Below are 72,089 nucleotides of genomic sequence, written 5' to 3'. Positions count from 1 at the left end.
GCTAATTAATTATCTCCCTATTAACAGAAAATCAATTATCATTCACACACAAGGTTCTTTAGCAAGCTAAAATAACTAAATTAACCAACATGGAATTAATCCTACCAATCAATCAAACCATACTACCAATTTCGTATCCCCAAATAGAAGTTTAAAGGGTTTAGCTCATCATTGAAATAAAATTCAGCAAACAAACAGAATCTAAATGTTCAAACATAGTAACTAAACACAAAGATTTAAGAAGTATGATAAATTTTGCCTCAATGCTCCTTCGGAATTGAACTCTAGCTCGCTTTAACGATCTCTAAGGGTCCTCTGGCTTCTCAATCGCAGCAAAACCTTTTTGAATCGTCCCAGAACTCTTCCTCATCGATCTGTGGAATTATCTATAAATAAGCGGTCCGACTCGTCGAGTCAATTTGTGACTCGTCGAGTCCCTCTCACATTCCCCGTATTGCGATAACTATCTGGGATCCCGAGTCATTATCCTTCTGATTCCTCGACCGGACTCGTCGAGTAGCTATCTGACTCGACGAGTAGAAGCTTTTTTTAGTGTTTTTTCCTTCTTCATTCCACTCTCGAGCTCCTAACCGCTTCTCTTGCTTCCTTTTGCTTCTGAGCTTCATCTTTGGACTGAAAAACATAATTTAACACTTTTAAGTACCTTTTGTCCATAATATGCGATAATTTAGCTAATATATGAATAAAAACTATATTAAATACACACTAAATATGCACATATCAAAATACCCCACACTTGTCTTTTGCTTGCCCTCAAGCAAAACTGAATTTTAACACATTAGAAATATGTATAACAACTCCAATCTAACCCAGCCATTATGCCAAGACCGCAACGCATGCATTTGTGTCTAAAATTTTTCCTAAAGAACCCCCCATATTCCAAATACTCACAATCCTCATAAACATTCACCCACTCACCCCGAACTATGCTCATTTTATGCAACCCTCCGAATCCATCCGCAGAAAACCTCTTTACCCTCAAGATGTTTTTAATTGAGCAACCCAAGCATACATAATCTAGACAATTACAATTTATGATACCACATTGGAGCTCTTTGGAATTCTTCACTTCTTTGACATTTGATTTCTTTGAATTCACCACCTTGTATTGACTTTTGGCATCTTCAACTTTTTAGATTTCTTGGAATTTTGATCTTTTGATCTTCACTTTATTTGCTCCAAAATTCATACAATTTTTTCTTGTAATTCTCTCTCTTTTTTTTAACATGTAACTCACTTTTTTTTTTCACTCAAAACCTACATGCTTAAGCAGGGGCGCTCAATCTCAACCTTTATTGGCTAATGATAAAAATTTTCCTGGATACATTTCAGGTTAGGCTGCTAAACATATTGCATCCCTCAGGCTGAGCAAGATTGTGTTTTTGTCTCATGATTTCACTGAAATAAGGAAGCCACAAATGCACTAGAACGTATATAGGCTCAACTAAACATTTGGGTTATCATGTAATTATTAACACAATTCTAATATCGAATCCTAATTTTTACCAAAATTTTCTAATTAAGTCCTAAATAATACTTTTGGTATGCAATTTTTTTTTTAAAATTGACTATTATGTAACCAACCCCCTACCCCACACTTATGTGATGCAATGCCCTCATTGCATATTATGCATAAAAAGAAACTAAAGAGGGAATTGGAACAAACTCCCCTGGGATAGCAGTGGATAGGTTGATCACTCTCATTTAAGCTCCAACTTCAACTTTAGACATGGTAACATCTCATCCATGCCTTGGGTGTCTCGTCTCGTGCGGGTCGCTCCAAATATGCGAAAATCAGTGTAAGATCTTCAAGAATGGATATGGAAGAATAAGTGAGCAAATGGGACAAGTAGCAGCATCAAATCAGCAGTCCGTCGGTATAACATTTGAACGACTCGTCGAGTCTTATGGTGGACTCGTCGAGTACCAACGCGCCTTCTCAGAATTTGTAGAAATACAAGGCGACTCGTCGAGTCAGCTTAGTGCACTCGTCGAGTAGGCCACTGAACGAAAAAACTCGGTATTTTGCAACTGTTTTAGCCTCTAAAAATTTCTCTAACCCTTCCTCACATTTAGACTCAATTGCTCATACCCCTAGGACCGGACTCGACACTTTGACGTTAAAAACCCGCTTCCTTGACTCGCTCTCACTCGCGAAAACATCCATGCTTTACATCTCTAAACCATCCTAAGCAAGCAATCATAATTCAATCCTGAAAAATAACTAAAGCAAACAACCATTAAACATAATAAAATCTCAAAGCATACACACCAAATAAAAAAAATAAAACAAAACAAAAAATTAAAATTGTTTGATTAACAAAAACATCAAAATCAATCTTCATCCTCCTCATCATCATTGGCGGCTCCACTTCCCCCTGCTCCGCTTTGTCGCGCACCAATCCTCTCATCCCATGATGGAATGAATGGGTAATTCCCACCATCAATATGTGGAATATTGAAGTGGTCAAAAAGTCGTATGTGGGATTGGTTGCAAAAGTTCAGCCCCCTCGCCATTTGATCCTGCATCCGCCTCATCTCTACATTGTACCAATCCATTGGTACGTCTTCATTCTCGACCGGAATCACTGGCGGCTCGTCCTCCACATCCCGTTCTCTTCTTGATCTTACCCTCCTTCCTGGTGCTTCTGGACCAACAACAGGGTCATCGTTTGGAATGGCATAATGGCCACCACCATAGTCTTCAATTATTCGTGCTCTTCGGAAAAGAATGGGATTAAACGGGGGCGTCGGGATCAATGTCATGAGGTTCCAGGCACCGCGGTTCATCGACCCGAATGAATTAGCCAAACGAGTGACAAACATTCCTCCATTGATACGGGAGGTTTTGCGATCTTTGACCGCACCCTCCGAAAGGTATGAAGCAATACACCACGGGATGTTGCAAAAGACGCCGGGTGTAACTATACTCCATAAATAGAAAACGTCAAGGTTGGAGACCTTGTCATCGTCTTTCCTTTGGTTGATGGTGGAGGAAATAAGGTGGTGAATGAGGCGGTGAGTTGGGGATCGGATGCTCCCTTCTTGTGCAGACTTTGGGATGTAAACTTTATTTCCAATGGTATTCCACCAACCCGTGCTTGTAATTCCATCGGGAAATGCCATATGTGCTTGTGCTAAATAGGCCCGAAAGATGTTTGTTGAAACCAAGGGCTGATCGTAGATCCCTAGTCGGCAGGCAAGATCCACTACCGAGCATTGACGAAATTCTCCCCCAAGGCAGAAACTGAAGCTTGTTGAGTGAAAGACATCCACTCCCCCGGTGAAAGACACCGTGGAGAAAAACTCCAAACAAAGCTCTAAATAGACCGGCTCTTGTATACGGAAGACCCGGCTCCACCCATCGCAGATCATTGTCTGGTCTTCATGTTGGAACTCCTTCAAAAGGTAAGGAGCTAGTTCTTCTTCATATCTAACACTTTGCAGCCATTCCCAATCAATTATGTTCGACACATATACCTCCTTCTTCTTAATGTCGGAGAGCTTCTTCTTCCACTTCCTCATTGTTGAAGTGGATTCAATTTGCGGGAAGTTTAGCCATGGAAACTCCCCTTGGCTACTACTTGAAGATTGTCCTCTTCTGAACATGATTTTTGCAAAACATGTAAACAAAACCCAGAAACACAGAATATAATTAAAAACTGGATTGTATCTGTAAATCGATTGGACTTGTCGAGTCCATGCCCGACTCGACGAGTCTCGCACCTGCACGAGTCAGTCGACGGGTCGCAGTAAATTGGACCATAAAACCTGGAATTTCTGTCAAGGGTTTTGACTCAACACTTAGTATTGATGTATTAAGGCCAAAATTTCAAAACAACTTAATTCATGAAAAATCATAAAACCTAGAAATTTAATACTTCTCAAAAACGAGTTTTTCATGCAATTATTACCATGGATGGCCTTATAATCATGCTCTTAACATAAAATAGGAAGAAATTTGATACCTTTTTGGATTGTGCTTGAGAATTTTGGAAGAACTTGAAGAACTTGATGAATGCTTGAGAGAGAAGTTGCAAAAAGCGGCCCGTCGACGAGTGTAGAAGTGAAACTGATTCTTTAGGGTTAAAACCCTACTTACCCATTGTAAAATTAATTTTGAAATTATTTTTTTCTGTAAATAAGACCGACTCGTCGAGTTGTGGTAAGACTCGGCGAGTCTGGTCGCGAAGTCAAGTGCTTTTCTGTTTCCATGTGGACTCGTCGAGTCGTGGTCAGACTCGGCGAGTCATTTAAAAATTTGCATAATTTTCAAAAATTTCTGTTTATTATGAATCATTTCACCCCACACTTAGGCTATGCAACTCTCAAGCAGACATGCCCGATGATTTAGAAGATTAAGAATAAAAACGAAGGGAAAATAAAAAGAAAAATAAAAAGAAGACTAAAAAGTAAAAGAAAGCAAACTCTATTGAACGGGTTGCCTCCCGCCAAGCGCTTCTTTTTGAGGAGTCATGAGCTAGACTCCTTCCCATCTACGTTTTGTCATCTTCGAGCATCGGGAACGCACGCCTAACTTTTTGTGATTTGTACTTGGTCTTGTAGGCGTGAATCTTTTTCTTGTAAGCCCTTTTCAATTCGTCTCTTCTCCTTTTCTCAGTATCATCCTCAGCTGTTTGGGCTTCTCTTTTCCTCTTCTTCTTTTTCAACCCATTCTTTTTCACCAACTCTTGAACCTCCTTCTCTTTAAATTTAATGACTTCATATTTCATAATGGTCCGTGCTCTAGGTTTAGTGGTGAATTGGTGATCAGCTTCCACTCTGCTTCCCTTTATGTCTTCATCCTCTTTTGTGCTCAACTCTTCTCCAAATGGCATCGTATCAAGGCATGCCACATCGGCTTGTTGGACCTCCATTCCTTTTACTTCTTCTGCTGATTGTTCTTCCAAAGAATCAAAAACAGCAACTGAACCCAGGGTATGTGAAGAACTATCAACAAACAAATCAGCTTTGGTCAAGTTTTTATCCAAATCGACTGGACTCGTCGAGTCCATTATGGTGACTCGGCGAGTCTGATCGGGTTCCATCAATCCTGGAGTGTTTTCTGAGCTGGCTCCTTCCAGTAGCTTTTCTAGCTCCTCCAAGTCTTTGTTAGCATCTTCAACTCCTTCAGAGTGTAGCGTGAACTTACTTGGGTCTTCTTTTAGTAATATTTCAAGCTCTTTTTGTAATACCTCATCATCCAATTGGATAAATGAGATTTCTTCTCTCTTTTTCTCTTCTTGCTTGATTTATGGAATAGCTTTAAACTTCACAGCCTCATCACCCACTCTCAATGTCAATGTAGACTCACTTATATCAATTAAGGCACACACGGTGTTCAAGAAGGATCTCCCCAAAATAATTGGAATTTCGGGGTCTTCTTCCATATCAACAACCACGAAGTCTACTGGGAATATGAACTTGTCCACTTTTATAAGGAGATCTTCGCAACCGCCTTTTGGATGGATTATTGTTTTGTTTGCCAAAATGGATTCTCATATTTACCGGCCTTGGTGCTGGTAAATTCAGCTTCTTAAAGAATGAATAGGGCATCAAATTAATGCTTGCACCTGAATCAGCCAATGCTCGTGTAGAAACTTCATTACCAAATTGGCATGGAATTACTATGTTACCCGGATCACCCTTCTTCTCAGGCAGCTCACTCATCAATATCTCCTCGACTTCAGCCAGATCTTTCCTAGCAGCAAAAAGGCCTTTAAGCAAGTTAAAGTATTTAGGAGTTTGGAGCATTGTTTCCACAAATGGCATATTGACTTGTAAAGCTTTAACATGCTCCATGAAAGTTCTATAGGCTTGAACTTTTTCTGCAGGCATGGCTCTGGTTGGGTATGGCAAAGGAGGGTTGTATGGCTTTAGAAAACTGGCAGTATCTTCATTCCCGACTGGACTCGTCGAGTCCATGAGAGTGACTCGGCGAGTCTGGTCGGGTTTTTCTGGTTCTGGTTTTTCTTCCTTTTCTGCCTTCTTCTTGGAGACTCTTAGTGTTTCTGTAAATTTTTCTTCACCGCTGGAGGTTATTACGCTCACGTTCTCCATTCTTGGATTGGGCTCGGTGTTGCTCGGAAGTTGACCCGGTCTTCTTTCATTCACTTGATGTGCAAGCTGTCCCAGCTGTTTCTCAATGTTGAGAATGGAAGCTTGCTGATTCCTCAACATGTTTCTGGTTTCTTGCATTGCTACATCGTGATCATTATGTCTTTTCTCGGACGCGGTTATGAACCTTGTGAGTATATCTTCTAAATTCGCCTTCTTTTCCGTCACCGGCTCTTCCTTTTGATAGAATCCCCTTTCCCTCTGTTTGTATTTCTCCTCCTTAGCCTTTTTATACTCTTCGTATGGGAGCCATTCCTTCTTTGGTTTCCTCCAGTCTTCATCGTATCTATCGCCACTGGAATAGAATACTTGAGCCTTTTTATTTCCCTTCTCGTCTCGATCACAATCCTTGGTAAGATGGGGGCCGCCACAATTTTCGCATCCTACCCTAATAGCATGGATCGTTTGATCCATTTTCGTCATTCTTCGGTCTAGGCTATCGAGTTTAGCTATTACCGCTGCCATGCCATCGTTCACCGAGTTTACTGCTCCACGACTCACTTCATTCCTCGGATTGTGGTATTCTCTAGAATGCTTAGAGAATTCTTCAATTAATTCCTTTATTTCCGGAGGTGGCTTTCGGGTGAGCGGGCCTTGTGAATCGAGTAGTTGCCTTGTGGTGACATTAACTCCATCATAAAAGATGGAGACCTCTTGTTGGCTATTAAGATCATGGTGTGGGCAATTTCTAAGTAGGCTCTTGTACCTTTCCCAAGCTTCATAAAGAGATTCTCCGGGTTGTTGCTCGAAGTTGGCAATGGCTTTCTTTAGCTTGGCTATCTTGGAAGGTGGGCAGAAATGGTCAATGAACTCTTCTTTCATCTTGGCCCATGTGGTGACCGATCCGGGAGGAAGTGATTTTAACCAATCTTTTGCAGCGCCTTTAAACGTGACAGGGAGCATTCGAAGAAGCTGGGTCTCGCGTGGAACATTAGGCACGTTGAAGTAATCGGCTACATCATTTACTTCGTCCAAATGCTTATAAGCGTCTTCATGATCTCTCCCGTAAAAAGGGATCTCCTTGAGTTGAGCGAGAATATGGCCCTTTAGCTCAAACGTAGCGGTTGCGGGAATTGCAGGTTGCACAAGTCCCGGCCCGGTGTCATCACGCATCCTTTTCTTCCACTCCCCCATGGGGACTTCATCGATGTTAGCCATAGTGATAGCTAACTCTTCTTCGGAATCGGTTTCGTGCTCGGAAATATGCTCTTCTTCTTCCTCGGTCTCGTACTCGATATCTTTGTGAATTGGTTCTTCAATTGTTAATGAGGCACTGGATGCTCCTGATTTGCTGCCTTTCTTCTTGCTGAAAACGGATTTCAAGTTCTTGAGTGGTGAGTTCTTTGAAGTTGCGATATCTCCTACGGCTTTTCCTTTGCTTCTCTTTAGTGCGGATTCCGGGTCTTCCAAAGGTGGTACTAGAGGTGGGTCCGATCCTCGGGTCATGAAACAGCTGAAAAAAAAACGAAACAAAAGAAACGAAATGCGTAAAAGGAATAAAAACGTAATAAAAAAATAAAGACTAACACAGCGATGGACTCACCGAGTCGGCACGAGTGCACTCGGCGAGTGCAAGGCAAAAACAGAAAAGAAAATTTTCTAGTAAAAAAAAATGGAATTGTATTAAAACTAAGTCTACTTACTGGATTTGCTTTGTAAATAACTTTGTGTAAGATAAATCCCACACAAAGGATCGATTAAACTAGACTTTATTATTAATTTTAGAACCGTTCCCCGACAACGGCGCCAAAAACTTGATGTGTGTAAAACCCACTAGTTTTAAACCTACTTTTAATTATCAAATAACACACAAAAGGCAGTGAACCTATCAATTGTGGTATAGCTAAATAAGCAGGGTATCGAACACAGGGAACGGCAAATTAAACTAAAAACTAATTTAATCTAAGTTAATTAAAAAGCAGGAGTTGTTCTCTAGTTTTACAAGACTAGAAACTTACTAATTATTACTAATTTAAGCTAGAAAATAAAGACTTTGACTAGATTCAATAACGGAGAAGTACTTCTATTTAGTTCAACTTAATTGATCCTATGGTTGATTTCAAGGTAAAAGTGCAATGGATTAATTCTTTTGCTAGTTACCGATTCAATTGATTAGTTCCGTATTCACTTCATTAATCCTTAGCAAATAAATCAATTTAAACAATGGCCAGTTGTCTATTTCAATTAAATTTACTAGATATAATATTCGGGTTAAGTTAGACTTGCAATAGCTAATTAATTTATCCTTTTAATTAACTTCTTGTTTAATGGTCATCTCACAAGCTTGCACATAAATTTACTTGATTTTCTTATTAATCCTAGTTTCATGTTCACTACACTAGACATATGACAAAAAGTGTTCACTAAGCATATGAGATTGATAACTAATAGATGTTCATGCTAATTAATTATCTCCCTATTAACAGAAAATCAATTATCATTCACACACAAGGTTCTTTAGCAAGCTAAAATAACTAAATTAACCAACATGGAATTAATCCTACCAATCAATCAAACCATACTACCAATTTCGTATCCCCAAATAGAAGTTTAAAGGGTTTAGCTCATCATTGAAATAAAATTCAGCAAACAAACAGAATCTAAATGTTCAAACATAGTAACTAAACACAAAGATTTAAGAAGTATGATAAATTTTGCCTCAATGCTCCTTCGGAATTGAACTCTAGCTCGCTTTAACGATCTCTAAGGGTCCTCTGGCTTCTCAATCGCAGCAAAACCTTTTTGAATCGTCCCAGAACTCTTCCTCATCGATCTGTGGAATTATCTATAAATAAGCGGTCCGACTCGTCGAGTCAATTTGTGACTCGTCGAGTCCCTCTCACATTCCCCGTATTGCGATAACTATCTGGGATCCCGAGTCATTATCCTTCTGATTCCTCGACCGGACTCGTCGAGTAGCTATCTGACTCGACGAGTAGAAGCTTTTTTTAGTGTTTTTTCCTTCTTCATTCCACTCTCGAGCTCCTAACCGCTTCTCTTGCTTCCTTTTGCTTCCGAGCTTCATCTTTGGACTGAAAAACATAATTTAACACTTTTAAGTACCTTTTGTCCATAATATGCGATAATTTAGCTAATATATGAATAAAAACTATACTAAATACACACTAAATATGCACATATCATGATGCTTCACCTATACTCTTCGTGGAAGGAAATGAGCATCATGCGGAAGTAAGACCACATCTAATTAGTGTCTTACCCGTCTTTAGAGGCCATAGAACTGATGATCCATACAATCACCTCTATGAGTTCCTTGCAATTGCTAACGCGAATACTCCGCGAGGAACTAATAGAGATTCCTTTAGACTTCACTTATTTACATTCACTTTAAAAGAAAAAGCTAAGTATTGGTTCACTTCTCTTGCCCCCATAGTATTACTACTTGGGAGCAATTACAAACTAAATATTTACAATAGTTTTACCCTGCTAGTAAAACAACGGAAATAAGAAAGGCGATAAAAGATTTTGCACAAAAACCCAATGAAGAATTTCATGATGCATTTGAATGCCTCAAGAAATTGTTGTGTTCATGTCCCCATCATGAATTTCCTCGTTGGCAATTTGTATGTTTCTTTTATGATGGAGTCGACACTGCCAATCAAACCATGATTAATGCCTCGTCTAGCGGCACTATTATGAGTCATGGTTCAAAAACCAATTACTCAGCTAAGAAACGAGACACCCCAGTTTCATCTGCTGCTTCAGTTTGATTAAACAAAAACTGGAAAAATGAAGTCAAATCTGATATTAATTCTTTAAATAAATAATTTGACTTACTGCTCTCTAGTCTAGGCAAAGAGAAAGGTGTGTTTTTTTCGCAGGGATAGAAGATATGTGTAAGCTGTGGAAATTCAGGACACATTGTTGATGAGTGCATGAAAAGTCAAGAGGAAATCAATCAAGTGCACGACTATGGTCAATTCCCAAATAATCCATGATCATTCAATCGTAACTACAACCAAGTTGGTGTTGGATTAGTTGTCTAAGCCCATAACTATATTTGGCATGTACTTGACCCGGTTGTAGCATGGTCCTTTTGGGTTGCCTTCATCAAAACAACTTGACTGGATGAATTATAGAAAAAGAGGATAAATGTGGTTTATTAGTATATTATATGAATAATATATCAAAATAGAAATCATATTGTTTAATTAATATTGGTCAAGAATTAATTAGGAATTAATTTTGTGATCAAAAGATATTGATTAAACCTGGGGGACTGATATTTTAATTATTGGATAATTGCAAAGTAGGTTGAGGAAACCCTAAAGATAGGGTGGACGAATTCTTGTGGATAAGGCTGATAGGTGCATTTTATGCACCTATTTTGCATGTTTATTTCCGTCTTTTTATAGCATTATACTTCATAATTCTTGCATTTAGTTGATTATTAGGGTAGTTGCATATTTTATTAAGAATGTCTGGTACTTCACTATTTTTGATTTATTTTGCAGGAATTATGGAGCATGGAATGTGTAGCTTGGATGCATGGAGCTTGGATTCCTGGAGCTTTGGAGCATGCAGAGAAGATGAACCGGTCATTCCATGGAGGAAAGCATGAAGACATAACCCGAGTCATTGCTGCATTATCATCGTAGAAAAGGACTATGTTTGAAATGCGGTTCTTGTCACATTGACACGGTTCGTGTTTGTCCTTTATTATCTCATATTTGAGCAACATGACGCGTGGTGAAGCTAGACTGAAGATGGAGCCAACAGTGAAGATGTATTTGATTTTTAGCAAAAAGCATGGGCCATGCCAAAAACACATGGTCATGACAAATGGCCATGCCAAAAACACATGGGCAAAAGGCATGGCCATGCCAAAAACGCATGGCCATCTGGTATGCACGTGAACTTTAATTAAAAGAGCAGAAGAACGTCATTTGAAAAGAGAACGGTTTTTGGGGAGCAGTTTCTGGCGATCTAGGGCAATTTTGGGAGAATTCTTGGAGCTTTTGAGAAGACTTAATCATTGCAAACATTTTGATTTCATTTTTGTAAGCATTAAACATTTCAATTCCATCATTTTTCTTGTTTGATTTGTTCTTAGCCATGTGTGGCTAAGAAACCCTAGTTTCTAGTTCTTGTTCAAAACATGTTGATTGCTTGACTTGAAGCATATGATTTGTCACACCCCCGAACCAGACGGCGGAAACGTCCGGGGGCTGTCGTGACTCAATTGTATACCATAACATTGAATATATATGAAACATAACAACATTCGTCACCATTCATCAATACAGTACAACCAGTAGCGTTTACATGAAGTACATTGGTTAAACATTACATTCCCAAAAATTAATTTGTTCAATTCATACAAAAATAAACTGCAACCGTCACTGAATATGATTTCCCTTGATTCACTGGTTCCCTGAGAATACAAGTATTTTGAAAAACGTCAACATATGAAATGTTGGTGAGTTCATAAGTAATGTTTGAAATCCAATGTTTGTATTGTTTGAAAACCACCAGAAAATCCGATATTTTCTGAAATGAAAAACTTTCGAAAATGTTTGTGAAGATCCATAGGTATGCCTGTTTTGTTTCTGTACTTGTGAAAATTGTTTATTAAAAATTATAAGCGTTTCGAATCCGATATGTTGAAAAACCTAGGAAAACCCGATGTTTTCCTAATCCTTTGAAAACCGTTATGTTGCGTTGAAACCATTACAAAGATAGGAGTGTCATTCCCAGGCGACGTTGGATTATTTTTGAGCATGATTATTTACTACAAACCCGCATTACACAAACGCCCAGTTCATAGCAATACTAACGATCCCAAAGGCGTCGTTCGTACAAATCACGTTATCCAGCCGCCCTGACTATGTGTCGTCCCACATCCGAAGAGTAAGAGGACACGAAGGCCTCGATGACTCTATTAATCGGTTGGGGACAATATGCGTGCGAGGGGTCCCCGACCCGCCTCGTAAAATATGCAGACTTTTCTAGCAATACCAAGGACCCTTGGGGACCAGTAGTATACAAGCCATTGAAAGTCCCTCTACGTTGTGCCGAGTCGGTGAAACTCAACACTTCGTAGAAAATATGCGTCTTCGGGCCTTAAGATCAGGTCATTGGGCTAGCTAGGCCCAACAAGCAAGATTTTACACTTTTGGGGCCCGAAGATGGTGCGTAGACGTCTGTGCACACTCGTATGTAAGCTAAGTTCCCAAACGTTATTTATATGAACCGTAGTGTCGTAGAGTTAGTAGTTGTAGATTTCTATTGGCTCGAGACCGAGCCAATTCGTTTAACAACGACTTTTGGTATTGTAATGTGTTGTATTTCGTCGATAGTCGCGGTGCCATTATTTAATCAAATTGTGTATATTGAATTAGCCTTGAAAATTTTCTGTTTTCAGCCCCTCATTATTTGTAAAATTTACATTTTCAACCCTTTTTATTGAATATTTCCCGGTTTGGTCCTTAAATTATTTTTCTTGACATTTTAACACCAAAAATTATTGAAATTAATATTTTTCAGCATATTTTTCATAGAAAACAGTTTAAGTCCCTGAAAATGCAGTTTTCTCGGTTTTAATCCCTTCTTTTCGCAACTTTGACAATTTTGGCCCAAATTGGAAAATTTTTGCAACTTTGGTCCTTTTTAAATTTAAAAAGCATTTTAAACCTTTGAAAAGGATTTGGAACACTTATAGTCCACTGTTTTACAGAAAATCACAGTTTTGACCCTCCAAAACAGAAAAATTCGCATAATGGGCCTCATTGGGCCAAAAATGTCATTTTTAGCCCATTAAGCTTGGAATTTATGTTTTTAATCCCCTAAATGAGTATATTTCCAGAAATTGATTTATGTAAACTGTTTTGGCACACTTCATCCAGCAGAATTCGTGATATGCCAATTTAGGCCCTTAATTTTGTATTTTTCACATTTTAGGCCCAAAATTTGTGTTTTTAACCCAAAGAAAATTATTACTAAACCACTTAGCCATTTTTCTTGAAACACTTTGTATGTAGAAGTATATTTGAAGCTAAAATCATTTCACACAAGATATATCTCGGTTTTGAGGGGTTTTATGGCTAGATACAACATTATAACACACAAAAGCATACATATAAGCATGGAAATCATACAAGGCATACAAAACACATATAGATCTACACTTTCACTTGTATTCCCCCCCCACCCAAAAAAAAAACTCATAAAAACAGAAAATAGGGGGTATGAAGCTCACCTTGGGTGTGGTTTCGGTTTTGGAGAGAAGATGGAAGAAAAATGAAGTGATTTTTGGTCTTAGCACCCTTTGATGAAGATTTCGACCTCTAGGATGCAAGATCACAAGAGTGAATGAATTTAGAAGAGATTTTAATAAAATGAAGTAGCTAGATCATGGATTAGTCATCAACTTACCTTAGATGATGATTTTTGGTGATGGATTTTCCTTGTGAGCCCTTGATTCACGAAATTTTGAAGAAGGGGGGAGGAGATGTTCTTCAAGATTTAGAGAGAGTAGAATAGATTTTTGTGAGTGTGTGTGTGTTGTGTTTGGCCGAGAGTGAGAGAGATAGGAAGAAGAGATGTGATCTTGAAGTGATATGCATGGAAGAATGAGAAATAATGCATGGAAGTCCTATGGGTAATAGTGAGGTGGCATCCAAAGTCAACACTTCCATTTCTCTTTGGGTTTGGGCCTTGGGCCGAGAATGGGAAGAGAAAAAAAAAGATTTTTGGGCTTTTTGCCCTTAAGCCCCATATTTGAGGTAGTTTGGGTGTTCATTGGCCTTATAAAATAAAATTGTGATTTTTATGCTTTATTAAGCTAGGTTAGGTTAAATTATGGATCAAGCTTGTGATTTATTTCATTCTAGGCCCAATATGGCCTAAAATGTTGAATAAAATAAATGTGGGTCCAATTAGAGCCCAATTAGGTTTCTAAGCCCATGATAGTCTAATTGGAAGCTTATTGGTCCATTTGGATCCAATAAGGAAGTTCTAGTCCAAAATAGCCTTAACAAGAACTTCTAGGGTTTTCCAATTGTTTGATGACTACTTGTAGTACTTGTATAATGTATTTGATTGAAGTTTTTGATTCACATTAACTTGAATGTATAGATTACATGGCTCAAAATTTCCAGTTGTGACATGATTTGATGTTGGATTTGTGATTCTATTCAAGTGATTATGTTTTTGTTTAAACTAGAATCCTTGAATTTGATTTGTGCTTGATTGGCCACTTTCATGAATTGAATTTTTGTGCAGTTAATTAACTTTTAGGGCACCTAATCGTTCTATTAAGTTAATAATTGGTAACAAACAATAAGTTTTCTTATTGTAAAACATATATCACATGTTTTCACACTTTCGAGCGTATGAAAAGAAATGAACATTGTTGGGAAGCTTGTACAAAACTTAATGCAGTTTTTCAATACAATCTAAGAGCGTGTTTAGGTTGAATTAGTAAAGCTAGGTCTAGTCAAAGAGCGTGTTTTGGTTAGAAAATTTGGCAAACGAGAGGTGTTAGAGCGTGTTAATATCTTTCAGTACCAACTTAGAATAGCAATCATGAATTACATCAAGTCATAATCAAGTTGAACAGCAACATTGAGAACTAGAACTGGAAGCACTTTTATAATTTGTTTACAAATCTGTTTTATTTTGTGCATGTTTTTAAAGTAGATTGTTATTTTCATTATTTGACTTTTGCAAACAAAACCCCCATTTGTGACCAAAGTACCTTGTGCAAAAAGGTATAGACTTTTGTCCCGTGTCTCTGTGGTTCGACCCTGCTTGCCTTGTACTACTTTTCAGCGCATTAAAGCAGTGTATTTGGAGTCTATTGTACCCCTTCATTTGTTGGTTTTGACACCCCTAACAAATTGGCACCGTTGCCGGGGACACAGTGTTACTAATTGTTTATGCCTAGATCTTTTCGTACAAGTACACCACTGCCAATTGACTCAGAGATAGAGAAGACTGCAAAGAAGTTAAGGAAGCAAGCCAAGCTTCGTAAGAGGCAACCGATTTCCGGTACTTCTTCATCATCCAATCCCCCGGTCATTAACATTTGGGAGGATATTCCCCTTTCAAGTGTGTCCGCATCCGAAACAGAAAGTCCATCACCTTCACCTCAACCATCCTCATCCAGGAATACCACCCCACCCTGTTCACCTACTCATCACAGCCCAAACACTACACCCACCTAAACTTCAACCACTACTCATACCATGGGAGATAACCATGGAGGGAATCCACCTCCAAATCCACCACTCGAACAAACCCTTCGCCAATGGGCGAGGCAAGAGGTCACTCAACAACCTCTTTGCATCACCTATCCGGCAGCCACAAACCTTGAATTGAAATCCGGTCTCATTCACTTACTCCCAACCTTTAGAGGCTTAGAAAATGAAGATCCCCGAAAGTTCCTCACGGAGTTCCATGTTGTGTGTGTTGGCATGAAACCACACAATGTCACTGAAGACCAAATCAAGCTTAGGGCATTCCCCTTCGCAGTGCAAGACTCAACAAAAGATTGGCTTTATGACCTTCCACCGGGTATGGTCAACACATGGGTAGATCTTGCACGCCTCTTCCTAGACAAATATTTCCCAGAAATGAAAGTCTCAGCCCTAAGAAGAGAGATAATTGGGATCAAACAACACAAGAGAGAAGCCTTTCATACATATTGGGAGAGGTTCAAAAAGCTTTGTGCCCGTTGCCCAAAACATGGTATTAGTGAGTATCAAATCCTTCGATACTTCATTGAAGGCATGACTCCTTAGGAAAGAAGACTTCTTAATGCTTCAAGTGGAGGATCTTTTACTGACAAGACCCCAATGGAGATTCGAGATCTCATAAAAAACATGGCGGAGGATTCAAAGCATACTAGTCAAGATGAAGATTGGTACACAGATGCACCTCGAGGTGTAAAAGAGGTGCATACTCCTCAAATTGAAGCTCAACTATCTGAGTTGACTAAGGCGGTAACGATGTTTGCTAAGGACAAAGGTGTGCAATCCACACCCCGTCCTTGTGGCATTTGCACTCAAGTGGGACACCCGATTGATATGTGTCCTCAATTGCAAGAAGAAGAATATGAAGAAGCAAATGTTATAGGAGGCTATTCCGGTCATAATCAAAGAACTTATGATCAGCCCCGAGGCAATCAAGGGTGGAACAACAACCAAAGCATGGGCTATCAACAAAGACCACCACCCCATTACCAAGCAAGGCCTCCATTCCCACAACAAAATTACCAACCGAGGCAACTATAACCTCCTCCTCTACAAGCCAGATCCTTAAGTATGTCCTTAAAAGACATAGTCAAAAGCCTTGCCACCAGCACCCAAAGTTTTCAGCAAGAGACCAAGGCAAGCATCAAGAATCTTGAGCAACAAATGGCACAACTTGGTCAATCGGTGAGCAAAATGGAGAATCAAGGAAAGCTACCTCCTCAAACTGAAAAGAACCCAAAGCACAATGCTTGTGCAATTAGCTTGAGGAGTGGAAAGAAATATGACGGCCCGAAGATGCCCGAAGAAGAAGGAGAGGAGTTGGTGATAGAAGAACCACCAAAAAAGGATGAAAAGAAAGAAGAAATGGTGGAGAAAAAGAAGTCGGAAGAGAAAGAAGCAAAGATCACAACACCACTTTTTCCATCGAGATTGAGCAACAACAAAAAAGAGAGAGAAGATAGTGAAATCATGGCAATGTTCCGGAAAGTTGAAGTCAACATCCCTCTCTTAGATGCGATCAGACAGGTACCTAGATATGCTAAGTTCCTTAAGGAACTTTGCACGTCTAAAAAGAAGCTACGAGGTAATGAGACAGTGAAAGTGAGTGAAAATGTTTCTGCAGTTTTGCAGAAAAGGATGCCCCCAAAGTGCAAGGATCCAGGTGTTTTCACCGTTGCTTGCAAATTGGGAAACTTGTATGTCCCCCGTGCTATGCTAGATTTAGGAGCTTCAATTAATGTTTTACCATATTCTGTTTATAAATCTATTGGCATAGCCACTTTAACAAAAACAGGGGTAATCATCCAACTTGCAAACCGTTCTATAGTACACCTAAAAAATGTATTAGAGGATGTTTTGGTGCAAGTTAATGAGCTTGTCTTTCCTGCAGATTTTTATGTGCTTGATATGGGAGATGATGACCATCCATCCTCTAGTTCCATACTTTTAGGTAGACCATTCTTGAAAACAGCAAGAACAAAATTTGATGTCTACAATGGTACATTGTCCATGGAATTCGATGGGGAGGTCATCAACTTCAATATCTATGAAGCAACGAGGTACCCAAGTGATGTTCATTGCATAAATTTTGTTGATATAATCCAACCTTTGACTGAAAAGTGTTTTGAGTTGACTAACCATGATTTGTTGGAGTTAGTTTTGAGCATGAATTTTGATAACAATTCAGTCAAAGAGATTGCAGAAAATTTCAAGTTAGATGAAGAGTTGCTGGAAATTGTGGAGAGCATGGAAGAAAAGAAGAAAATGAGGTATGATAATAACAATGTGAAATTGCCCATTTCTAACACAAAACTTCTTCCTTCCGTTGTGCAGGCACCTAAGCTAGAATTGAAGACTCTTCCAGATCATTTGAAGTATGCGTACCTTGGGGAAGAGAAGACTTTGCCTGTCATTATCTCCAACAAGCTGTCCATTGCAGAAGAAGATGAGTTTGTGACTTTGCTGAAAAAGTATAAGAAAGCCATTGGGTGGACAATTGCTGACATAAAAGGGTTGAGCCCTTCCCTGTGCATGCATAAGATCCTCATGGAGGAGGACTTCAAACCAACTCGAGAGGCACAGAGAAGACTGAATCCACCCATGATGGAAGTGATAGAGAAAGAAATCATGAAGCTTTTGGATGTAGGTATGATTTACCCTATCTTAGATAGTAAATGGGTGAGCTCCATTCAGGTAGTCCCAAAAAAAGTCGGGGTCATAGTTGTCAAGAATTTAGAGGGAGATTTGGTGCCAACCCGTGTGCAAAACGGGTGGAGGGTTTGTATTGACTATAGAAAGTTGAATGCCTCAACGAGAAAAGACCATTTTCCCTTGCCATTTATTGACCAAATGCTAGAGAGATTGGCAGGTAAATCTCATTACTGTTGCTTGGATGGTTTCTCGGGTTTTCATCAAATTCCGGTAGCCCCAGAAGACCAAGAGAAAACCACATTCACTTGTCCCTTTGGCACATTTGCTTATAGGTGTATGCCTTTTGGTCTATGAAATGCACCCGCAACATTTCATAGATGCATGGTGACCATTTTTTCTGAATATGTTGAAAACATCATTGAAGTTTTCGTGGATGACTTCACAGTCTATGGAAACTCCTTTGATGAATGTTTGAGCAATCTAACAAAAATTTTGCAAAGGTGCATTGACACAGATCTTGTGCTTAACTATGAAAAATGTCATTTCATGGTGGACAAAGGATTGATTCTAGGACATATTGTGTCCCGAAAAGGCTTGGAAGTTGACAAAGCCAAGATAGATGTTATCAAAAGTCTTCCTTACCCAACAAATGTTCGGGAAGTTCGTTCGTTTCTTAGCCATGCAGGTTTCTATCGGCGGCTCATTAAAGATTTTTCAAAGACTATAGTGCCGATGTGTCAACTACTCCAAAAAGATGCTGAATTTGAGTTCACTCAGCCATGCAAGGATGCCTTCGATCGTTTGAAGGATTTACTCACCTCTGCTCCAATCATCCAACCACCTTATTGGGATCTCCCGTTTGAGATCATGTGTGACGCGAGCAACACGACTGTAGGGGCAGTATTGGGTCAAAAGGTGGATCGAGCACATCATGTCATCTATTATGCATCAAAGGCCCTTGATGGTGCACAATGCAACTACAGCACAACAGAAAAAGAGTTGCTCGCTATTGTTTTTGCGCTAGAGAAGTTCCGGCAATACCTCCTTGGAACTAAAGTGATCATATATTCGGACCATGCAGCCATAAAGCACTTACTTACCAAGAAAGATTCGAATCCGAGGTTAATACGGTGGATGCTGCTTTTGCAAGAGTTCGATATTGAGATCAAAAATAAGAGCGGGAAAGAGAACCTAGTCGTCGATCATTTGAGCCGAATAGTTCCACCCGAAGATGCGACTCCCATCCATGACACATTCTCGGACGAGCACTTGTTTGCTATCCAAACACCACCTTGGTATGCTGATATATGCAACTTCATGGTCACGGGAAAGTTCCCACCCGACCTCACGAGGTCACAGAGAGATAAAATCAAGAAAGATGCGAGAAGGTACAAAGGCCTTAAGAATTCTTCCAATGAAGGGATTCCAAAAGGATCTTATGGGCTGCTTAGAGCCTAAGCAACTGGATAAGTGTTTGACTGAAACCCTAACTCCTCACCTATATAAAGGGACCCTAGGCATCAATTGAAGCTTGAAGATCCTTGACCTTGAAAGCTTAGTATCACAAATGTAATACCTCTAATTGATCACAGACACCAAGGCAACTGGAAGAATGTAAGAGAGAGAGAGAGGAGGGAGGTTAATACTACACCATACCTTTCGGCTTTAGAGAAGCCGACATCATCCTCCTTGTGGATTTGACCTGACTTACCCTATCTATGTAGGTTAGTTGGTTTATTATTGATTGATACAACGACATCGATCAGTAATCCAACCAAGAGGTTGTGAACCCAATATGTATTGGCAATCCAACTGAAAGGTTGTAGGCCGGGGCATTCCAACTGAAAGGTTGTGGGCCGGGGGTAATCCAACCGACATGTTGTGGACCCGTTATATGTTTAGTTATATGTTTGTGTGATGGTACTTTGGGGGAACTCACAAAGCTTTGGCTTACAATTTTAGTTTATTGTTTCAGGTACTTCAGATGACCGTGGCAAGGCGAATGCGTGATCATGCACGTCCTTCAGATTTATGTTATTTGGATTTTGGGACACTCTAATTATTGATTAACACTTTTGGACAATGGTTTTGTAAGCATCTATGGTTATTGGGATGTTTTTGAAAAAAAAATTACTTTGATTTTCTGGATGTTACAGTTTCCTTTAAGCTTCAATTGAGGCTTTGGATTGAGAAAACATGGCAGAAGAATTTTGTAGATCGTTGAGGACGAAACATAGTAGGATTTAACCTTATGGATTGGGTATTTGAAATTTGAATCAGATGGTGATTTGGTTTCCAAAAGAGAGAAGACGGAAATTAGAGGATATTGAGTATCGAAATAAGTATGAAAGGGTAGTTTAAGAATTTCACTTAGAAAGTTTAAGCGGTAAAATAAACTGGGGACGAGGCTGATCATATGACACAAGAATTAGATGTGATCTTTTATTAGATAAATAAATTAATAGACGTTAGAAATAACAAAGTTGACAATAGACATAATGAAAAGGCTTCGAGAAGTAAAGACTTTATTAAGATCCAACTTTCTATATATAGAGTCATTCAATGAAAAAAAAAACTTCCGATCATCGGTAACTTCAACCAAGATATGCGTGTTACATGTTCCTTATACTCACTGACTTGTTGATATGTTCACAAAATGACTTCCTATGAAGTTATTTATTGATTTTCGAAATAGTTTAAATACTTGTGAACCTCTCGCTCAAGTGATGGGGAGCGCTAGTCAATATTGTTAATCTTTTATACCTTATACTTAGTATTTAAAACAATGAAATAAACTAAAAGTGACAATTGATGTCACGACACGAAACGAAATTGAGATGAAATTGAAATTCGAATTCGTGTTCGTGTCAAGTGCAAAAAACACGACGTCGTGTTGTGTTTGTGTTCAAAATTTGACACGAAATTGACAAAATTTAACATTTTTTGTCATGTTTTTCGTGTATGTCGTGTTATGTATGAATAAATATTAATTAAATACATTAATTGTTATTTCATATTATCTTTGTCGTGTCGTGTTGTGTTTATTGTTTTTTAATCGGTTCGTTTTCGTGTTAGTTAAAAAGAACCGAGATCGTGTCGTGTTCGTGTTACATAAAACCTTACAACACGATGACCCGATTTGCCACCCCTAAAATAAACCATAAAACCAACAAAAATAAAACCAAAGACAAAACATAAGCATTCTAGTCATTCATAGACATAAGTGCCACAAAGATCACGAATACATTTAAAAACAATAAAATCAAGCCATATCAAAATTGAGGAATTGAACTAAAAATACACATCGATGTTAAACCACAGAGAACAAAAAGTCCAACTTACTCTAAAATTAACTACACATTTTGTGGTAATATAATATCAAAAGCGTGATTGCGTGAATGTACCCTAGCCCGGCGTAGGGATTGCATTCAGCCTATTCACCACCAGAAATACACGAGCAGCCACAACAATCGAGCAGACCAACAACAAAACCAGGCGGTGAGGTTGAGAGCGAAGATTTTTTTACCGCGGCTAGCTACAATTCCGCCATTATTTCACAAAATTTTCACGTTAACTGAAGTTTCAAAACTTTCTGTTGGCCTTGATACAACCAATCTCCATCATCACCTCCTCGCAGCGTGCACAAACACAAAATGAGTCGTTATGACAGCCGTTCCGGCGATCCCGCTTCATATCGCGACCGCAGAAGGTAAACCCTTGTTTCATATTCGTCTTTCACTGCACATGGATTATTAGTTCCTTATCTGTTCCTATGGGGTTCACGAAGCGTGGTTTATACATCTAGGGTTTCTGAATTCCGAGTATTATGCCATAGGTTGATTTATGTTATTTAGGGTTTGAACCCCGTATCTAGGGTTTCATATTGAGGTTGAATTCTATTAGCTTGGGGTTTCTATTGGTGAAGCAAAAAGCTCCTGACCCAAGTTCTTCTTGGTTTGTTCAGTGATTCAGGGTTCAGCGGAGGTTCTGGTCTTGGCGGGTATAATTCTTCATCTAGCAAAAGGGACCATGAAAGTTCTGACACTCAGCGCAAGGTGGATTTGGAAGGGTTGACTCCTTTCGAAAAGAACTTCTACGTGGAGTCTCCAGCTGTTGCTAAAATGTCTGAAAGCGAGGTAGAAGAATACAGGACACGAAGAGAAATCACTGTTGAAGGTCGTGATGTTCCTAAGCCTGTTAAAACATTCAGCGATGCAAGATTTCCAGGTAAAAACCGAAGATGCTTGAATGCATGGTGAATCGTTATTGCATTCTCAGAGGGTTTATAAATTATAATTGTTAATTAGTTTCAATGATCCTTTGTATATCACAGATTATGTTATGCAAGAAATCGTGAAAGCAGGCTTCACAGAGCCTACTGCAATTCAAGCTCAAGGATGGCCAATGGCTTTAAAGGGTCGTGATCTCATTGGAATTGCTGAAACAGGATCTGGAAAGACTCTTGCTTATCTATTGCCTGCTATTGTGCATGTTAATGCTCAACCAATCTTATGTATGCAGTTTTCTCTTCTTTTCAACCTTTTAAATTCAAGTTTTTTCAGCATCCAATCCATTTCATCAGTCTAATATATTTACTCTTTTTCAGCTCCAGGAGATGGACCGATTGTGTTAGTTTTAGCTCCAACTCGTGAACTTGCTGTTCAAATACAACAAGAAGCAACTAAATTTGGCGCATCTTCAAAGATTAAGAATACCTGCATTTATGGTGGGGTTCCAAAGGGTCCTCAAGTTCGTGATTTACAGAAAGGTAGGTGGTGATAAGCTCAAAGATGACTTTACTACTATGGATCGGGTATATCCTAATGCTTCTTCAGCTTATTCAACATTTTCCAGCATTATATCTATCTATCTTTGTTGTGCCTAAATCACATGTTTCATCATCATTTTTTTTTAAAAATCTTTTCTTTTAGGTGTTGAGATTATCATTGCTACACCTGGAAGATTGATTGATATGTTGGAGTCTCATCATACAAACCTGAGGAGGGTGACTTACCTTGTGTTGGATGAGGCAGATAGGATGCTTGACATGGGTTTTGAACCTCAAATGAAAAAAATTGTTTCACAGGTTTGTGAATTGTGATTATTAGTTTTTAATCTTCCTTTTATATTAAGAGAAAACTAAAATATATATATATTTTTAATTTCTTATGGGTTTTTGTATATATGCAGATTCGACCAGATCGTCAAACCTTGTATTGGAGTGCTACATGGCCAAAGGAAGTTGAGCAACTTGCAAGACAGTTTCTTTACAACCCATACAAAGTAATTACTTTTTTTCTATTTTCACCATATGTTCATATTTAATCCATTTTTTTTAAAAATTTTATGGACATTTGAAATTTGTACAGGTGGTGATTGGTTCACAAGACTTAAAAGCTAACCATTCGATTCAACAACATGTGGATATTGTTACCGAGAATCAAAAGTATAACAAGTAAGCAGATCATTTTTATGGATGATTTTTTATTTTCAACTTTTTAGATGCTTTTAAATAATAAAATTTGATCAATCTTTTCAGATTGGTGAAACTGCTGGATGATATCATGGATGGGAGTAGAATTCTAATTTTTATGGACACGAAAAAAGGGTGTGACCAAATCACCCGCCAGCTCAGAATGGATGGGTGGCCCGCTTTATCAATTCATGGAGATAAAAGTCAAGCAGAAAGAGATTGGGTTTTATCCGAATTCAAAGCTGGTAAAAGTCCAATAATGACAGCTACAGACGTTGCAGCTCGTGGCTTAGGTACGTTTAATTTCTCAACTAATTATTATATAATTAATGATTCATATTGTTGATTGTTTAATATTTATAAAAATGAAAATGCAGATGTGAAGGACGTGAAATATGTGATAAATTATGATTTCCCGGGTTCTTTGGAAGATTATGTTCATAGGATTGGAAGAACAGGAAGAGCCGGGGCTAAAGGGACAGCATACACTTTTTTTACAGCAGCAAATGCTCGGTTTGCTAAGGAACTAATTGCCATACTTCAGGAGGCCGGTCAGAAAGTCAACCCTGATTTAGCGGCAATGGGGCGGGGTGCACCTCCTCCACCATCAGGTTGGTTTGTCTGGGTTTTATTTTTCCAAAAAATGACTGATTTGCCCTTTGGTTTTGTTTTTGAAGCTTTGATGTTTGATTTATATAGGCCATGGTGGTTTTCGTGACCGTGATCGTGGGCGGGGTTATGGCGGTGGTCGCTCGTCTTGGAACTGAGGAGCAAGAAAAATCACACAATGGGTATTCTTGTCTTTTCATTGTAACCGGGTGGGTGTTATCGTCCTTTTTTTTTTATTATTATTTTTTTTTATCTTGCAGTTATTTGAACTCTATTAGGAGTACAGTTGAACTTGGCGTGTGGAACTTTTTGATTATATGCTTGTTTGTCTTTTTCATTCCTGGTATTTGTAGCTTATTAGGCACTTAATCCATTTTATGAAAATTCTAATTGTAATTTGTTTTTCTTTGGTTGGAGTACCTGACAGTTGGTCAAATGCTCTAGAATCTAGATATCCCAACTACGACCGTTTATCGATAAAAAAACATTAATAACAACAAAGTTATTAAAGTAAACATGACCAAATAACATATATAAGCGTCAGTAATTTTTTTATTGACGAGTCAGAAAGGGTTAAATGGAGGTTGTTTCACATTTTTACCCGTTTGTGTAACAAAGTGGTTTTTCATGCATTTGAAATATGAATGTAGAATTTTGTATGAACGAGTAAGAAATGAAGGATGGTTATACAAATATGGACTTTCAAATTGGTTTGATAACAAAAAATGACGAAAAGGGGAGGCTTATTTCAACAAAGTAATTATTAAGTCATTTAATGTTTGGTGCTAAGGTTAGTGTGGAGTATGTTATTATATGCTATCAGATCTAAAATATCCAACTCGTTATCATAGTCTATGAAAATGTGCAACACCAAATATTTTTCCAATTTGTTTTTTTATTTGTCATAATATTTACAAAAAACATATAAATTAAAAACACATATAATTTAATTAAATCCTAAATTAAAAATAACATTAAATAACTAAAAATGATGTTACAAAGCAAAAAAAAAAAAAAAAGATAGTCCTGACATATTATCTTTGCTAGTTTGAAGAATTGCCTAATCTTCCTCGGCTTGTTGATGTAGGAACTCAAAATGCTCACGTTGCATGTCATATATTTTAATTGCGATATCGTTGTGGACGTCAAATCTTTGTTTCAGTTCCGCATGTTCTCGAAGCCTACTTTTGCTTTCCACCGCATATCGTTGAGCCCGCTTTGCCTTGTCGCACCCTATCGGTCGTTGAGGCGGGAGATCTCTTCGATGTCGTTGAAGTCGCCCGGGAGCTCATCAGTGTTGGCATTGAGGTCGATATTTGTGCATGCGTCGGAAGCATCGACCGAACCCGAGCCACGAGACCTCTTGGATTGTTGTTCCGATGATATTGGTGTTTTAAACCATTTTGGACCGTCCTTAATAATCTCCCAAATTTTTTCATGCTCGAAAACGTGACTCGTCTCGACATGATACTGCTCCCTCGCCGCTTTAAAAACATCAAAAACTTTGCTTGTGCGAGGAAAGTTTGTTGTAGATGGAATTGAACTTGTTGCATTTCTTACTGATTTGAGTCCACTTGCCACTCAACATATCGCGATTGCGATATGTGTCATCCTTCTTCAAAATTACGCGAAATTTGCCGATCACAACTTCCCAAAAAACAACTTTTCTTATATTGTTTCCCTTAGTTGAGTTTTTTGATGTCTCGCACCATGACACTGCCAACGCATACTTTTTCTCCGGTGTCCACCATGTTGGAGGTTCTTCTTCCGATTGCTCCACCGTGACCTCTTTCCCTTTCCTTCTTGCTCTCTATTTCTTGGTCGTTGGTTTCCGACTACCCTCGGCTTGCGTCTCGGGAAACGTTTGTTGAGTGGGTGGTGTTTGTGGCATGAAAGAAAATGTGTTGAAAATGTTTTGTATAGGAAATTGTAGTGGGATTAAAAAACTTGTCGGAAAATGGTACTTGTAGTGAGCTTTGCGAGTTGAGGATGTTCGTGTACGCCTTATATTGTGCAAAACCGATAGGATGAGTTGTGTTTGTGTTTGAAGGAAGAGTGTTTGAGTTTGATCCATAGTAGGTTGAATGTGAGTTTTTATTTAGCATGTTATGTAAGTTTTTATTGTTATTTTTTTCTCTCATCAAAACATATCTTTACAATATTTACTAATTTTGCGAAGTTAGTTTTCCATCAAAGCCAACAAATACTACCTAGAATACTACCTATTTAGGTTTCGAGAATACCATGCGAACGATATCTTGAGAAATTTGTAGCAATCTTTCAATCTTTTAGCATTTTGCATTATGTTTTGATTATCATTTTGCATTATGTTTTGATTGATGGTATTTCAATATTATATTATATTGTTCTTATAATCGTTTGTTTTTTCACAAGACGAGACATGCATTGATATTTCTTGGTAGTGGAGGGACGTGAGTGAAAGTTAAAGATGATTTGGACCATATAACATTAGAATTATTGGATGTTTATTAGATATGTTGGCGTCAAGTATAAACATTTCTAGGTTAGATTATTTGGTGGCTAGAAAGTTATGTCGAGTTGATTATCAAATCATATTTAGCTACTTGACAACGAGGATGTAAAACCTTCTATAGATATTGTTTGTTATATACCGCCGCAAATGATAACACTGTGTTGTCAAGGGTGGTGGTAATAGCGGAGAATGATTGATCGGTTGTTAAAACAATATAATTTTGTGATTTGTTGGATGTTTTCTCGGATGTTCACATTCATTCCTCTCCTGCAAATGGGAATGGGATATGGACGCCTCAGGCTTGTTTTTAGTGAGGTCGACTAGAAGAAAAATTGATAATGAGAGGTTGCCTTTGGGTTTAAGGCCGACTAGGTGGAATCGGTTTCTCCAAAAAAAAATAATATTTTCTTTTGGCGTGTTTTGCTAGACATGATTCTTGTTAGGTTGAAGTTGGCGGAGAGGGGAGTTGATTTGGACTCCATCCTTTGTCCGATGTGCCTTACCGCTCAAGAGAATATCAATCATATTTTTCTTCATTACAAGGTTGCCAAACAGTCATGGAGATGTATTATCTTATGGGTTGACGTGGATATTCCCTTCTTTACTTCTTTGGGGGAAATGATGGAGTGGGTGGATTCTAGACCGGTTGCGAGAATGAAACGAGTGATTATTAACTCTATTTTTTTGGTCAATATTTGGGTGCTATGGACCTATCAGAATGACTTAATTTTTTCTCATCCTAAAGCCAAAAAAGGATTTATTATTTGATTCTATTGTAGAAGCTTCTTTTGATTAGTTTACATTTCAAAACTCTAAGGCTAAGATTTTGGGTTTCATGGTTACAAAACCCAATCATGCCTTAATTTGTTTTTGTTGCTAGCTTCTTGCTAGTTCTTTTCATTTTGTGTTTTTTATATATTCGACCGCCGTTAAAAAAAAATACAATCTAATTTTGATAATAGTATATTCCATTAAATGATGACTTGACTTACTTTTACGAGTGTACATACAAGGCTGGTGCATAAGCCATGAGCAAGAGTTTTAGTAAAGGGGTATCTCGGAAAAAAAATTGTGTAATATACAATAAGAAAAAAACCCCCGCAATTTCATTAGATAAAAAGTTAAAGTTTCATAACAAAGTTACATTTTAAAGTTCACATCTTCACTTCTTCCACAACAAACAATCACTAATTATTAACCCTAAGTCCATAATTTAACAATCCTGATCGGTGATTTTAATTTTTTTTCAACACGATGACAAGAAATTGAATTTCAATTAACTAATCACAAAATTTCTACTTACTTGCTTCACTGTAGCACTACTTTGATCAATAATCACTCACCACCGGACACCGTGGGATTTCGCCGGAAAACACCCATCGCCGATGACCAATCGCCGGCAGAAGAAGGAAGGGCAGCAACACCGAGAACATGCGTCGCAGGGGAGAAGCGAAGTCGCGAGTTAGTGTCGATAGATTTCTTATTTCCGATTTTAATTGTGTATTGGGCTAAAATTTGTGTTAATTGATAATTAAACTAATTTTATGTGGACACTTGGCAATACTTCATGGACTAGTTTGTATATGGATTTACCATTTAGAAAAAACATAAAAAAATTTAGGGTAACCTAAATTATTTTTTGGGGTTTAACGTCAATATAAAAAAAAATTTCTGAAAAATAAATAGTACTAAATTTTTTTTAACGGACTCATGGGATACCCAGGCTCCATGGTGGATCCGCCATTGGTTATGGTTCACAATTTGAAACTATCTCCATGATAGGAGCTCGATGATTGTGTGCAACTTTGCAATAAAAGAGTAAGGGAAAGTTGTAAAACTATAGAAAAAGGTAAATGTTTGTGTATCTCTATATATTACTATCTTGTTTGTGGTTTTCGAGCGGAATATGTGTTGCCCCTATTAAAGAGACGTTTCGTATCAGGCATTTGAGTGGAAGTGGGAAACATTCACCACATGTGTATTACCATTGTATGTCAAAAACAATAATGTAGTGGAATAAGTCATATGTAATATTAATATGTCATATATAATAATTGTATGTCATATAAGTGTATAATGCATGTATAGTGCTTAAGTCTAGCAACGTGTTTGATATGACACAAAATAATGACAATAACATCATTAATAGTATGTAACTATGTGTAATTGATTGACAATAATTAGTCATATTCCGTCTTTGTAAAATAATGCTTATATAATGATTTTTGATCCTTAAGAACTAAATGACGTCGTTAGAGATTTGGGTGGAGGTGGGGGATAGGGTAGAAGGATCAATTTCAGTTAATATTATCTCAAAGAAGTAAGAGATAATAAAAATATAAAAATGACAAATTAATCATTTAGATGACTTAATATGAAATGAGTGAGAACAATATTTTTTTAGAGACGATGAATGTTAAAATTGAAAAAAATTTGGATCTAATTATTTTTTTTTCAACGGTAAACATACACTCACAATCTCTCACTTTTCTTCATCTCTATTTCTCACTTTTCTTCTCCCTTCTATCTCTCTTTTTCTTCCCAAACTCACAAGCAAATTACCATTGAACACCATTTTCTATGTCTTATAAGAAGCTAGTGACTTGATTTTTTGGAAAATGTTAACACACCTTTACGTAAATGATATTACTATGCATTCGTATAGCTTTATGGCTGAATGACACATTTCTACTGACTCCGCTACAAACGTTTGGTTAAAAAAATTACATAACAGTAAAATATAATTTGCTCTTTTATTTTATTATTTAGTTAACAATAACAATTGTGCCCTCTTTGTCATCATCTTTTTTCTTAAAGAAAATCTTTGTAGGTAAGTCCAACATATTTTTCTTTTCTTTTTTTAAGAAAAATAGATATTTTTTTTTGTCGAACTCGCATCACGGCCTTTTGGAACCTACGACTTACGAGCCTTCTTCGCAAGCAGAAGCTAGAAACCGCAACGCAAATATCTCAGTAAATATCTAAACGCCGATCGGCGCTTCCATCACCTTCAAGAAGGTTTGATTCACAGTCTTATTACTGTTTTCAGATTTTGTCCCATAGATAATTCATCTTGCTACGTATCACATGTTCTTTTCATTCGTACTAGGGTTTTACATTCGATATCTGTAAACGATCGATTTTCGTGCTAGCTTGGGCAAAGTAACTGTATTTATTGGTTTTCTTTGCGGTAAATGTCGATTTACCTCTGTTCTGGAGGACATAAACAGATCTATTATGTAGTTGTAGCTGTGTTGGATTTTATAATAGTTTGGTTCATCATCTGATTTATTCATTGGTTTTAATTGGGAAATATCATAGCCGTGTTTTCGTTATGCAGTGGATATATAAATTGAATTTGAGATGCATTTTCGTTTTGTAACACAGTATAGATAAGTTTTCCCCTTAAACTGATTACTCGTTGCTGATTCTGGAAAGAAGTTCCTTATTAACATTGACTGCTAGAACATCCACCAGTTGATATTCTTGAATCATTTACATCGTTGCATTTATATCTCTTAGTTGGTGTATATTCTATCAATACCTTTTATACTTCACGACTTGTATTGAGTTATGTGTTTTTTCCCTCCATCATGGTCAGCATAAATGGCTGGGAGAAACCGATATCCTCGTGAGAATCATCGTGGGTATCCCCCAGAAGGGCCTCCTTCTCGTGTTCCTATGTCTCGACCCATGCCACCTCATCCCATTATGTTGGAAGAAGAACTTGAAATACAACACCATGAAATCCGTAGACTTTTGGGTGAAAATCGAAGATTAGTTGATGATCGCATTGCTCTGCAACAAGAGTTAGGTGCTGCAAGAGAAGAACTTAGGCGAATGAACATTGCAATTTCTGACATTCAAGCAGAAAATGAAATGCATTCAAGACAGCTAATTGAGAGGGGGCTGAAGCTTGAAGCTGATCTTCGTGCCACTGAACCTCTGAAAAAAGAAGCTGCACAACTCCGTGGTGAAGTAGAGAGACTTAATTCCATTAGGCATGATCTATCTGGTCAAGTTCAGACTCTCTCAAAAGACCTTGCAAAACTGCAAGCTGAAAACAAGCAACTTCCAGCTTTAAGAGCAGAGGTTGAGGGACTACACAAGGAGCTTATGCATGCTAGGTTTGGCAATTGACAATTGACAATTGACATCCCTGTTATTGTTGTAAATGTCTTGTATGTATTAAAAGATGGGATCTTTTTAACTATTGTGATCCCTCCTGTAGAGTTGCTATTGATTATGAGAAGAAGGCAAGTGCTGAGTTGATGGATCAAAAACAATCAATGGAAAAGAATTTGGTTTCCATGGCTCGTGAGGTTGAAAAGCTTCGGGCAGAACTTACAAATTCTGATTCTAGATCATGGGGCGCTGGTATATACTTAGTTATCTCTACTTTCTTATAGTGTTTCTCACTATTATCTGATACTTGGTTGTTTAGGTGGATCATACAGGATGAATTATGGCAATTCTGAAGGCAATTATTCTCGTGCTTATGGTGATGGATATGGGCGTCCAATGGTAGGTTTGCTACATCATTCAAAGTCTTACATATCCATCTGATCACCACACATGTAATTTCAAATTTCAACTTTCATTTGCTTGATTAAGTTTACTCAATGCCCTCAGGGTGCTGGTGACAATGTTCCATTGTATGGTTCAAGCTCTACACCATGGGCAGAGGTGGAAAAATCCCGAATGACACGTCGCTGAAATGCAAATGGTTTATTTTACAAGTTGAAATGTGACAAATGTCCCATCTGCCCTCAGTTATCATGGCTATCTGTTATGGAGAGGGTAGAAGTGTATGGTTCTTCTCAGTTTGTGTTTACATCGGTAATCCTTTGTTTGATCTCATTAGCCATCTTTGTTATGTGAAATAGGAATCTTGAGTTGCTTAATTTAACCACAAAATGCAACAATGGGTCTCTCTTGTGGCTATCATTTACATCATAGACTCATAGTAAAGTATTATAATTTAGAAATTATTAAGCTGTGTCTGTTTTTATTTATATTCAAAATTTCTCCCTTCCATTTGTGATCCTCTTATTTTAAATTGCATCACCACATAGTTAAAGCTAACTGGACTGAATGGTTCATCATTGTTACATATCCAAAGTTAACTGTTTCAGCTCTGAGTGTAGTAAGTATCAGTTTGGTGGTGCAGAAGAAGAGAATTACTTGTATTGGATGAAAGTTATCATCTCTGCATACTGACTAGACAAAAGCTTTGTGTTGAGTTGGAAATTGGAATATAAACATTTAATATCATATACCTTAGAAGATAGAGGTCTAAGTATCGAAGCAATGATCATAGCAACTTGAAGGCATTACGAGTTTTGTATTTTTTTGAGGTGGTAGAAGTCTGGAAGACTGCCACTTTACAGTCTACCTTCTTTAAGATAGCTCTTTAGGACATCACTGTAGAGGTAAGATGTAGTTTCATAATGCATGATTTGACCTATACGCGCATCTTTTTGAGACAGATGTGGTGATATCCATTTAAGGATGATGAGTGTGGTAATAAGGGACTTGATAGTTTGGCTGTTTTGATCTTTTTTAGTAAATTAATTGGATTCATGTTCTGTTAATAGTGATTTGACATCCCATGAACATTGAGAGGCCATATGAGTGGTATTGTGAGGTGTGTCATTACTCATTAGGTGCTGAATGGCATCAGTGTTTTTCAAGTTAGTGGAGAAGCTTTGTGGAAGTATGGTGCAACGAGTCACTTTTAGGTTTCCACTGTGTATGTCAAGTGTTTGAAACTAGGAGAGGAGGATTGTTGGTGTATATGTCTCCAAAATTTGTTTATTGGCATGTTGAGGTTGGTTGGTTTCTTGAGTTATAAATCATGTGAAGTGAAGCAATTTGAAGAGACTTTGGAAAACACTCTGAAGCAGAAGGGGGTGAACATTGAAGAATCTTGTGTATCTTGTTTTGGTTCTTATTTCACCTGAATGTAATGCTTCAGAGCTCAGGGGATCTTCTTCTCATCAGCATGCACATCTGGAGGAAGGGAGGTGGACTGGGCATCTCACATGGGGTGAGTTCTCATATAGGCAAGTACTCTGTCTCAGTTTTGTGGGTAAAATAGGTTCTCATTTATGTGTACATAATTTTTTAGCTACCCTATTTATATATTATTTGTTTATTTGGATGATTTGCTCTGTTAGGTATGCGCTCATTTTAAATCTCTTAGGGTTGATTGGGTTGTTAATTTTATATGCATCTTTAGAATCTTTTAGGGCTGATTAGGTTGCTAATTTTTATATGCTTTATTTTCTATCACATTACAAGAAAATCGTCTTTCCGATCTTACTAGAGTTCCCATCATCAACCCCCCACCCCACCTGTTGATTACCTTGTTGCTGCAGTTTGGTGGTTTTTTTGAAAATGAAATAATATGCCTAATTTGCTCATGCCAGTGGAGTTATCTGGCAAAGATTTGGCCTTTTAGATACACTTGGACAATGTCATGGTTTCTACATTAGGTCCCTATATTATCTGGAAGTGTGATGCTTCATCACTTCACTTGTGATATTATATTAGATGACACAAATGATTCTGATGTTTGGATAACATTCTGACAAGTTTAAAGCACATGAGAGATGGAGTAAGGTTGTTGCTTTTGGATGTGGTCAGCTTATCTCCAATCGCCACTGGAGGAAATAATGAAAACACTTCTGGTTATACAGCCAAAGGTAATCTGTATGAGTTGCAAGGTTAGCTTCTAAGATTTAAGAGGGTGTTTGGTTTTGGAAGGAAGGGAATTGGAATCTGAAGGAATTGTAATATTTCAAGTGGTCAGTTGGTAGGAAATGGAGTGAAACTTAATAGTAATAAAAATAGATTTTTATTTATAATTAGGCTTAATAGTTACGGAATATGTAGGGGAATTTCCGTCTTTTAATAAAAAAGGAAGAATAAATGAATTTGAACTCCTTCCACCCAGCCCTAGGAATGGTGAAATCAATCAAAGATGGAATTTGAAGGAATCTGATGGAATTGAATCCCTGCAATTGCAAAATCCACGAACCAAACATGTGCTATGGTTTTTCATTTGAAAGCAATAACTTTGAATATGATTTCATTTAAGTCAAAGGATCAAGTTCTCCATGTCCTAATCCTATTGGAATTTGGAGGTTTCCTTTGTTAAACAGCTTTTAGTTTATTAGGGAGTGCTACATATATTTTTCCTATAGAATAGATAGCTATGTCTTTGGCCTTTGTTCTTATAAAACAGAGTAGGGGAGCTCTTACAATCAACATTGTTTTGCTTAGTGTGAAGAGTACATGCTTTCATTAGGTTGACTTTTATCGTCTTCTGCTATAGAATATTGTGTCAGTTGATAATTTTATTTGTTAAAACAATTCCTTTACTGCATAAAATTTGGTTACTTTCTGCCCCTTCTTCACCTAGGCTCCTCATATAACCCTTTAGTAGCGACTTTAAGGGCTAAATGCAAGACTTTCCTTTATTTTTTTTTTCCTTATAGCACTACTTTCATTTCTTTTTTTCTTGAGTAAATTACATGAATGGTCCCTATGGTTTGGGGTGATTTGCGCGCTTGGTCCCTAACTAATTTTTTTTTTTAACTCGGAAAGTCCCTATTGTTTGTTTTTGTTATGCGATTGGTCAATGTCTTACCTAAAAATACTATTATTTAAATAGAATTTTTTTTTGGGATAAGTAAGGTAAGGTGAGGGGGGTTGGGGTTGGGGTGTGTTTATTTAAATATTTTAAAAAAATCAAGGGCAAAATAGTTTTTTTAGGTAAGATAGGGACCAAGTGTGTAACAAAAACAAACAATAGGGACCTTCCGAGTTAAAAAAATAAGTTAGGGACCAAACGCGTAAATTACCCTAAACCATAGGGACCATTCGTGTAATTTACTCTTTTTCCTTATTGAGAAAGCTACCCAATTATAACATTGTACTTTCAGTATTTTTTTTCTCTATTCTTATGAAGATATTCTACTTTGAAGCATCTATCCAATTATCGCAATGAAAGTTGCTTTTATGTTTGGATGACATTGCTATAATTGGATTGGGTACAAATTTATATATGTTTGATCAATCTTTTAGGTTGCATAAATCTTTGATTGAAGCAATGTATTTAAGTCCGGTATTAAATTTTTGCTTTTGGTTGTTTTGGTTTTGCAGGTAGACAATGTTGCAATGGTTTGGGAGAAGCAGGTACTGTATATCTTATTATACTAAACCCTGATAATTAAAATTAAAACCCCAGCCACATAAGAAACAAAGCTAACTAAGTTAAGTGCATTGAATGTTGCTTTCTTTATGTTTAAATCTAATCAAGGATCATTAATAATATTTAGATCTATAAACTAATAAAAATGGAGCAACCATAGGCCGGGCCCCCTTCAGCATGCATGCATTATTTCTTGAAGGGATGAAGAACATGCCTAAACCCACAGTTCTGTTGAGTTCCTCTTCGTCACATACAACATAATTATTTATTGAATAGGATTGCCACATCGATCCCATCATGTGGAGACACAACAAACCAAATCACACCTGTTATAAGTATACATTTTGAAAAGCTTTGGTTGTTGGCTACCATTTCAAACATTGAAATTAACAAAAAGATGATTCACTTCCTTCCTAAATTATGGCAAACCCTTAAATGTATTTTAATGCCTACAATTTTATTAAAGATGTTATTTATGAAATCATTGATTTGATAAGTTGGTCTGTTTTGTCTTGTCTAATGGCTTTAAGTTGGGGGTGTTTGATAGTTGCTGATCATTCATATCTGAATGACTATGCTTATGAATGAAACCATATGATGAAAATGTCCATTTTATTATTCTGCTTAAAATGATAATAATATATACCAAAAAACCATCAAAACAAGCTACCATCCTTTATCTATTTTGCACTACTAAACGCACTACCAAAACAGGTTACTATTATAACATCGAATGAAAAATCTTGAAATTTTGTGGACTCGTCCTATAAAAGTGAATCACCTGCACAACCCATTGTATCAACACAATTCACCTTAACACCATCAAACATTTGTGGAAAATCAAGTTAAACTGACAAAAATAACCTTGGTGTAGTATCTGTAGCCATTAGGACTTTTGATGACTATCAACAACTTAGAGCATACGGTATGGGCAACGAGAAGTGTTATTTTTACTGATGTGGCACCTTATAACCTAGTCATAACAAGATGAACATCACCCCTCCTTGTTAAGAGGATGTTATGGCATATCTTGTTGTGAGGAGCACAAGATGCAACAGGAAGTTTAATTGGTTGTGGCCTTTATCAACCAATCAAATCATTTTCTTTATTTATCTCTCTACTTCTTAACATGTTATAACATGGGGAACACCATTTCCCCCTTGGTGTTATAGATGAAGTGGCATATGAACTTGGTGTTATAATGTGACCCATACCTAATGCTCTTAGGATTTGGGTGAAAAAGCTTGGTCAAGAAAACTTTGTCATCATAGGGATCAGGAACTCAATTTCATCTTTCACTAATCTACAATTTCACAAAAACCAATTTGAGTTTAAAAGTCGAAACATGTCATTTTGAACAATTCATTGTTTAGAACACACAAATGTACACAAAAATCAAATTTCATACATGTTGGGTTAAAATCACAGGGGTCTATGTGCAACAATCACAACAAACCCATGATAAAATTGAACTTTCATCAACATTATCAAAAGCAACTGTAGTATATAAACCAACACATGTTAAGAATTAAGGTCCGGTGAACATTGAAGAATCGATTTGAAGCATAGGAAAAATCAATTTTTATAGAGAGACATGAATGATCAAACCCATCAACTTTGTCAGAACAGAAAAAACCTGACCGGTGCCGGAGGAGGAAGAGCTGGAGGGATGGCGGTGGGAGTTAAAGCAACGGCTAGTGCAAGTGCTTGCGATTGAGGAAGTCATGATATGTGGAAAAAGGACATGAAAAAGGGGTGGGGGGTGTCAGAGCAAATGTGGGAATTTTGTTATCCAGCAACATGTTTTGACCGAATCATACATAACTTACCGAATTAGAGGCAACAAAAACATGAATCAAAGAGTCTGAATCTACTTACTGAATCAGACTTTACCTCATTAATGCTCATTACAACATGGAAGTTTTTAATTGGTGAAAACTTTTATGTAATATTTGCTTACATAAATATATAAAATATGTTACTACTGTACGTATTTACTTAATTTATATATTTTTAACAGCACTGCATATACTAGACTTGTTTGTTTATCGTTAAGCCAAAGTCAAGTCAAAGTGGGACATTGCAGGCGGCTAAAGTCAAGTCATCATCGTCTAGGATTCTTCCAAATGCGACCTACCTTTCTTATATATATCAAACTCTTTATTTGTTTATAAAAATGTTGTCGACGGAAGGTAGTTTTGGTTGAGTATTGAAAATTTAAATACAGTGAACAGGATGGTTTGTTACATGTGCGGTTGCTTAAACTTTATATACTAGTAAATTAATAAATAGTATTTTGTTTATATAAACAACCAAAAAGAATTTAAAAATACAATGAATGATATTTAATGCAATAAAAAAAAACCATGAAAGTTTGCTGAAAAGTCAATCAATGTCGGTGTCATACAAAACTTTAGGAGTGTCATAATCCGAAAGGGACACGTACGTCGAAGGTGGTTGGTTTGAAAATGTACCATTATTGACTGATGAATTATGATATATTATAATCACGTCTCTTCTTATCTCTCTCTCTCTCTCTCTCTCTCTCTCTCACACACACACACACACATATATATATATATATATATATATATATATATATATATATATATATATATATATATATATATATATTCACACACACACAAAGCAAACCGGAAGTTAAAAAATGGAGTGTTGGGGTTTGAGTAAGTGTGAATCATGGTTATATTGGTCGTTGATGATACATATTCTTGTGGTCTGGCAAACACAAGGAGATTGTATAGAAGAGGAGAGAAATGCACTGCTCGAAATCAAAGCATCCACATACGATTCTAAAATGGACCATTTTCTGCCCACTTGGGTTGATCATGGTGGCGACTGTTGTGATTGGGAGAGGGTCAACTGCAACATAATCACTGGACATGTGACAGATCTTTTCTTGTACAATTTGAGAGGGATGAATGATGTTGATATGGAGCTTCAATCCAAATACCAAGGGAACAAGTTATGGCCATTGAATGTTTCCTTGTTTCTTCATTTTAAAGAGTTGAAAAGTCTCAATCTGTCATATGATTTTCTTGATAAAGAGATGATTATGAAGACAGGTAACCTTATGCTTAATTGCCTTAAGTGTTACTTGGTACTATTTCCTTTGGCATATAATGAGATCATATTCTTGAATAATATAACCGAGTGACATTTTTCAAAGTTAAAACCTTTTCGTTATTTCAGGACTTGGAAGGCTATCGAGTTTGAATAAGTTAGAGACACTCGACCTTAGTAAGAATTTTGATCTTGACAATGACATACTTCCATCATTGACGGCACTCACTTCACTCATAGTTTTGGATCTTAGCTACACTGGATTGAATGGATACTTCCCTACCAATGGTAGGTTTTCCTCTTTTCATTTCTTCTTTTTCAACAAAAGAAAACATTTAAGTAAAAGATAGCGAGAATATAGAGATTACAAAGGTTACGGTACATATATAATTACAACATGTGTGGTGCTAAATGGACCCCATGGACGGGAAATTTAATTATGTGTATGTGGGGTCCACTACTATGTGAGTGAGATGTAGGCTCATTTAAGATCACATTTACAACAGTAATCTTACCAATTCAGCCGGCTACAATATTTCTTTCTATTGTTGATCCATAGAAAAAAAGAAATGGACAAAATGTTGTTTGCAATAAATGCATATGTATTATAAAGATAGTTATACCCTTGTTATATGAATTGCAGAATTCGCAGCTTTAGAAAACTTGGAGATGTTGGATCTAACCCAATGTGAATTTAATGGTACCGTTGAGATTCAAGGTAGTCAATATCATCTTAATTATAATCATCATGCCAATATAGTCATTTTGGATTCATGCAAAAATTAATCCTTCTTTTAAGAACCACTATTTCATGTGTTGAAATTCGAAATATGATAATTTTCTTGGGAAAAGAAAATTGGTAGTAAAGACTAATTTTTTATTGTAGAGATGTCCAATCAAGTCATTTTGTTAGCTATAAACTTAAATTTTTTATAACCATATTAAAAACTGATATAAGTATACATTCTTCTAAATTATTTTATATTTGAGCGTACTGTCATATGAATGATTGTTTCAATTCTTAAATATATATAGGTTTTGAGAGGGTTCCCATATTGAGCAAGTTGAAAACTTTAAATCTTGGATTCAACGAATTTAATGCAAGTGTTATGACATTTTTAAATAACCTTTCATCGCTTAGAAACTTGGATCTTAGCAACAATCCATTATCTGGACTATTTCCAGCTCAAGGTACGGGTTATGACTACAGTTTACCTAGAAGATCTTTCATTGTACTTATATATTGTTCTTTATAAAGCCTTTAAAATATTTGTAAATGTACATCTATATGGTTTTTTTTTTTTTTTTTTTTTTTTTTCGTGTGACAGGATTAACTAAGTTAATGAACTTGGAGAAGTTGGATTTAAGTTATACTGGGCTTGATGGCACACCAAATATTCAAGGTAAATGAAGAATTAGCTTCTCCTAGCTATTCAGGGTGATTTACTTAATTGTAAATAGTTCAAAATATATAAAGTTCTTGAACACTAATAAATCCTAATCTCTTTAATAGCTAAAAGTTTGTAAGACCATGCATGGTTTCTAGTAACAATTTTTTTATTTTATTTTTATTTTTATTTTAACAGTTTGTAAGAGCTTATCAAGATTGAAAAAGCTAGAGAGTCTAGTTATTTCAAATAATAATTTCAACAAGAGCATCATATCATGCTTAAGTTCCCTCCCATCCCTCAAGATTCTCGATCTTTCATATTCCGTTTCATTGGGAGAATCCTTCCCTGACCAAGGCATGTTTTATCTTAAAAGAGTCATCATTAAATAAACTAAAAATACTAATTAAATATCATCTTCATATTATATATTTTTGGCTAATCATTTTATTAAATTGCTTTATCTGCTTCAGAACTCCCTAATTTGCACGATTTGGAAGTCCTCCTCATGACAAATAATGGTTTCAATGGCACACTACCAATGAAGGGTAAATGATTAGTACATATATAATTAGTTTCATAGTTTATATTCTGTAACCTATACATGTAATCATCTCTTGTCATCTAGCTTTGTCATCTTTCCACTATCTGGAGGTCTTAGATTTGAGTGTCAACAACTTTGCTGGGAGCATCCCGTCATCAATACAAGCATTATCTTCTCTTCGAGTTGTCTCATTCACTAACAATGAGCTTAATGGCTCATTATCTGATCATGGTACGCAATTAAGTTACCTCAATCATGCATGTAAACTTTTATGAATTTAAAAGGGATTATGTGAGTTGAAGTCAACCGTTTTGTAACTACTTGTAATAGCCCAACCACTTAATTTGTCATCTGGCAGGATTATGTGAGTTGAAGAACCTCCAAGAAATGGATCTTAGTCACAACATGCTCGATGGAATCCTGCCTCAATGTTTCAACAATCTATCATCTCTTAAACTGCTCGACATTTCTTCCAATCGATTCACGGGAAAACTTCCACCATCACTGATTGCTAATCTCACATCTCTCGAGTACATTGATTTTAGTTATAACAAATTCGAAGGTTCATTCCCATTTAGCTCATTCTCCAGTCTTACAAACCTTCAAGCAGTTCAATTCATAAGCGCAAATGACAAATTCGAGATGGAAACAGAAGATCCTATAGGTTGGATTCCAATGTTCCAATTGAAAGTTCTTGTGCTATCAAGCTGCAATATAAATAGACATAAAGGAAGTGTCGTTCCTACCTTTCTACTTCACCAGCACAAGTTACAAGAACTACACATGCCTCACAACTCATTGGAGGGAAATTTTCCAAAGTGGTTGATTGAAAATAACACAAATCTGGAAGTTCTCAATCTAAGGAACAACTCATTTGGTGGTATTATTTCTATGCCTTTTCATAGAAATTCTTACATGCGGTGGTTGGATATATCGGGAAATCACATAATAAACTCTATTCCTAGCGATATACCAGAGTTTCTTCCCAATATAACAAACTTAAATTTTTCAAGAAATGCTTTCAATGGTGTTATCCCGTCTTCTATAGGTGATTTGAGTGAATTACAGATACTGGATTTATCCGATAATGAGTTATCAGGAGAAGTACCAAAGGGGCTGCTTACAAATCTCTCTCTTTTAAGTATATTAAAACTATCAAACAACAAATTTCACGGCGAGATACTCTCAGGAAACTTGAGCTTGGGTAACATCGAAAGGGTTCATTTAGATAGCAATAATTTCACAGGGAAGATTGGAATCAAGAGTAAGAACAAGTTTGAATTCATGACTGTTCTCGATATTAGCAATAACTTTTTTACAGGTGTCATCCCTTCTTGGATAAGCAACATGGGTACAATCGGTGACTTTTCTCAACTTGTGATAAGAAACAACAGTTTTAAAGGTCGGTTTCCATGTGGAACAGCTTCATTCTCGTTTTTTGATATCTCACATAATTCTTTCTCTGGTTCGATACCTTCTTGCTTAAACCTGCGAGATGTCGAGCATCTTCATTTGGGTTCTAATAGATTCATTGGACCAATACCGAGCTTCTTCCGTAATTTGACTAGGGTTTTGACTTTGGACATCGGCAACAACAACTTGTCGGGAATCATTCCTGAATTTCTTGGTGACTTATCTACACTAAGGATTCTTCTTTTGAGAAAAAATAAGTTTACTGGTTCTTTGCCGAATCATTTGTGTCAGTTAAGTGATGCGAGTTTGATAGATTTATCGGGTAACACCCTCTCTGGTTCGATACCTAGTTGCCTACGAAATATCACGGGTCCAAAATACCTTGCTTTCATGAAAGAAACTGTTTCAGCATACCCTATAAGTTCATATTACTATTATAAGGGTGTTCTAGATAGACAATTTACTAGTAAAGACCGCAGTGAAATGTTTGAAATACAAGATGAAGTTCAGTTTACAACAAAAGGCCTCTCTCTCCCCTACAAGGGCGATGTTCTTGATATCATGTCAGGATTGGATCTATCGTGTAACAAATTAACAGGTGAAATCCCAGAAGAACTAGGGTTTTTGATCCAGATTCGTGCTCTGAACCTGTCTCACAATCATCTGACTGGACCCATTCCGGTGACTTTTTCAAATCTTGCAAATATTGAAAGCTTAGATCTTTCTTCAAATGGTTTGACTGGAAAAGTTCCATCAGAACTGATTAAGTTGACTTCTTTATCTATTTTTAATGTTTCTCGCAACAATTTATCAGGAAGACTCCCAGAAATGAAATCTCAATTTAGTACTTTCACAGAGACGAGCTATGAAGAGAACCCACTTCTTTGTGGACCGCCACTTGCGAATAGATGCAAGACTAATTCACTGTTTATCAATCCATTGGTTGAAGAAGACACTGAGAAATGGTATAACATCGATATGACATCCTTCTATGCAAGTTCTAGTTCGACATTTTTTGTTTTGTTATTGGGATTTGCTGCAGTTCTATACACCAATCCTCAATGGCGTAGAAGGTGGCTAGATCGAGTTGAAGATTGTATGTTTGCATGTTATTACTTCATTTATGATTCATAAGAAAGTTGTCCACGCTCTTCCATAAACAACACCTCCTTAAGAATGTGATAGAATTAATGAAACTAGATTTTGTATGTACTTATGTACTTCTTTTTTAATGTATGTATGATGATGTATAAAAAACTCTACTAATTTTAAGTGTTTTCATAAGTTATTTAGGAAAAAAAGTTGATGTGACATCCTTTTATGCAAGTTCTAGTTTGACATTTGTTGTATTATCATTGGGATTTGTTTCTGTATATCAATCCTCATTGGCCTAGAAGGTGGCTAGATTGGGTTGAAGATTGTATGTCATGTTATTACTTTATTTATATATGATTCATAATGTTCATGCTCTTGCATAAACAAGACATCCTTGAGAACGTGTGATAGAATAAATGAAACTATATTTGTATGTACTTTTTTGATGTATGTATGATGATGTATAATAAATTCTGCTAATTTGAAGTGTTCTTGTAAGTAATTTAGGAAACAAAATTGATGTGACATCCTTCTATGCAAGTTTTAGTTCGACATTTGTTGTGTTATTATTGGGATTTGCTGCAATTCAATACACAAACCCTCATTGGCGTAGAAAGGTGGCTATTTGACTAGGGTTTTGACTTTGGATATTGGCGTAGAAGGTGGCTATGTATGATGATTAGTGGGATGTCAAGCCACCAAACAAATTACACCATTTTGCTTGCAATTAAAATGTAATATAATTATAAAAGGAGATCGAGTTCATGGGCAAATGATTGTATTTAATTACCAATGCAGTCCACATTAACATCTGAAATAAAACTAATTTAAACTCAAAAAAAAAAAGGGTGGGGGGGGGGGGGGGGGTTGTTGTGTTATTTTTGAAAACTAAAAGACTTGAAAACACTAAATGCTTATAATTAGGCAAGATGGTGAGATGCTCAAATATGAAAAAGAATTGGTCAACTAAGGTAATTCATGTCCATGAATATTTGTGTGTTTATCATTTGGATTCAATATGTAAGTTTATCATTCAACCAAAATTTGTTCTAGCAATCATGAAACATGATATACCAAAATTCCTCAAAGGTAGTATGGAGTTTGGGGAAACCCACAACACTCTTTAATCAAGGTCAAGGATCCACTTGAAGCAATTGAATCCAAAAAATTGACTATCCTTAAGAATAAAGGAATTCTCAATTCCAAAAGGATGTCAATGCTTACACAACCATAAATGAGTCATGACCCATAATCTCGATATGACTTCTACCATCATAAAACTCTTGTTCTATATTAATTCAATGATCATTTACTTAATGAAATAAAAAGACTATCAATTACTCAACAAATACCAAGCGCACAATCAAAAGTATTGAATAAACATCAGAATGAAGAACCGTGAATCATAAACATGACCTAAATAACAAACAAACTTGAATCCTACAAAACTAACAAATATTAAAGGGTATTTTAGCCCAAGTCAACCAAAATAAAGTACCTAGCTGCCCATGGCAACAAGACAATGATCAACAATGTGTTTTAACATCAATGATTTAATAAATACTAGAAGAATGAGATGGTAAATGCTTTTTACTCTCCAAAATCATCTGAAGCTACTCCAATGGTGGTATTTTTAAATTTGGGGGATGTAAGACCTAAACCCAAGGTAAATGATGGGCAAAATGACCAAAATGCCCCCGAGAAGGCAGTTGCACGAGTACCTATGCACAACTACGCGGGTGGAGACCTCACCCACACATATGATGCTGACTTATTTTTGGTTGATTCATTCACTAATCGACTCCACTACATTAGATTCCCTTTGTCCCCTTCACACCTCACATGATTCGAATATGGACCAATCATCTTCTAGCACCCAAATAGATAGTCCAAAGCCATCTTCAAGAATCCATGGCCCATCAAAGTCTTCAACATATCAAGCCCAAACACTAAAAATGGATATGATAAAGCCCAATAGCTCCTTAAAAGTCCACAAAGCCTAGCAACTCAACAATACGATAATCTATAACCGCAACGAGGCTCCACAAACCTACAAAATACCTTACGCAAAAGAGAAAACACCCAATACGATCCAAGATAAAGAAAAGATAAAATATGCAACTGTAACATCCCGATGATGAGATATTTTCAATTTCAACCCTAAGTATGAAAGAATATTGCATTTTGACCCTTGGTTTTGAGGAAGGTTGCAAGAATGGACCATAGTGGCATTTTGGTAATTTTGGCAAGGAAGTTAGTATGCTGAGCGTATGTTGTGTATACTAGGTGTACTGGGGTGGACCCTAGTATGCTGGACGTACACTACGTACACATAGTGTACGTGGAGAAACTTCAATCCCTAAATTTTAGGGTTTTATCCATATATAAGCATCATTATCTCTCCTTACTCATTCCATATCCAACCTATAACCTTCATTTTGTCATTTGCAACCCTAAACCCTTGTGTATAATCCTTTGAGCTCAAAAGTGTGTGTTTTTGGTGCCTTTGAAGCTGGGTGAAGAAAGAAGCATCATCTTGGAAGATCAAGACCTTCTAGATCCAGGAACACCTCACCTTTAAGATCCATTTTGAGGTATAAAGTTATGAACTTGATGATTCTATGCATAAATCTAAGTTAGCCATGGAATTTGTGTCCTTTTGGTCCCATCATTTGGGTATTTTGAGTATAAGCTATCCCAATCCATTTAAGTTGTCCTTTCAGTCACTTCGAGGTGTCTAGAAGCATAAAAATGTAGTCTTTGTCATATCTTTATTTCCATGCATGTGTTTTGAGGTCTTAATGGGTTAGGTGGTTGAGGTTTTTGATGTTAAGACCTTATTAGACATGCAATACCATAAAGTTGGAAAATTTATGGTTAAAAACGTTATTTGAGACTTGGATCCGACTTTAGACGTGGAACTTTGGAGTATTAAGCTCTTAATGGGGAAAGGGATGAACAGGTGCATACGCTGGGCGTACTAAGTTGTACGTTGTGTGTACGTGGTCAGAACCCTGTAATCTGGCCAACCATCGAGTATGCCCCACGTACAGAAGAGTACACACAACATACTTGGCTGGGTCGACTCGGATGAGTTGGCTCGGTTGGGTTGACTCGGCTGAGTGTTAACTTGACTTTTGACCGTTGACCAAGTTTAACAAAGGGTATTTTGGGAAAATGTTATTAATTTAGAATGGGAAATGTTTGGATATTTAGGATTTGGGTTGAGTAGGTTGTCGGAGCTGGGAGTTATTCAGACTACATTCAGATTGTGAGGTGACTTTTCCTCACTGTACTTACGTGTCGAAGGCACCAATGCCGACCCATTGGATTGATATCATGGTTTACCGTATGTTGCTATGTTGTAGTGATATGTTAGATCTGTATGACTACATGTATATGCTAGCTATTGATTGTTATGGTGTATGTTGTATATGTTAATATGTGATGGTATATTGGGTTGAGGCGGTCCTGCTTTGTGCTGAAGGCCAAGATACCCATGGTAGTTCGGATAGATTGAAGGCCTGCGAGGCGGACCAGTCAGGCCGAAGGCCCAGAGAACGGTCTAGATAGGCTGAAGGCCCGGTGAGGCGGTAAAGTCATGTTGAAGGCTCTATACGCATGTTGTTGTTTGTTATGTTGATGTAGTGGTACTTTGGGGGAACTCACTAAGCGTTGGCTTACAGTTTTAGTTTTGTTTCAGGTACTTCAGAGGACCTTGGCAAGGCGAAGGCATGTCCGTACACATCCTTGGTTTGGTGTTGTTGATCTTGGGAGACTCTGATTTTAAATACTGTTTTGGAAACAATGATTTTGTAAACACTTCTTTTTAGTAAATGAGTTGTTTTGAAAAGTTTAAATTTGTTGTGATTTTTGAGATGTTATAGCAACACAAAAACAACAAAAAAACTAAAAATGTTAAAATAAACTACATAAAAGAAGTAAATAAAATAAACTATCAATGGTGTATAAAAAAAACTCTACTAATTTAGTAGCTAATTTGAAAACATGAAATTTTTGCATTGACCTATTCGAATAATCTATATAAATAGTTTGATAATTTGCTTGCCACATTTGTCACTCATTTAGGATATATATACAAGTCTGTAGCATTCCTAAAATTTCAACAAATTTTAAACATTTCAAAACAACCAATTTATTTACATAAGTGTTTACAAAAGCATGATCTCCAAAACATGATTTAAAATCAAAGTCTCCCAAGATCCGATCCGTTGTAAAACCAAGGATGTGTACGATCACACCTTCACCTTTCCACGAATCATCTGAAGAACCTGAAACTATAAACAAAACTATAAGCACACAGATTAGTGAGTTCCCCCAAAATACCACCACACAAACAGACAACATATACAACAAGCATGCTTGAATACTTATGCCTGGTCCAATCAACATCGGGCTGGAATACCAAGCATGTCTACGATGGTCCCAATCATCCATATGATGGAATACCCTCGTATCACAAGCGGTTTGGTCCAATCAACCATCGGGTTGGAATACCAAACGTTTTGGGTCCATTCAACCATCAGGTTGGAATACCCCAGACCTATTGACTGATGCATAAAGCGGTCCAGTGTCACCACAATCCATATTATCATATTGGGTCCAATCACCCATCAGGTTGGAATATCCCAGGCCCAATCAATCCTCGGGTTTGAATGCAAATACACAATGGGTCCAATCATCCTCGGGATGGAATACCCTCAAGCCCTCCGTACGAGTCTGACATATCATCCGGTCCTCAGCTCATATCTGGAATGCTCTTTGGTTTGTTGGCTACAACACGGAGCAGTACAACCTCAACCCAACACAAAATGTCGACACATAACAGATAATCATATAAACAGTCTACAGGAAGACAGGTAGATCTACAGATCACTGAACATAGCATCATCCTATAAACCAGGATACCAATTTAATAGATCACTACTGAACAATAGCATGCATAACAGGATGTCGAATCTAGAGGGTCGAACTTGGTGCCTTTGACCCGTAAGTATAGTGAGGAAAACTCACCTCGCAATGCCGAATCATACAGACGATCCATGGCTGTTGGCTAATAGATCCCCGAACTGCTAACATCAAGACAACACCCCATCAACAGCTGATCCCATGAATAATCTCTAACTATAGATCCACTAAAATCCATGCGCTATCAGATACAACAAAGTCAACCCAAAAACTGTTGGATTATGTGTCTAAGCCCATTACTATTTTTGATATGTGCTTGATATGATTATGAGCATGGTCCTTTTGGGTTGCCTTCACTCATGCAACTTGATAGGATGACAAGAGGAGAGAGAGTAGAATTTATTATGTGAATAATAAATTGGTACTCTCAATGGTTTTATTAATATATTACAAGATTAATATATTATTGGGAAATCATATTATTTAATTAGTATTGATCATAAATTAGTTTGGAATTAATTTGGTGATCAAAAGAGACTAATTAAATAATTGAGGGAGTGTTATGCAAATCATTGATAGTTACATAAATGGGCTGATGGACTCCATAGAGTGGAGTGGACAAATTTCTATAAGGAAGCCTTATAGAATTCGTCCGTGGGCTCTAAGGAAAGGAGTTTATGGGCTACTTGTTGCCTAAGTCAGGTATTAGGGTTTCCACTTGAAAACCCTAGCAACCATAGCTATATAAGGAACCCTCTACTAAGGATTTTCAGCCACTAAGTCTTTCAAAAGAGCCCTAGCTGATTCCCCCCCCCCCCTCTCCTAAGTCATCTTGTTGCAAGAGTGTTTGTGACTCCATTAGAGGTGCAACACTTGGGGCACTAAACTTTCAAATTTCATGGAGTTCTTGTTATTACTACATAACAAGTTGAGGTAATCATTCTAACTTGTTTATTTTGTCAATTTCGAAATAAGTATGCTAGATTAGGGTTTATTGCTTTGCTATTCATAGTTGTATGTTCAAGTTAGAAAAACCTAGATCAAAGCAATTGGGGTTGCATGTACACCATATGAATTATGTTATGCTCATAAGCCAACAGTGGTATCAGAGCCTATGTTGTTTTTCTATTGAACAAATGCAAAAGTGAATTGCCAAAGATCAGAAAATCAAATTTTTTGCTGTCTGACAGGATGACTCGTCGAGTCCATGTATGGACTCGACGAGTTGCATCAACTCGGCGAGTTCCATAGTGGACTCAACGAGTTGAGTGTCCTGGTGCCGGGATTTTCGATTTTCTGGCCAAATTTTGATTAGGATATTTACCAAAACTTGTTTTTCTTGCCTAAATTCGATTTTTTATGAGGTATGGATATCCTTATCAAAATTGGTGGATTTGGTTAAATATGGATAATATAGGATTATTTTGATTCAAATATTTAACCTAGTAAGTTTGAAAAGTTTCAAATTACACCCTTTAAGTTTTATAGTTTAAATTTAAACTTAAAGTTTTAGTTTTTGAAATTTAAATAGTTAAACCCTAATATTTTGAAAGGTTTCAAAATTTGTTCTCAAGTTTTGGAATTTAAAATTTAATTTAAAGGTATTAATTTTGAAATATTAAATTTTAAAACCTAGTGTTTTGAAAAGTTCAAATTACACCCTTATGGATTTTGTTAAATTAATTAAGAGTTTAATTAAAAGAGAGAATTAATAAATCCATAATAATATGGTTTAAGATTAATCAAATTAAAAGTTTAATTTATTAATAGATTAAACCACTTAGTATTTTAAATGTATAAAATACACTCTTATACTATATAGAATTAAAAGTTTAATATTATATACGTATAAGTAAATGTCGGTCTTACCGTTAGTAGGTCTCATTCACGAAGCTAGTTTATAACGGGTGTTTAAGGAAGCGACCTGTAAAATGACCGCCATTGGGTATCCACTCTTACGCACCGTACCCTTGACTAGTGGAGGGTCGTTAGCCGAACGGGTAGGATAGGACACATCCTTCCATTATAAGTATAATGAAATATGAAGTAACTAAACACTTTTATAAATCCCCAAATCTTAGTTACTTTTGGAAAAATGTGATTTTGGTGCTAATCCATGAAATTGCACATTGCACCTTGTTGGTCGTTAGTGGAGTGTGTGTGGTTAACCGAAACACTAATCAGAGAATCTCTTTTAATAAAAATGTTGCGGAATTTGTTCCGAGAAAAACATGATAATCGCGTTATCAAAGCATTTCTAAAGAAATATATTTTTATTCACTTTTAAAACATTTGGGATGTCATCGTCAATACAGAAACATAAGCATAAACAGAACTTACATTCATTTACTCTAGTGATCTACATCTCTTTTAAATCTCTTAGTGTAATGTGACTTCACATCAACACCTGTGATATAAATAATCTGAGTGGGTCAGGTTGGGAAACCTGGTGAGTACATAGGGTTTTCAACCCACAATAATATAATTATTATGTTTAAACAATCAAACAATCAAATCAATTACCCATCCCCATTATCTTCTTTATTCTTAAGGATCTACCCTAAGAATCAGCTATTTCTCATTCATTCATTCCTAAGGATCATCCTAAGGAAACAACATGAAGTCCATTGTTGCCAATGACACATTGGTTAAGCGCAGCTGCTAATCTTGTCACTTAGGCGTAGCTGCCAGAATTGGGACATTTCATATGAGGCGCTTCTGCCGGTATTGACCTTTAAACGCTACTGTCATGGTCATAAGGCTCCCTATTAGGCGCAACTGCCGATACTGTCCTTAGAGCGCAGTTGCTAGGACGTTTACCGTAGATCTAAAACATCTATGGGTTGTGGCGCAGCTGCCAGTGCTCATCTATAGGGTACTAGGTCCACTGCTACCAATGTATACCTATAGGGCACTAGGTCCATGCTACTAATGTTTCTCTATTTCTGCTTTTATCCCTCATCATTCATCTACCCATGTTTTACCCAACATATTTTGTAGATATAAAATACTTTACACAGTTTACATCATTTAAAACATGTATAAAAATCTTTCATCAGCATAGACAGCAAGTATTCAGAGAATATGCACACATAACACGTAATTTATAATAAAATATTTCATATCTATGTGTAAGATGAAAGGGACCATGCACTCACCTGAAAGGTGGTGACTCAACACACGGACAGCGCTTCGATACTCTCAAAACAATTTCCTTCGATAAAACCTAGTATTATTATTATATAAGCGTTATTATATAAACGTTAAATAACACTCAATATAACTCATAATAATAGCCCAAATACTCATTATAAGTTCCTAATAATGTTACTATATTAAAACATAAGCTATACTAAAGATAGGGTAGGCATAACTCACTTACAGCGGGTTTTTCTCGAAAACCGGGCTTCGCTGGAGCAGTGTTTCCGAGACGAAAGACCCTTTTTCTCGGGACTTCGGGAGCCTCGGGGCTTCCTTCGGGTGCTAGGGTGTTTACCTAGGCTTTAGGGAGGGTTAAGGGGCTAGAGAGAGAGTCTAGAGAGAGAAAGAATAGTTTGTAAAGGTGTGAGAATGAATGGAACCCGGCACCTCTATTTATAGTGTGAAATCATGACGGACTCGCCGAGTCGGTTCACTGACTCGCCGAGTCAGTGCCACGTGTCATCACCTGATGGCTTTCCTTGGGGAGAAAGCCTTGGCCCATATTCGGCCACGTCACCCTTTTTGCAATAGCACCCTGCTGACTTCTAAACCCCGTAACTTTCGCATACGAGCTCCGTTTTTGACGTTCTTTTTTTCAAAACGTAGGTAAAAACAAGATCTACAACTTTCATTTAGACTCCGTCAGCTAATTCTCGACTGATCTCAAATTTAACAGTAGGAGGCGTTTAGACTGTTAAATGACCGCGAAGAATTCGTAACTCCTTCATACGAACTCCGTTTTCGTCCATCTTTTTACCGTTGAGTTCCTATTAATGAGATCTTAAACTCTCATTTAGGTCGCGTAAGCCAAAAACCGCTCGAACTAAAATTCGAGTTTCGGGCCGTGCACTGCTAAGCCGAATCTTAGAAAAATCATAACTTCTTCATACGAAGTCAGATTTGGGCATTCTTTTTATGGATTTTCTCGGTTTAACATATTCTAAGACTTTTGTTTAGGTCGCTAAGGCTAAATCTTGCTCTATCGTAAATTCAGTATTTACGCTTCCCGGTGTCGTACCGGTTTTGCCGTAAAACTTCGACGGGCTATAACTCCTTCGTTATAACTCGGCTTTCGGCGTTCTTTATATGTACGGAAACCTTGAGAGATATTCTACAACTTGGTTAAGACTATTTATTATAAATAATCTTTTGCCGAAAAGTCGTTTTCGACACTTATTGCCTATAAATTGACTAGCCCGGATCTACGGGCGTTACAGTCGAGAAAAGTCTTCTCTTCCCAATGGAAAGGGATTGGCCAAAGTCAAACCGTTTGACTGAATGGTAAAGAGAAAGGCTGAATCTGAGATTGTCCCATGTTCTGTTCCAAAAGAGTCCATTTGTTTCTACTGCCAAGAGAAGGGGCATTAGTTACGAAGCTGCCATACTTACCTGAAAGATCGCGAGGATGGGAGAGTCAAGATGTATGACTCTGATTTAGGTAAAATTCACTATCTAACTCTGTTAAGTTCCTATTTGTAGATTCTTAATACATGATGTGATAAGATTGCATTTTGATGTTTTTTGGATCGAAGAAAAGAAAGGAAGCTTAAAGGTAGAGTGAGCTGAGTCTAATCACGAAGAAATGGATTTCGATCGCATGGTTCGAAGATCGGATTTTTGAGTTGTTGTTTAAGATTTAGGATAGATTGTTTAGAAATATTTAGTAACATAGTTTTCATTTGTACTTGCGTTGTAAGGACAAGTTTTTCCGCGTTTTTATAAATAAAATATATTTTGATTTTTGTCTTATATATATATATATATATATATATATATATCCTTGAAATGACTTTTGTGAAAATTGATGTTTGTATGTTTCTATTGTTAGCAATGTTGAAAATGATGTGATTCTTAGTTATGTTATTTGTGGTAGTGTAAAAAATTTACCAAATAAGGAACGATTCTCATCATCCAAGGTTCAATTGGACAGAAACTTGGAATCATGCGACTTGAATTGTGTGATGAATGAGAACCTTCGTATTTGGAAATTAAGGCTAATTCCTTGTTCACATAAGTGTGTGAGTTAAGTGAAGGACTAGGAGATCTAGTACGCATTGTTGTGCACTAGGTCAAGTCCATCACAAAGAACGATAACAATATTCGTCATGATTTGCTAAAAGTTTAGTAAATATGGTTATACTTACAAGATTAAGTGTAATTTTGAATCATTGAAAAAATTTCAATGTATAACAGAACGAATAAGAAGAATCAATTAGGCAGAAAGATAAAAGTTTCTCCAATCTGAAAAGAAGGGAGAGTACTTCAGTATCATATTTTATGAGTAACTTAGTGATTATGAAATCGTGTCATAATTGATCCTCTAAGGACACCTTAGTGCATTAGTATGGCTAAGAAGAGGAATTGTGAATTGTTGAAATGGTTAAATCAAAAGGTGAATCATACTTCGTTCTAAAATCGAGTCTTAGAGTCGTACTCCAAGATTGTGACTTGAGTGACATCATCTTATGAAAGTTTATAACACTCATCAAATGTGGAGTAGAAAATTTTCTTACTCTTATACATTTAAAATTGGTAAGTTATGATGTCTTGGATAAGACAAAGACCAACTAAGACCAATTGTGTGAAGTGTTTTGTCTTGATAAGAACCCGCACTAACTCTTGAATATTTGGTTGTCAAGAAATGTTGCTTGCCAATGGAATCTTATATGTCAAGTGGTCAGTGGGAGTCTTAAAGATCTTAAAAAGATATTTCAAGAACTTATCAAGAGTAAACCTATTGTTTATCACTAGCACACGACCTGAGGCTTATAACCTATCGTGTAGACATATTCTTGTTTTCTGTGCCATTCCAGTTAAGTCAACTATGCATGTGAGTCCTAAGAGTTCTTAATTGATTGCATAATGCAAAACACCTTGATTGTTTGTGACATCCCCAAAATCACGGCCAGAAAAGACCGATTTTGTTTATGCTTTATAAAAATCAGAGTACTTCATTTTATAAAAAGGTTGCGGAATTTGTTCCCAGAAAAACATGGTAAATACGTTATTAAAACATTTTCGAAGAAACGTATTTATTTCATTTTAAAATGTTTGGGATGTCATCGTTAATACCGAAACATAAGCATAAACAGACTTACAATGATTTACACTAGTGATCTACATCTCTTTTAAATCTCTCAGTGTAATGTCACTTCACTTCGTCACCTGTGATTACATAAACTGAGTGGGTCAGGTTGGGAAACCTGGTGAGTACATAGGGTTTTCAACCCACAATAATATAATTATTATGTTCAATCAAACAATCAACCCAATTACCCATCCCCATTATCTTCTTTACTCTTTAAGGATTTAACCTAAGAGTCATCTATCCTGCATTCGTTTATTCCGAAGTCCCTTACTTCCAGGGTTATGGGACTGGCACTAAATCCATAGCTGCCAATGTTCGTTCATAAAGCACTAATTCCATAGCTGCTATAGTCTATTCATCGGGTACTAAATCCATAGCTACCAGTCTTTATCTAATAGGTACTAAGTCCATAGCTACCAATGTTCAACAGGTACTAAGTCCATAGCTACCAATTCCTACAGGTACTAAATCCATAGCTACCAACGTCTAAAAGGTACTAAGTCCATAGCTACCGGTGTTTGTCCCATAGGCACTAAGTCTGTAGCTGCCAATGTATACTCACGTCATCTTCTATCTCTCATCATTCATCTACCCATCTCATACCCAACATTTTCGTATATATAAAATATGTATACAGTTTAAGTCCTTTAAAACATGTATAAAACGTTCAACCAGCATAGACAGCAAGTATTCAGATAATGTGCACACATAGCACGTAGTTTATATAAAATACTTCATATCTATGTGTAAGATGAAAGTAACTATGCACTCACAACATGTAATATATATTAAATACTTCATATCTATGTGTAAGATGAAAGTAACTATGCACTCACTTGAGAAGGTGGTGACTCGGTACTCGGACAGCGCTTCGTTTACTTTAAAATAATTTCCTTCGACGAAACCTAGTATTATTACCACTAGATTTTAGTCTAATATTTACCGTGACTAATTATTAGTCTTATTATTATTATTATATAAGCGTTTAAACAATACTTTCCAACCACTATGTACAGACAGGGGCCAGACATAAAACACCGGAGGGCAGGACCATTTTGGCATATAGCACTTCTGAAATCCAACAACCCTATGCGGCCCTTTAAACCAGATTCCCCGTACCGCGAGTAGTTAAAAAGATATTATAACGACACTTATATAAGTCATAATAATAGCTCAAATATTTATTATAAATTTATAATAACAATACTAATTTTAAATATAAACTATATTTAAAATAGGGTAAGCATAACTTACTTACAAGGGGATTTTAGCTAGGAGTCGGGCTCTGTAGGGACAGAACTTCGTCGCTGAATCTTTCTAAGAAAGATTCGTGCAGCGCTTCAGCGCTCACCTTACTATACTAAAACTACAGAAAGAGAAGTCGAATCACGAGGGACCGAAATGCTCGGGGGATAAGGAGAGAAAGACTCTTGAATCAAGAGAATGGTGCAAGAAATATGAGAGCCCAAGCCTCTTATTTATAGTAATTGAATTTACAAAAACTACCCTTCATAATTACTTAATGACCTTATAGTTATATAAACAACTAAACACCCCTTTATAATACTATTTTAAATAGATTTAATGATATTTGCACTAAACTAATGTCGAAAGAACTCAACATTAGTCTTATAATGACCGCATCGTCGATACCTTTCTAATGATATATACATATGTATATATATGTGTACATATATATGATTTATACTTTATTTTAATACGTAAATATGCTATTATAATTTGTAACTCGTTCATACGAACTCCGTTTTTGACGTTATTTATATCCACGCGTAGGTGGAGACGTACTCTACAACTTTCATTTAGACTCCGTCGGCTAATTTTGACTTTATTTTTAAAGTTATATTTTTAACAGGTCGGGACAGGATTGGTCCGTTAAAATCTCATAACTTCTTCATCCGATGTCCATTTTCGTCTGTCTTTTTATTGTTACACTACTAATAATGAGATCTTCAATTCTCGTTTAGGTTGTGTCGGCTAAAAATCGCTCGATCTAATATTCGAATTTCGGACTGTACACTGCTAATCCGAAACTTCGAAAAATCGTAACTTCTTCATACGAAGTCAGATTTGGGCGTTCTTTTTATCGAAGTTCTTAGTTTAACATATTCTACGACTTTCGTTTAGAGCGCTAAATCTAAATCTCGCTCTATCATAAATTTACTATTTACGCTTCCCGGCGCCGTGCCGGTTCCGACGCGAAACTTCGACGGGTCATAACTTCTTCGTTATAACTCGGATTTCGGCGTTCTTTATATGTACGGAAACCCTGTGACATATTCTACAACTTGGTTAAGATTATTTATTCTAAATAATCTTTTTGTCGAAAAGTCGTTTTCGACCCCTATTGCCTCTAAATTGACTAGCCCGGATCTGCAGGCGTTACATTGTTGAAAGTTCATTGATCTGTATAGGTGATCTGCTTCACAACTTGGAAGACATGGTAGGCCATTGTGCTGCCAAGTGGCAAGAAATTAAGATTGAACAAGTTCAGTCTATATGAGTTTGGATTTGTCACAACCTTGTCTTCTGATTATGGTTATGACAAATTCACATGGATAGGAACACTGTACCATAAAATCTAAGTTGTCACAACCCGAAATATTCTATCTTGTGAGGTCAAACACATCAACTAAATAGGTTTCTAGACCTAGTATACGTAAGGGTTGTGTGTTAGGAAGTGAACCACGTAAGAAACGAGAGCCAAGAACTTCATTCGAGCCATAAACCTCAAAAAATGAGGTTCACGGCCGCAAACCATGTTCACAGCCGTGAACCCTCCTTAGGTCGTGAACTCTATGTATATATATGACTTTGGTTCATTTTTCCTTCACTTCTTCTTCTCTTGGCCACAAACAACCCATTCTCTCTCAAGTATCATAAACCAAGAACACCATTTTCATTTCTTTTCATCCTTTTTCCCTTGTATCTCCTTAGAATACAATGTACGATCTTCAAACACTTTCCAAACATCTTCAAGTGTTCTTCCCTGAAGTTGGGCTGTGAACCACTCTTATGGGTCGTGAACCCATCATGGGGCGTGAACCCTTCATGTTTGGGCTGTGAACACTCAAGTGTTCTTGGGCCATGATCACTCCATAGGGCCGTAAACTCCATTTTAGTCTCCTAACTTGCTTCTAGCACCCTTTTGGTGAGTTATTCTTGCATCCTAGGTTGTTTCCTAAACCCCTTTGTAGTTATATTCACTAACTATATACATATATATATATATATATATATATATATATATATATATATATATATATGTCACAATATGCTATTTAGGACTCTTTTGTGCTCCTGGACTTCGTTCGTGAGTATAACATCCTTATTCCAGTCTTCAATCGAATCACTCACATAAGGTGAGTTCATACCCCCATATCTTTCCAAACTTTTAATTGTTTTAGGGGGAGAATGCAAGTAAAAACACAAGGAGTGTTGTGTTTTAAAATATAAATTGCTTATCATGTCTTTTTACCAATAAACTGTATTTAAAACATGAAACTTTTTGGAACATGGAAATAAGCTTATAAACTTTAATAAGTATAGCTTAAGGAACAAAACGATCTTTTTATAAACTTATATGTTAATTATAAAAAGGGTTTTCGCATTATTACTTGTAAAGTCGTTAATCTAGTTTGTGAGACACGTCTTCGTGTACTTACATAAGTACCGGTGAAAGTCTACTCTTATGACTAGAGTCTCCTGGAGGGAGAGCGTGAGTTTGTGTATAGATCTATACGGGATTGACAATCCCGCACCTTGCTATTTGCTACAGTAGGACCGACAGGTCTACGGGTGACAAATGTCATATTCTTTTCGACGCCTACAATACGTCGTGTTTTACACTAGTCAAATTAGTATGGTAGTAATACTCACAATAGATACCAACGATATATTTACTTAGTAATATACTTTCCTTAAACAGTCTCAAGGGAGATTAACTATGTGATTACTCAGTATATACCATAGGGTTAGATAAAACTGAAATCCGATAGATAGTGGAATGTGTGACTTCCGCCTCATTTCCTGTTCCTTGTTTGGTTGTGGGCTTAGGGCAGATTCACCTATTCAACTGTCTGTTTGATCTTGGTTATATACAACTCGTATGTATTAAGTGATCATAGGAGGGTAGTATCGCCGTATCAGGTTTTCAGGGTAAACAAGTATTTATTCAGTTTAACATATCAACAAAACTAGATATCATTGAAGTAAGTATATTGATTATACTTGTGGTTTTCAATCTTGGAACAACATAGACAACCAATCAGTTTTATAGAAAATATAGGATTTTCTATGGTAAACATCATTCTTTTAAGATAAACAGTTTCCGATAGAACTATCTGAAAACAATAACATTTATTACCGAAAACAATATTTCACAATAGAGTTAGTGAAACTAGAAACTTATATATAAAAGGTTTAATACGTATTATTAAACTAGTATAACATAAAGGACCTTAAGTGGTTAATTCTATAATTCCTTAGTTTATACATCAGAGTTATATATAATTAATATCCGATAGGCAGTGGAATGTGTGACTTCCGCCTTACTTCCTGTTCCTTGTTTGGTTGTGGACTTAGGGCAGATTCATACATTTAAATGTCCGCTCGATATTAGGTTATATATAGCTAGTATAAACTAAGTGATTATAGAAGGAACTATGGTGGTCACCAGTTTACTAAAGAAAATATATGATTTTCTTAAGGAATATTTTCATCAAATACCAAAGAACTATTACAGTTAACTCCGTAAGCACCTGATGAATACGCCAGGGTTATATACAATGAAGATCTAAAAAACAATGGGATGTGTGACTTCCGTCTCATTTCCTGTTCTTTGTTTGGTTGTAGGCTTAGGGCAGATTCACACAATCGATTGTCTGTTTGATCTAGATTGTATATAACTTGTATCCATTAAGTACTCATAGAAGGAATTGTAAGAGTCATTTTTACTTATCATTCATCACATAAGGAACTATAGGATTTTTTGGAAGAACAGGCGAACTTTTCTAAAGAACTTAGAGTATACCTTTTTATAACAAAAATACTTATGAATTCACCAGCTTAAATGTTGATCTACTCTTTCAAAATAGCTTGTATTCTCAGGAAACTAGTAGACAGGTACACACTCAGGGATTCAGAAGATGGGGCATAGTAGCTTCATGTCTTTGTTTTGTTAATTACTTTTGGAGTCAATCTTTTGTGAATCAAATACAATGTAAACACTTTAATATTTAATGCAATGGTTGTTGTTACTTTGATTACTATGATGCATGTGTTGTGATACTAAGCATGTCGTCCTCCGCCCCCGAACATTTCCGCCGTTCCGGTTTGGGGGTGTGACACAAGTAGGAGAATGATTATTATGTTAAGTGTTGCAAATTAGCAATATTAATTATAGAAAACAAATGTTTCAATTTGCAAAGTTGCAGAGGTTGAAAAGTTGTTTTGCTATAATTAAGGGAGAGAAATTTATACATCATTTCAAATCTAAAAGCTTAGATCGAGAAATTTTAATCAAATTTAGTTAATGGACATATATTAATGTTATGTTGAAAAGGTTCAACATAAGGAAATTCTATATATTATAGCAAGAGACTGGTAAAGTATCATGTCTTTATGTAAGACATTATGTATCGTATCCCATACACTTCGGGTATACGATCGATTACATATGTTGTAATATTCGAACGTTATGTCTATTCCAAATGCCTAAGGCATTGAGAAGGAAAAGGACTAGAATGGGATATGACTAAATTAAGTTAAACAATTGTCAAGGACAATCTAAGGTTGCTGAGAATTTTTCGCTTGTGGCCAGTTGGAAGTATAGTAATGGATGGACCATATTGACATTATTATGAATAGAGAGGATTCTATTAAGAATGAGTTGTCATATGGCAATTATGGAAATGTTTCCATAATGGGATTCGTACTATCTTTGACCAAGTTTTTGTGACTTCAGTGCCTCGAGATTACAAAAGGATCATTGCATGATAGTTTAGAATCTAACACATTCTACTAGTTGCAAGAATTAGGTATTCTTACACTAGTAATAAGGATTAGGAATTGTGAAATGAACATCATTGGAAATGTGTTCAATTGATCTACTTCAAAAAGTAAGGAACATAGGTAAACATAGTGTGAATGCTTGGAGCATAGGATAACTATTGTTTTTCAATTCAAGTATTAATTTGATTATCCGAAACATTATACAATGATTAATGTATAATCGATATGGTGATTAAATAAAAGGTGTTTTATTTATACTCAGAGTGTTAAGGCCATATTAGATTCAATTATTCTTGTGTTTCACTTCACATGTTTTGAATTCTAGAATAACTAGGTTAGTCAAACATCCACAGACAGTCATACTTTGGAAGTAGGTAATGAGGAAAGACTGCCGTGAATCTGACTGTAGATTGTCTAAGTGTTTAGACATAGCACAAGTTTGCTGCAGTATTCACGAGTGCTCCTGAAATAAGATTTGAGTATTGGATTAAACCCATGCTCACTTGAATCACTTCATGGATTTTATCACGAGTGATTGTGAGACGATAATATCATATTATCTTATATTCTTGAAACGGAGAGATATGAGTTGTTGTTTGCGAGTCGGTTGCACATTGATAATATGTAAACGCATTAGTAACTTGATGTTATAAAACATATTGTTGTGTGTGATTTGATGAATAAATATTACAAGAATATGAGTCGAAGTTTATCCCTTCCTTTTGCCCAATGTGGGATAAAAGTGATATATGTGGGCCCCTCGATGATTTAGTGATGACACCCTAAGCACTTGGCCAAGCTTGGACTAAGTTGATATGTTTAATTGTAGTCTGTTGTCAGTCGTCATAAATCAAAAAATGGGAAACAAAACATGAACAAATAGAATGATTATAATCCATGTCTCAGTTCATATGATATCTAGAATGGAGGAATATATGATCCCTTATCTAAAGGACACGTTGCTGATAAGGTTAGAGTTCGACAATGACTTTTGAAAGCTACGATTGCTAATCAGATTCTGAAGTCATATGCAATAATAGTTATTAGAATTATCCAAGTGGGAGACTGTTGGATTAGGTATCTAAGCCCATAACTATTTTTGGTATGTGCTTGATTTGATTATGAGCATGGTCCTTTTGGGTTGCCTTCACTCATGCAACTTGATAGGATGACAAAAGGAGAGAAAGTAGAATTTATTATGTGAATAATAAATTGGTACTCTAAATGGTTTTATTAATATAATATTTGGAAATCATATTATTTAATTAGTATTGATCAGAAATTAGTTTGGAATTTATTTGGTTATCAAAAGAGACTAATTAAATAATTGAGGGACTGTTATGCAAATCATTGATAGTTGCTTAAATGGGCTGATGGACTCCAGAGAGTGGAGTGGACGAATTTCTATAAGGAAGCCATATAGAATTCGTCCATAGGCTCTGAGGAAAGGAGTTCATAGACTGCTTGTTGCCTAAGTCAGGTGTTAGGGTTTCCACCTGAAAACCCTAACAAGCATAGCTATATAAGGAACCCTCTACCAAGGATTTTCGGCCACTAAGTCTTTCAAGAGAGCCCTAGCCAATTTCCCCCTTCTCCCAAGTCATGTTGTTGCAAGAGTGTTTGTGACTCCATTAGAGGTGCAACACTTGGGGAACTAAGCTTTCAAAGGTCAAGGAGTTCTTGTTATTACTACATAACAATTTGAGGTAATCATTCTAACTTGTTTATTTTGTCAATTTCGAAATAAGCATGCTAGATTAGGGTTTATTGCTTTGGTATTGATAGTTGTATGTTCAAATTAGAAAAACCTAGATCAAAGCAATTAGGGTTGCATGTACACCATAGGAATGATGTTATGCTTATAAACCAACATCAACATCTAGCCCCTGACTCACACTATGAGTCCAAATTAGAGCAAAAGATCTTTTTACCCTTCCACAAGCTTGGCCCAAACTAGATAACTAAAGGCCCAAAATCCAAAATAAACATCTAAGGCCCAAATATGGCCCAATTTTCCAAATTGGGCCTAATTCCTTTCATGGGCCTTCACCCATGAAAGTCCAACAAGACAAAAAGCCCAAACCATAAAATCCAGATGGCCCAACATGGCCCAAGACAATCTGAGCCCAAAACGAAGAGGCCTAATACTGCCACTTACGCGGGCGTACTCTGGAGGACGGCGGTACGCTCAGCATACACGAGGCTGTGCAGAATCCACCATCGGGGTGGCTGATTGGGTATGCGAGGCATACCCTCGCAAATCCCATTTTCTACTTAAGTGCTTAATGGCTTCAGGACTTAAGCTCACACTCTAGATCCAAGGTCTAGAGGCATACTAGGGTCATAAAGTCTCAAACTTTATGACCTTACATGTCCGTAAAGCTCTTAATACGATGTCTTAATCCATTAAGACCCTTCTACCAAAAGCATGAGACACTTATAGCCATTGGGACCTCATTTTTATGACCATGGACCCCTCCAAGGTTTTGATAGGATGACTCAAAACATCCAGAACATGCCATGCTCAAGATGGATTTGGGACCAAAAAGAAGCATAAAAAGACCCAAACATGAGATCTATCAAATGAACCATAAATTTATGAACTCTATACCTTTAGATGATGGAGAAAAGAGCCAAACTTCCAGATCCAATCCTTGCTTCAAGCTTCCAATCTTCTTTATGCACCTTTCCTTCCTCTAAAACACCAAGAACTCACTTTAGGGCTCAAAATCACACTTAAGGGGGTTAGGATTTAGCAAGAACGACTCTAAGGATTTGGAGGCAGAAAAGGTGGGGATAAATGACCATAAGGATGCTTAAATACCCCTCAAACCTAGGGATTACAAAAAAGCCCGAACCGGATGGGGAAACTCGAAACCCGATCATTTCGGGTCGGGTAACGCGTCGTTATTGGGTTTTTTAGCGGGTTCGTAGCAGGGAGTGGGTTATCCTCGCCCCGACCCGCCCTGTCCCGGTTATATATATATATATATATATATATATATATATATATATATATATATATATATATATATATATTATAAAATATGTTCTAATCCTTTTGATGTTAATTGCACGCATTCAAAGATAAAATACTTACTGTGGACAATCTTTCTAGTTATTAACAATCTGGTGTGAATGATCATTTTTTATGTTTTGACGTATTACACTAAACTTTAATCAATTAACTTTTAATATAGCGTCCGGTTTATTTTATTAAAGTGATTCATTATATTTTAGTTTAAAAGGGAGGCTAGAACATGTATTTTTTTTATAAGACATCGGGGTACCTTAAAACGAAATAAAGATTTCGTTATGAATTGTTGTAAACCTGATAAGATACCCAAAACCCTATGGAAAAACCCGAAACCCGATGGGGCATCCCCATAAGATACTCGAAAGATATCGGGGCGAGTTTGGGAAACAATGCCCCGCCCCGAACCCGCCTCGTTGCCTTTCCTACTCAAACCCTAAAACTTAGGGTTTGTTTCGGACATGAGTACGCCCAGTGTACATATGTGTACGCCCAACGTACTAGGGTACACCCTAGTACTCTTAGCGTACTCACATGTACACTTAGCATACCACTCCTTTCCCAAAATTATGATCTTGCCACTAGGGCTTCTTGCGACTACTTCCTTCCAAAACAAGGACCAAAATGACATACTTTAAAACCAAGAGATGAATTTAAAAATACTTGAAAACCAGGGTGTTACAAAGTATAAAGAGAGTCTTACTCTTTTATTAAAACTATAACAATAATAATTATAATCTAAATTTAATACACCGTCTAATAAACCACCTTAGTCGGAGAAAGAGAACAACCACTTTTGAAAAAAGATTCAAAGAATACTATTGGTAGACCTTTAGTAAAAATATCAACTATTTTTAGGAAGATGGGATGTTCAAAGCAGAAAAATGACCTCTGACAGTTAGTTTACAGACAAAATGTCTATATATTTCAATATGCTTCCTCAGTTAAGTCGAACATGATTACCATATAGATATATATATATATATATATATAGAGAGAGAGAGAGAGAGAGAGAGGAGGGTTCAATTGAGAAAAAAAAGGTTGAGAATGGGGGAATCATTCTCAGCCAATCATTTAATTAGCACCTTAACATAAAATACACGGTGACAAACTTGTAAATATGATATGATATCCTTCAATCACAGATACGTAACTGTGGATAATTTGATAACAATTCAAATTCATTACTACTCGATTGTTCATCATCCAAATTTCTTCTCCAAACTTCAACGATCATCCAGATTTCTTCAATTAAATCCCCGATCAACATCATCCAGTGTTAACCAATCATCCATCTTCGTCAAAAACACGTTCATCAACGTCATTCAACAGTAGACAAAAAAATTTTGTTTTTGGTTCTTTCAATCCAACCTTCAATTTTGCTTGATTACGAGCATATCTTCAACATCTACGATTAAGGTTAGAAAAACATCAACATCGATCATCAAACAAAATTTCGAAATTAAGGTTAGAAAAACATCAAATCATTTTTTTTTGAAAAATTTCATATAATTTTCTATCAATCTACTATTTTGTAAGTTTTAAATAGTCAAAGTATCATGTTTTTAGCATTTTTGAAAAAGCTTACCTGTATGCACTCCAATTGTTTGATGAAATGCATAAACTAAATTACCACGTTATATTCACATATGAATATGTTTTCGCACCTTAATCAGTATATGATTATTAAAACACAAAACAAATATATAATTTTATATGTTATTCATATGTGAATAACATATAAAAATTATATATATTTGTGAATATACCTTGTAATATTCATATGTTAATATACTATGTAATATTCATATGTGAATAAACTGTGTAATATTCACATACGAATATATCATCTAATATTCATAAGTGAATATATTATCTAATACTTACAATTGATAATACTATGTAATATTTACAAGTGAATGCATCGTTTAATATTTAAATATGAATATATTGTATCATATTCACAAGTGTATATACTATATATTATTCATATGTGAATATACTTTGTAATATTCATGAATGAATATACCATGCAATATTTAGATGTGATTAGAATGTGTAATATTCACAAGTAAATATATTATATAATATTCACATGTAAATCTACCATATAATATTCATATGTGAATATATTATGTAATATTCATTTGTGAATATACCATGTAATATCACATGTAAATATACAATATAAACAACATATATCATATAATATTCACATATGATTATACATTCATGTGTGAATATATCATGTGATAAATCGTTATTATTATGAACTAAAAGTATATTTTTAACATTTTTTTATGTGTATTCACATGTTTTTCAGATATCGTTTTAACTCAATAAAAGAATAATATTTCAATCAATGGTTTGTTCATATCCTGGTGGTTGACGATTGGTTGACGTAATTGAGAAGATATCATTGACGAAGACAATATGTTTTTATATTCACGTGTAAATGTTATACAATTTAATATATTCTTCATTTTGATCGTGTTAAATTCAAATTCAAATGCAAATGATATTCATTAACCAATATAATGTTGTTTGTCTTAGTATAATGTTGATTTTACATGTAAAATAATATTGTTACAATATACAAAAAAAAACTATTCACAAACCAATTCGTATAGTGTATTGTTTATTTTTATATATATAGGTTGTATTCACAAAATAAATAAATATACATGTATAGTTTGTTCACATAAATACAAATAACAGATTACAATGATGTTTTTACTAGTGGGATGGAAGTTAGTAACATCAACAATAAATATGTCGTAATGATTTCTAAACTTTATTCATATATGAATACATAACATGTCATGATGATGTCATCACTAGTAGGAATGAAAATTTAGTGACATCATCAAAACAATTTGCCGCAATGAAGTTTAGTCTTGGAATTGGACGAAATTCGCATATTTGATGTAAAATGGTGCGATTTACAAAACTCACGGCTTCGTCGTGACGTACGGTGTTTTTCGGCCATTCGGGACTGTTTAGGGCCTCAAAATGACGTTTTTCTATTTTTATAATATTCCGAAAAAAAAGTTATCATTTATTCACAAATGAATATAACATTAATAAAAATATATATGCTTATATAATTATTTTATTAACCTAAAAAGATTAGTTGTATGTGAATAAATATACCTTCTTATCAAATATTTCTTTTATCTTTAACTTTATATATTTTGTAGTCCCCGGTTTTATTGACAGTTTTATTCATTTGTGAATAATACATATATATTCACATTTGATTATTACATATATATTCATTTGTGAATATTACATATGTTCACATGCAGATATAATTTTTATATGTTATTCACATATGAATTCTAAACTTGTTTAGGACCTCAAAACAATGTTTTTTTTCGAAAAAAAATACATTATCATTTATGAATATTACCTGTATTCATTTGTGAATATTACATGTATTCGCATGTGAAAATAATTTTTATATGTTATTCACATATGAATTACATAGTTACTCTGTATTTTTAAAAGACATACATTGATTCTCGTGTAAAGACATATTCACTTGTGAATATTACGTGATATATTTAGTTTATGCATTTCATCGAACAGTTGGCGTGCAAATAAATTAACTTATATAATTATGGTAAAAAAATTAACAATTGAAGCCAATAATTACAACACAAATCAAATCCTATCAAAATTGATCAATAATCAGTAGGTTTAGATCAAAAATTGTGAAATTTTTTTATGAAAAACGAAGTTTTTCAAGCCTGAAAATCGATTTTAAAAAAAATCTTCAAATATATGGTTATCTTGATGCACTTTCGATTGCTATCTGTTTTTTGATATTGGTGAATGTTCGATTGATGAAGTTTCGATGACTGGTGATCGCAAAATGATGTGACATCGATAAATATGGATTATGTTTATCGATTTTGCTTGACATCAATGAAACTTGACAAGATTGAATCACGACTTACACTTAATAGTACGAATAAATGTTTTTGATGATGAATCACAACATTTTGATGAAATAACGAAGATATTTGATGAAAAATTGATGTTTTATGAAGTGTCGATGTTTTTTTGATGATGAACAAGTGACGTTGATGTTTTTTTGATGAAGAACAGATGACGTTGATGAAGAACAGATGATGTTGATGGAGAATATATGATGTTGATGAAGAACATCGGAACGATCCATATGAATGAATAACAGATGTTGTTGATGAAGAACGAATGAACGATTCAGAAAAACAGTGTGTCTTTAATGACTTAATCTAAATGTGTTTTACATATATAAAATGATTGGCTGAGAATGATTCCCCCATTCTCAACCTTTTATTTTTTTCTCAATTGAACTTATCTCTCTCTCTCTCATTCTCAGCCTTTTATTTTTTCTCAATTGAACTTATCTCTCTCTCTCTCTCTCTCTCTCTCTCTCTATATATATATATATATATATATATATATATATATATATATATATATATATGGAATTGCGTTTCCATTGTATGCAGTGTTCTTTTAGGAATGGGAAGAGAGAGCTCAAGTAAAAGATTGTGAAGCCAACATGATTCAGACGCAACGTTGACAACCGGTGGTATAACACAACATTGACAACCAGTGGCATATTGGTTCGACATTAGATCAACAAATCACTGCTTGACTATTAGGGGACTATGATATGAGATTGTTGCCAATGAAATCACAACATTCAAATGTTGATCGTTTTGTATCAGGACTAACAGTCCTATGAATACTGGTGTAAGTAGTAAGTAGTAAGTCAGTAAAAAATGCCCATGAATGTAACATATGATACATTTGAGAGCTATCATGTAGATGCCTTGGGACATGCATGTGGAGGCAAATTTGTTGAACTTCATGAGAAATATGGGACAAGACGACAAGTAAATATGATACATTGTAAGACGCCAATGAGAATACGATAGAGGGTGATATCACCGGTTTTTCAACAAAATGTCACATTTTATCCCCTTGTATCATATGTGATTCTAATTTGAAATGCTCTTTTAAACTTTTAGTCGGATTTCATAAAAATGAAACATTTTCTCGAAGTTTAAGACTTGTTTTTTTAGATTCTAAAATATTGGAATTTTAGAGTAGATTAGTTTTTTTTTTCTTCAAATTTATCAGAATATTTATTTTTATTGTGACGTAAAGTTAGCTAGTTCCAAATAAGTCTTAGACGGGGACATTTTGGTTATTTTCCAATTTTTGTATGGTATTTTTGTGAATATTCGTTATTGATATGAGTCGGCAAAGAGGGTTGGGCCCATGAGGTGGATGCAAGTCCGCCAAGCGTTTGTCCAAACTCCAAACGGAGGGAAGGTGGAGTAGGTATCAACAGCTAATAATATATACAATAATAATAATTAATAATACAAAAACAAGAAATAGATATTTTCAGAAGCACCATCAATTTTCTTTAGGAGATAACTGGCTAATTAATGGATGTGATGGTTGTCAAAAAAATGATATTTTGACATCAGTTTTTGAGAATATGAAAAGATAAATAAAATAGTTTTCAGCATATAAGATCATATTCGTTGTTAAAAAAACTATATTTTCAAACATTTGGTCGAGCTCAACCAGAAAATTGCCTTGAACGATCAGAATATGTAACGAATCTTTGAGTCGAACATCAAGTTAATGACCAATAAAATATACATTCATTCTCAAATCTCAAAAAATTGAAAATGATATTTTGAGAAAAGCAAGCAAGGTCCAGGTGACTACATTTACATGTTTACCTTTTATTTAATCAGCTTTTTGGAACAAATCACGTGGTGCAAGTGGCCTGTGGCCACCTCCCACTCCGGCTTCGCTGCAATCGGAGCCGTTGCCGGATTTTCCTATAAAGTGATCGACGTCCGTACGACTCTTATCCCTTCGACGGTGACAGGGGCAGTTGAAGATGTTGGATCCATTGGACCCGACCCATACCACTTAAATACAACCACTAAATGATATATACCTACAGTAAATGATTCAAAAACGTAAAATTATTACTTAAACAATAATTTTTTTAAGTTAGACAATGTTTTTTTTATATTTGATTATTATCTTAAAACAATAAAACATATTAACCTTTTTATTTTAATCATATTTTTTTGGCAGTAAAATAAAAAATTATGATCATCAAACTCTATATATATATATATATATATATATATATATATATATATATATATATATATATATATATATATATATATATATATATAAGGGACGGTTCCTTGAGATTAAAAAAAAAATAGAGATCTTGAGATTCATCCTCAGCCATGTATTCCTTACTTGCCGCTCTAACGCTCCAGCGTACCGGCAACAGCGGACTATGCCTAATCATAAATGATTATATGGCAGAGAGGTATAATCATATATGACTATGCATGTTTATACATATATGCCTAATCATAAATGATTATACATATATGTTTGTTCACAAACTGAGTAATCATATATGATTATGACAGTTGGTGGCAGAAAATGTGGTGGTGACAGAGATAGCGGTGGTGTAAGTAACGTATGTGACAGTGGTGGGGTCGACTGGTGTCAGAGGTGGTGGTAGGGGTGGTGGCGGTGGCGGTTATGGTGGTGGGGGTGGTAGCGGAGGATAAAGGAATGGGTGACGTTGTGTAATCATTTATGATTATACCAGATCTGTCGCGCCGGTACGCCGGAAGGTTATTGCGGCAGATGTGAAATATGTGGCTGAGGTTGAATCTCGAGATCTCTATTTTATTTTTAATCTCAACGGAACTTACCTCTCTCTCTCTCTCTCTCTCTCTCTCTATATATATATATATATATATATATATATATATTGATTTTTAATTGTGAAGATTAAAAATTGATTAGTTTTTTGGCAATAGTTAAAAATGACAAAAATTAATGTCATATTTTTGTGAATTTTTTGTCCCTTGAAATGTGTGTTGGATTTGAGTGACCAGTCAACTAAAATTGAAATAACCAAAATAAAATTGTTTTAATCTATATTCCGTATATCGAATTTGTACTGTTATTTGTGTGTGTGTTTTCTTTGAACTTCAAAGTAATATTTAAATAAGTTACCATGAACAACAAATGTAATTACAATGTTAAACATGTATTAAAGGGGTGTTTGGATAGGAAAAAAAGAGATGCTTATTGCTTATTCCCACAATAAGCTAACTTTGAGTGTTTGGATAAAATCCAGCTTATTAAGCTAAATAAGCATTTCTCCACATGCTCATTGCTTATTGCTTATTCCCAACACAAATAAGCTAATAAGCTAATCCAAATACCCCCTAAAAGCAACAATAAGATTGCAATACCAAACTATCCGATTTATAAGACTTTCTTTTTCTTCTAATAATTTATCTAAAAAACTATCTGATTTGAAACACTTTTGAAAGTATGGAGTGATGCTTTATTTATCTGTTTGGATCTTATTTACTTTTAAAGTTGATTTTGATAATGCATTCGACTCGTTAAAATGTGGATTATTGGACTCGGTGTTGGAGCAAATAAAATTTAGCAATAAATGGAAGGGTTGGCTCAGGGGTTTTCTTTCTCTAGGAGAGCCTTTATTTTATTCGATGGCTCCAGGACAAAGGAGTTCGACATTAGAAGAGTGTTAGTCGTTGGGACCCTTTATCTCTTTTTCTTTATTCTCTCCATGGAAGGGCTTAGTCTCACCATGTGTGAGGCGTGTGAGCATCATCTTTTTCAAGGTATATCTCTCTCCAATAGTGGTTTTCTCTTGTCCCATCTTATGTACACGGATGATATCACTTTTATTGGTGAATCGTCCAATGTGAATTTTGTCAATCTAAATAGAATCTTGAAGTGCTTTTACATGACTTTTGTTTTGAAAAAGGCGATGTTAAGATTGAGCGTCTTGCTAGTATTTTGTGTTGAAAGGCCGTTAAATTTCATTTTCATTTATATTGTTGGGAAGCCTTCTTCTTAGTTACTGTTACACATGTTTTTAGGATTGATCAGCTAAAGACTTAATGATTTTTAGAATAAGCTTTTGGGGAAAAACCTTAAGTCGCGGTGCGGGTGAAAAGGTAATCATGATGCGGTTGAGCTCAAAACCCTAGATATCGGGTCTTGAACCCCATATATTGAAGCTAACTTTTTGGGTTCCCTCTCATTTGCAACCTCATTCATCCAGAGAGAAACCCTAATCCTTGTGTGTTATTGGTGTGTATTCTTGGTGTTTATGAGCCTTGAGGAGTATTTGGAAGAAGTATGCGGTGAGCTTATAGGTTGGAGTGTTGATTTCCTCATCAAATCTTGCATCTTCTGCACCTTCTGGAGTTTGGAGATGTATAAAGTTCTTACCTTTATCTATTTTTAGTGGTTTATTAATGCTTTGAAGCCTTTGGTTGGTCTTGTGAGGAAGCTTCTTGGAGTTTGAGCAACTCTAGAACCTTAGACTAAATTCTAAGTAATTTTTGGACCTTTTGATATGATAAAGTTGGTTGCTTGATACTCATTTGCGGCCATGCATGAACCTTTGATCATTTTAGTTATTTAAAAGTTAGGGTTTAGATCTAAGGAGGATTGGACTTGAGAAATGGATAAATTTGAAAACTTTATCCATACAAAGCTCTGGAAGAATCAAGTTTAAGCTTTTAAGCTCTAGACATTAAGGATTAAGAGCTTAATAGATTAATCTGTTTAGACATGAACCGCGACGCAGTTCCTTGGAATTCACGGCGCAGGTTGCGATGGCCAACCACGACTCTTTTGACATCTCGTGACCGCAGCCTGGCTTAAAAGTTGGCCGCGACGCAGGGTCATTGACCATTGACCGTTGACTTTTTAATTAGTTTGACTTTTGGTTAAATTAGAGGTTTTGAGCTATAGACAGAGTTTTAGCCTCTGTTTGGTTTAGGTGGTTCATGTAATTGATATTGCACGACTCCTAGAGGTTGGAATTCAACACTTTGATTCAGGTGAGTATTCTCATTATACTATGTAGGACACTAGGTGTAGTTGTATGCTAGATTGTCTTTGTGAATTTTGCATTAAAGACTATGGTGCTACCATAGCACTAGTATGAAAGACTATGATGAAACCATAACACCTATATGAAATACTATGGTGGTACCATAACATCTATATGAAAGACTATGGTGGTACCATAACATGAAAGACTATAGTGGTTCTGCATGAACATGAGTGAGTGTAAGACTATGATGGTAGCATAACATTCATATGGGTATGTGGTATTTTATGGAACTCACTAAGATTCGTGCTTACGATTTAAGATTAAATGTTTCAGGTTGTTCCAGAAGCAATGGGAAGGGCGTAACGTGATTGCACTGCATCCATGATCATGATTTGGAGACCTCTGCATTTTATAATTTTACAATATATTATTACTCTGATGTTTTGGATAATAGGTTGTCAACTTAAAGAAATTAGTACTTATGTGTTTTGGAAACAATTATTAGGATGTTTATCTTCTTTTAAAAATGAAAATTTT

General features: G+C 36.0%; 4 protein-coding genes and 1 non-coding gene across 11 annotated transcripts; 4 read left to right on the top strand and 1 right to left on the bottom strand.

Moving 5' to 3' along the window:
• Positions 1-9,599: 9,599 nt before the first annotated feature.
• On the bottom strand, positions 9,600-9,706 carry LOC145080779 (small nucleolar RNA R71). The gene has a single exon (XR_013695364.1). It is a non-coding gene; the product is annotated as a small nucleolar RNA R71 (small nucleolar RNA).
• Positions 9,707-16,424: 6,718 nt separating this feature from the next.
• Positions 16,425-18,359, top strand: LOC145054289 (uncharacterized). The gene has a single exon (XM_079002446.1). It carries the CDS (start codon positions 16,425-16,427, stop codon positions 18,357-18,359), a length of 1,935 nt encoding a protein of 644 aa, XP_078858572.1.
• Positions 18,360-21,388: 3,029 nt separating this feature from the next.
• Positions 21,389-24,495, top strand: RH20 (DEA(D/H)-box RNA helicase family protein). 2 transcript variants are annotated; one of them, XM_079024194.1, is made up of 11 exons: positions 21,389-21,714; positions 21,970-22,232; positions 22,339-22,518; positions 22,612-22,773; positions 22,937-23,091; positions 23,196-23,288; positions 23,375-23,460; positions 23,545-23,771; positions 23,856-24,089; positions 24,178-24,269; positions 24,348-24,495. In XM_079024194.1, exons 1-10 carry the CDS (start codon positions 21,659-21,661, stop codon positions 24,243-24,245), a joined length of 1,524 nt encoding a protein of 507 aa, XP_078880320.1. In that variant the 5' UTR covers positions 21,389-21,658; the 3' UTR covers positions 24,246-24,269; positions 24,348-24,495. The 2 variants fall into 2 exon arrangements, with proteins under 2 accessions (XP_078880320.1, XP_078880311.1); XM_079024185.1 differs by having other exon boundaries at positions 24,178-24,495.
• Positions 24,496-29,442: 4,947 nt separating this feature from the next.
• LOC145086395 (protein FLX-like 3) lies at positions 29,443-35,295 on the top strand. 6 transcript variants are annotated; one of them, XM_079024172.1, is made up of 7 exons: positions 29,443-29,599; positions 30,183-30,708; positions 30,813-30,958; positions 31,026-31,105; positions 31,214-31,420; positions 34,751-34,783; positions 34,927-35,295. In XM_079024172.1, exons 2-5 carry the CDS (start codon positions 30,188-30,190, stop codon positions 31,295-31,297), a joined length of 831 nt encoding a protein of 276 aa, XP_078880298.1. In that variant the 5' UTR covers positions 29,443-29,599; positions 30,183-30,187; the 3' UTR covers positions 31,298-31,420; positions 34,751-34,783; positions 34,927-35,295. The 6 variants fall into 6 exon arrangements, with proteins under 6 accessions (XP_078880298.1, XP_078880294.1, XP_078880286.1 ...); XM_079024168.1 differs by having other exon boundaries at positions 31,214-32,630; XM_079024160.1 differs by having other exon boundaries at positions 31,214-32,646.
• A 2,156-nt stretch (positions 35,296-37,451) lies between these two features.
• Positions 37,452-42,583, top strand: LOC145086387 (cuscuta receptor 1-like). The gene is made up of 9 exons (XM_079024139.1): positions 37,452-37,885; positions 38,013-38,171; positions 38,527-38,601; positions 38,919-39,074; positions 39,212-39,286; positions 39,470-39,628; positions 39,745-39,819; positions 39,900-40,046; positions 40,174-42,583. The coding sequence occupies exons 1-9, from the start codon at positions 37,468-37,470 to the stop codon at positions 42,360-42,362; spliced, it is 3,453 nt and encodes a 1,150-aa protein (XP_078880265.1). The 5' UTR covers positions 37,452-37,467; the 3' UTR covers positions 42,363-42,583.
• The last annotated feature ends 29,506 nt before the right edge of the window (positions 42,584-72,089 follow it).

This window comes from Lactuca serriola, chromosome 1 (assembly GCF_051521515.1).
Source record: "Lactuca serriola cultivar US96UC23 chromosome 1, Lser_US96UC23_V15, whole genome shotgun sequence".
Lineage (NCBI taxonomy): Eukaryota > Viridiplantae > Streptophyta > Magnoliopsida > Asterales > Asteraceae > Lactuca > Lactuca serriola.
The sequence above is the reverse complement of the archived record's forward strand: the minus strand, read 5'-3'. Positions and strand labels throughout refer to the sequence as shown.

Coding starts and splice junctions, on each gene's coding strand:
- LOC145054289 (XM_079002446.1), top strand. CDS start 16,425: ATGTCCTTAAAAGACATAGTCAAAAGCCTTGCCACCAGCACCCAAAGT.
- RH20 (XM_079024194.1), top strand. CDS start 21,659: ATGAGTCGTTATGACAGCCGTTCCGGCGATCCCGCTTCATATCGCGAC. Junction 21,715..21,969: donor TCATATCGCGACCGCAGAAG/GTAAACCCTTGT, acceptor TGGTTTGTTCAG/TGATTCAGGGTTCAGCGGAG. Junction 23,461..23,544: donor GAGAATCAAAAGTATAACAA/GTAAGCAGATCA, acceptor CAATCTTTTCAG/ATTGGTGAAACTGCTGGATG.
- LOC145086395 (XM_079024172.1), top strand. CDS start 30,188: ATGGCTGGGAGAAACCGATATCCTCGTGAGAATCATCGTGGGTATCCC. Junction 30,959..31,025: donor TTCTAGATCATGGGGCGCTG/GTATATACTTAG, acceptor TTGGTTGTTTAG/GTGGATCATACAGGATGAAT. Junction 31,106..31,213: donor ATGGATATGGGCGTCCAATG/GTAGGTTTGCTA, acceptor CAATGCCCTCAG/GGTGCTGGTGACAATGTTCC.
- LOC145086387 (XM_079024139.1), top strand. CDS start 37,468: ATGGAGTGTTGGGGTTTGAGTAAGTGTGAATCATGGTTATATTGGTCG. Junction 38,172..38,526: donor TGGATACTTCCCTACCAATG/GTAGGTTTTCCT, acceptor TATGAATTGCAG/AATTCGCAGCTTTAGAAAAC. Junction 38,602..38,918: donor TGGTACCGTTGAGATTCAAG/GTAGTCAATATC, acceptor AAATATATATAG/GTTTTGAGAGGGTTCCCATA.